At 46.8% G+C, this 58,556-nt stretch overlaps 1 protein-coding gene across 4 annotated transcripts; it reads left to right on the top strand.

Annotated features, from left to right (window-relative positions):
* The first annotated feature begins 4,755 nt into the window (after window positions 1–4,755).
* Window positions 4,756–43,031, top strand: ZBTB44 (zinc finger and BTB domain containing 44). Of its 4 annotated transcripts, none has more exons than XM_080631609.1 (6): window positions 4,756–4,898; window positions 21,901–22,970; window positions 27,302–27,386; window positions 32,165–32,274; window positions 34,728–35,028; window positions 36,857–43,031. In XM_080631609.1, exons 2-6 carry the CDS (start codon window positions 21,953–21,955, stop codon window positions 37,137–37,139), a joined length of 1,797 nt encoding a protein of 598 aa, XP_080487735.1. In that variant the 5' UTR covers window positions 4,756–4,898; window positions 21,901–21,952; the 3' UTR covers window positions 37,140–43,031. The 4 variants fall into 4 exon arrangements, with proteins under 4 accessions (XP_080487735.1, XP_080487734.1, XP_080487733.1 ...); XM_080631608.1 differs by having other exon boundaries at window positions 32,162–32,274; XM_080631607.1 differs by having other exon boundaries at window positions 32,111–32,274.
* The last annotated feature ends 15,525 nt before the right edge of the window (window positions 43,032–58,556 follow it).

Here is a 58,556-nt window from a genome sequence, read left to right as displayed (position 1 = left end):
AGGGAAGGGGGAGAAAAAGGTGATTCTGCAGTTTTTAGCCTTTTGTTTGTATTTGGGTTTACTTTGGAAACAGTCTGTTTGTGACTCTGCCTTTACCCCTTCAATAAAGGATTCCCTGCCTCTGACCTCTCTGCGTTTGTCTCTATTTGCACTTCTCTCGGGATAGATGTTTCTGTGTCTCCATCCCAAGAGGAGTATCTTAAATCTCCCTTTCCCGTAGCTTATCCGGCCTTCAATAAAGGGTTAGTTTGCTTTTAAGACGCCAAACCAAAACATTATGTGACAGAGGAGGCAAAAATGATTCCCTAGATACCTTGGATTGTACCTGGTTTGCAGACTGCTGATGAGCACCGACCTCCTCTCTATATGTGCATACATATAGATAATTCTTCTGCTAAGAGGACATAAAGCCTAAACAGGGCTAAACCAGAGGGGATTCTGCCTCCTTCCCGTAACTATACAATAACCACAGAGAGTAGGAACTTGGTGTTGTCTCTCTAGGCCCCCTGGAACACAGGATGGCTGGAATCTGGTATATGGCAAGGCAGGATTTGGAGCTATCTCGCTGGAATAAGCATGGGCTCATGACAAGGTAGTTCGGGTATCTTTGCTTGGGTCAGGCAGGCTCTGCTACTACATGTCCTGGGTGAAGGCACAGCCTCTTGTTGAACAGCATCTATGGTTTATCTCCTATATATTGGCGATTTCCATCCTCTGATGGAGGGAGAAAATGACACTGCCATGGCTGGGCAGAGGCAGTCTGGATTCAGCCCCATGGGAGGGAAAGGGTTAAGCCATTGCTGTGGGATGTGTCACCACATTAATGGGCACAGAGATGCCACCCTATTTATAACCAGGTGTGACACTCATGTTACGTGACTTCCCTTGGCACCCGTACAGGTTCTGGCTCATTAGGGCAGCAGCCTTGTCCTCCCACCTTTCCTTTCTGTTGCCGTCACTGGCTTTGAGCTCAATAACTGGAATTCCAAACGATGCCAAAGGCTTTGGGATATTACCGGGTAGGAAAAAGACCTTAATTAATAATAGCAGTGTAACCATCCTCAGTTAACTTCTGAAAAAGAACAGTGGGATAAGGAAATAAACAATATGAGAGCTTCTCACCGTATCCATGATGGTATCCCAGAGACAAAGAGGATCAGTGCAGAGATCCAGTTCTACAGCCCTATCAGACCTCCCTCACCTCATGCTGCAAATGTTGCTGTTCCCAATGCAGGAGTAATCATATCTTATCCTCTTACAAGGCAGTTTCAGGGGATGTAGGATCAGGGAATCATCAGGAACATGTTGAAATGGTGGTTTGCTTCTTTGTGCCCCTCTAAAGGCTGGGCTTTCCTATCTCCAACCTCAGTTATCACTGCATCCTTGCTCCCCCTTGTCCTTGTGCTAATGCTGTTCTTTAACAGCTTTCCTGTCTCCTTGGTTTATTCCTCCCCTTCCAGGTGTTTGTAGATGGGAGTTGTACCCTTTTCCAGCCTTATTTTGCTCCAGCCCAGCTCATCAAACACTCTCCTCAGCTCTGGGCTGGATTTATTACGGACAGACATGACCACAGTGTCCCAGCAAGGTCACACCAGTACCTGGTGCTCCAGCCACAAATCCATCCTTATTCCTGATGGAAACATCCTTCCTGACATGTCCTAAGACCATAACGTCCCTTTTCTGCCGTTATCCTCTGCTCAGCTCATCCATCCCGGTCTCACAGCTGTTCCTGGTCTTCCAGATCCCTCCTTCTCCATCTAGATACCTGCTCAATCCATCCTCAGTCACCCAAGTAAGTGGTTCCCAGAGCTGCTCGGCAATGGCACTTCAGAGGGGCTGTTGCAATTCAGGATGGATGCGCAGGGGAAGTACCATTTGCTTTTGGTGTTAATGGATGCATCCCACCAGGAGACGGAAAACAGGCTCCTAGCAGCATGGGATCTGCTCCAAGAGCTGCTGAAGTGAAGGAAAATGTATCCCACAGGGTGCTAAACGAGGGTAAACCAGCCTCCAGCCAGGGGGAAAGCCTTGGAAACGTTCTCCTTGTTTTCCCACTGATGTTTTATATCCATCCAATTCCAGCCAAGAGGTCCCTGTAAGTGAGCAGTAGATGCACAGGCCAGATTTAGCATCGATTTACTCAGGGCTTATGTCCATCTGTGCCCATGAATGGAGGCCATGGTGTTGTAAAATGTACATAGGAGCAAATCCCCTTCCCAGGAAAATACCGGGAGAACTCTGGGAATTCATTGCAATGCCTCCTGCTGTGATCTGCAAACAGCAGTAAAGGATGACCCAGCAAGTCAGGGAACCCGAGCAGGAGTAAATCAGCACAGCTCCCTCCCTGAGTTACTCCAGCAGATGACACAGCTCCAGGAATTGCTGGAGAACCAAGGCAGCTTGCTTTCCCATTGGGAAAATGCCATTGATTTGGAGGCAAATCCAAGGTCTCTATGCTGATCTGAGCATCCTGAGCTCATCCCTGCGCGGGGGGAAGCCTGGGTATCCTATCCATGCTTTCTTCTCATGGGATTTATATCTAACGAATTAATTCCTTAAAAACTAGGTCAGGGTGGTGTTTCACTGAGCGGTTTTATGGCTTATTCTGGGCAGGTTTACAAGTTGGTTTAACTGCTTTATTCTGTTATCACATCAGAGCATGGTGAGAACATAACCACGCTGAACTTCAGTCTTCCAGATGTGAATGTGAGGGGTTTGGATCCTATTTCGCTCCTGTGCAAAGCCCACAGGCAAGTCTCAAGCAGGATACAAACCCTCAGTAAGGACCAAGCATCCCTGCTCTGGAGCCAGGCTGAGAGAGCTGGGCTGGAGAAGAGAAGGCTCCTGAAGGGGAGACCTTAGAGTAGCTCCAGTGCCTAAAGGGGAAATCTGGAGAGGGGCTTTGGACAAGGGCCTGTAGGGACAGGCCAAGGGGAATGGCTTTAACCTGCCAGAGGGGAGACTGAGATGAGCTCTTAGGCAGAAGCTCTTCCCTGTGAGGGTGCTGAGGCGCTGGCCCAGGGTGCCCAGAGAAGCTGTGGCTGCCCCATCCCTGGCAGTGTTCAAGGCCAGGTTGGACACAGGGGCTTGGAGCAAGCTGCTCCAGTGGAAGGGGTCCCTGCCTGTGGAACTGGATGAGCTTTGAGGTCCCTTCCAATCCAAACCAGGCTGGGATTCAATGATTCCTATTGTTATGGATCAGCATTTTGAAGCCATTCCACAAGGACAACTGCGCCATGGAGACAAATCGGATTCAGCATCTTCAGGTAACGGCGTTGGCTCTTGGTTGACAGAAACCACTCCATTTGCAAGCGTTTCACTATCAAACACCTCCAATGGAGCAGCATTTTGAAGGCAAGACCTGCACAAGAGTTTATTAAACCAAAGGAGAATTAAACAGCAAAATGTCCGGCCCTGGAGATGGCCAGAGCTTTGCTTCTCCCCCCACTTTAGCCAGGAATCATCTGAAATGGTCCCAGGGTTTTTATGACAGCACAAGGAGGAGTTTGGCCTCATCATTGGTGTTACTGCGGTGTTTTCCAGGCCTGGGTTGAAATATTTTAGGGCTGATGAGCATTGTTGGACCTTTGCCTCTCAGTCTGTTTCCTGCTGCAATTTACTGAGCTCTCATCATCTCAATGACGAGAAATAACCCCCAACACAAGGTACAACAAGCCATGGCTGCGCTAGTCACATGAAATTAAGCCAAGCTTACAATGAGCTAGCCCAGATTTGGATCAAATTATAGGGGTGGGTTCATTAGAGCCCCCTTAACTCTAAACTTAAGGGGGTGGGGGGGTTGCAGGGGCATGGGCCCTGGGGTTGCATGCGGGGTGCACGGTCCTAGCCTCGGGGATGCATGCACTGGAGCACCGATGGGGATGGATGCCCGGTATGCACAGCCCTGGTGCCGGGGGATGCATGTACCGGGATTTGGGATGCCCGGTGTGCATGGTCCTTAGCCTCAGGGATGCACGCACCATAGCATCGATGCGGATGGGATGCCCCATGTGCACAGCCCTGGTGCCGGGGGATGCATGTACCGGGATTTGGGATGCCCGGTGTGGATGGTCCTTAGCCTCGGGGATGCACGCACTGTAGCGCCGATGGGGATGGGATGCACGGTGCGCACGGTCCTATCCCGGGGGACCTCAGCATCCCGGTTCCCCGGGCGCTGCACACCCCAGTCTCGATGGAGGGCGTGCAGACGCCCCGGTCGCCGCGATAGGACCGGGCTCACCCCGGTCTATAGGGCAGGACCCGGTCTCTAGGGTAGGACCCATCCCGGAGCACCCCGGTCTATGGGGCAGGCCCCGCTCTCCGGTAGGCCCGCGCCCGCCCCGGAACGCTCTGCCCGCAGCGCTGCCCTCCGCGGGGTGCCGGTGCCGGCCGGTCCCAACGCCGCGCACTGCGCATGCGCCCTTCCCTCGCCCGGCCGTTCCCCCTCTCTTCTCCTTCCCCCCCCCCCCCCAATCACCACCTCCCGCCGCCCCGCCGCGGTGCATTGTGGGACACAAACAAAGTGCCCGGCCGGGCGGCGCGGCGCGCGCGGGAGCTCGCGGACCCCGCCGGGAACCGCCCCCCCCCCCCCCCCCGCCCCGCCGGCAGCGTCTCGCGGGGGGGCTCGCGCGCGCCTCACGGCCCCCCCCCCCCCCCCTTCCACCTCCTCCTCCTCCTTTCCCGCCTTTTTCCGCTCGCCTCAGGGGGAGGCGGCGGCGGCCTTCGCTTCATCATCATCATCATCATCACCACCTTCATCATCACCCCCCACCATCATCATCGTCACCTTCATCTCCACCATCCGCCGCCGCCTCCCCGCCCGCCGCCATGGCAAGGCCACGGCGCGGCCCTAGATAAGGTGGGCTCGGCCTCTCCGCAGCGCACCCGGCCGAGCGCAGGTAACCGGGCATGGGGGGGGTGTGGTGGTGGTGGTGGTGGTGGTGGTGGTGGTGGTGGTGGTGGTGATGGTGATGATGATGGTGGTGGTGGTGGTGGTGGTGGTGGTGGTGATGATGGTGGTGGTGGTGGTGGTGGTGATGATGATGATGATGGTGATGGTGGTCGTTGGGGCCGGTGGTTCCCCTTCAGGGGGCGGGGGACCGCGGCCCTGAGCGCGCAGGCGGGCGCCCACCCCGGGGAGGGCTTTGGCTGCTGCATCCCGCGGTCCGGCCCCTTCACCCCCCTCCGCGCTCCGCCGCTGTGCACCCGCGTTTGCCGTGGGGATGGATGGGTGCACTGGGGGGGGATCTGCGCGGACCGGGCTCCCCCGGGCTGCCGGGAGGGGTTTGGTGCGCGTCCCACCCGTGTCCCCCTCCCTCGAGGGGCCGGGTCACCCCCCGAGCCTCCCCGGAGCGTTCCGGACACACACGGACGTGACCTCCCTCCATAGGGAATGATGCTGTTTATGTGCATCCCGAGAGAGCTGCGCTGCCTGGGGTCTAGTTTTGAAGGGAAAAGGAGGGATTTGTGTTGTTTCCCGCATCCCAGCGGGATACCTGCTGCTTCCCACTGCAGGCTTATGGAAGGGAAAGAGGGATTCCCGCTAGGTGTTAGGCAGTGCTCGCTGTCCCTTTGTTGTTGTTGTTGTGTTTTCCCTACGACACCCCCTTCTGCATGTCCTCTGCTGCCCATCTGCCGGGTGTGCTACCTCTGTGCATGCCCATGGCCATGCACAGTGAGGATATCCTTCACCAAGATCTGTTTCATGTTTTCCTGCTCTCCCTTCCATGTATTTGGGGTTATTTTCCTATATGCAAACATAAACATTGACAGATGCTGGGGGGGGTGGGGTTATAGTCTGTTTCTTGCTTGCCAAGAGCCTGTTGCCTCATTTCATACACATGGGGCAAGGGTGCTGCTGGCTTATAAAGCTGCTGTGCTTCTCTCCGCGCAAAGCTTGACCACCACAGCCTCCTGAATACACCTCAGGAGGTTTCTTCCTATCTGCAGAAGCTGTCAAGAGTGTGTTTTTTCATCACCCAAATACACATACTTGTGTCTTTCATCAAAGCTTAAGGGGTGACTTCGCTGGCCCATCTCGTGTGTGCGTTGTGGAGCTTGTGCCTGCTGATGATGGAGGGTCTGCCTTTTCCTACTCACACACTGAGCAGCTTGTGCCCAGGTAGCCAAGGAGGCCAACGACGCCCTGTCCTGCATCAGAAATGGTGTCACCACAGGACCAAAGCAGTGACTGTGCCCCTGCGCTGGGCACTGGTGAGGCTGCACCTCGAATCCTGTGCTCAGCTCTGGGCTCCTCACTACAAGAGAGACATGGAGGTGCTGGAGTGGGGCCAGAGAAGGGCCTGGAGCACAAGTGTGATGGGGAACGGCTGAGGGACCTGGGGGTTCAGTCTCGAGAAGAGAAGGCTCAGGGAGGACCTTATTGCTCCCTACAACTGCCTGACAGGAGGATGGAGCCAGGTCTGCTCCCAAGGAACAAGGGATGGGACAAGAGGAAATGGCCTCAAGCTGCACTGGGGGAGGTTTAGGTGGCGCTGAGGAACAATTCCTTCCCCAAAGGGTGCTCAGGCATTGGAACAGGCTGCCCAGGGCAGGGCTGGAGTCACCATCCCTGCAAGTGTTCACACACCCTCAGTGCCATGGGTTAGTGGTAGCCTTGGCAGTGCTGGGGAATGGTTGGAATCGATGATCTTAAAGGCCTTTTCCAACCTGATTGATTTTCTGATTCAATATAAACACACACCAGGGTATTCCCTCTGACTGCTGACCGGAAGGCGCTGTGTCCCCTGCTGTGCACATCAGGAAGGGCGCAGGCAGCGTGTCACCAGTTGCCTTTGGGAGGCAGGCCAGAATTCCTCCTCACACGCTTCCAGGGGAAAGGTTTCCACTGTCCTTTCATGTCTTGCACATTCCCACAGACACCCAGCAGCAGCTATTTTGGCGCCTGCCCCCAGCCTGTGGCACTTCCTCACTACACGTGCTTGAGGTCACCCGATCTTACCCATTTCTTATCTCTTGGCTCTGCTTCGTAGCTGCCTGTTACATTGCTCACAACTGAGACTTTCAGCCCTTCTTCTTCATGTGTCCTGCTGATGCTGTGGTGTGACACACTCAGCTTAACCCTACTTTGTGTTTCGCTTTGACTTCTGGGTCTCTTTGCTGAGCGTTCCACTAGAGTAAAAATAAGTAGTCTGCATGCTTCCGTGGTATCTGGAGGTCCCCAGTTGGAAAGCACAGGTCTAAAGTGCATTCACTTTTTCTTTTCCAGCCATATACACAGTTTTCCAGCCCATTCTGATGTTTCTAGAAGGCTCCTGCTTTCCTTGCACAAGGTCCTTGGTGTGCCATCACCACATGGGGATGTTCTCAGTTACATGTCTGCCCCCGCTGTCCTCCTGTGCTTCTGCCTGCTGTGAGGCTTTTCCTTTTCCCCTTCTTTAATTTTTCTTCTATTTATCCTAGCTTTTACGTAGCTGAAGCTCACCCACTGAGCGGGGGAACTGGAGAGGTGGAGTGAGTGAGCTCCCCAGCTTCTAGCTCCATGTTGTTGTAGGCTGGGTGTCGTGTTGTCCATCACGTGTGGGGACCCTGCAGGGTGACACCGTGTGGGAATGGCTTTGGCATGGTCTAACATGCAGGAGTCTTTTTAGGGTATTTTAAGTGTGATATGCTTTTGGTAAATGCTCCATCCCTGGCAGTGTTCAAGGCCAGGTTGGACAGAGCCTTGAGTGACATGGCCTAATGTGAGGCATCCCTGCCCATGACGGGGGGTTGGAACTAGATGATCTTAAGGGCCTTTCCAACCCAAGCCATTCTGTGATTCTGTCATTCTCCTGCCATCAAGGTCTCTTCCTGCAGCTTGATGTCTCCATGTGACACAGATCCAAGGTGTGATGCACCTGGAGGCCATGCCTGGGTTTAAGTGCATTTGTTTAAGGGGCTGGAGCTGAACAAGTGTTAACCTGCTGGCGCAGACACAGCTCTACCAGCATAAATGCCTCCATTGATGTACAACTGTTTATACCAGAAACCAGTTACAATGCTGTAAGTGTCTCTCCCTGAGGACTACTTCTATTTAAACAGCTGGTTTTAATCCGAAACTTTAATTGGTGTGAACACTCCAAGCAGTCCCTTTCCAGGGGAAGGGAATTTCCAGCCCTGCTTTAGTCTCCCCAGGTGGATGTAGCACGGATGCTGACTTGTCAGGAGGGAGGGTTGCGCTCGCTTTCCCATGCAAAAGATTTTGTGCTGGTTTTGTTTACAGGGTGAGAGAACTCCTTTTGTGACAGGTTTGGAGGGGAGTGTGTGTGTATGTCTCCTTATGTATTTGTGTAAGAGGCAGTCAGCAAGTGAAACTGAATCCCTGCCATGTTTGTTGCAACAGGAGGTTAATCATAAACTCTGGCAACTTTTAAAAGGGGTGGTTTTGTTCTGTGGTGTCTGTAGCAAATGTGTGCAGCTATGGGGGTCGGGTCATCTCTTTGTGAAGAGCATCACAAGGAGCTTTCTTGCCCCCCCTCACCCTGTGTGAAGCCTAATATTTTTGGTTGTATCCAAATGCTCAGAGGAGGCTTTTTAGTTTTATGCCCTTCTTGGGAGTGGATGTGTGATGCCTGTGCTGAGAGGTGAATGGTGTTTGAGACGGAGAAGATCTTGGTGTTTGTATTGCTTGCGCACATCTAGTGTTTCACTGGTGTTGCATGGTGTAAACTTCTTTCTCAAAGGCCTTTGAGAACATTGGAGTATATTCCTGTCTGTGTAACGTCACTCCTTTTAAGCACTGTAATCCACCAGCTTAAACGAGGAGAAAGTCAAACTGACAAAGCAGCGCTGCTTCTGCTGGCACGTGACGAGGAAGGAGATGTCCCCTGACGTAGAAGGGATTGTCTGTTGACATTCTTCCCTCTCGCCTGGTTAGAAGTAGGTTATCCCTGCTCAAATTATGCAACTGTGCAGACAGCCAGACTTGAGGAATTCCAAATACTTCAACGTGTCAAGTGCTGACTTCTAAATGAAATGCCGCGGTTGCAGAGCGTGTTCACAGTCTGTCGCTTGAAATACGGCATCAATCTGGGAATGGCTGCAAAGGGGCAGCAGCTTCAATTGCTTCTTCCTTTGAAACAGTGTTGTGTAAGATGGCAGGAACAGAACTGGGTGGGAGATGTGCCTCTACCTGTTGTAGCATTTTGATGTGGAAGTGGGTGGTTAACACTTCAGCAGTTATAAGCAGAGAAAAATAATACTGGAAACATGGATTTATGTAAGAAAATCAAACGCTTCACGCTTGTGGCTGCTGCTGTTGCTTTGAAAGATGCTGTTGTACCATATAGATCTAATTGAAGAGTTGTGTACTTACTGCAAAGTAAACATAGGGGTCCATTTCTCTTAACTTGCCTTGAAGATCAGATTGATTCTTCTAATGGTTTCACTGGATTAAAACAAATGTCTAGCCCTGCTTTGTACAGGGTGCCGAAATGAAATGGGGGTGGTAGGACCTGAATGGCAAACCCGGTGAAGTGGAATTCACATGTATGGGGTAGGAGAGAGGAATACATTTAATTCTTGTATTCCAGGTAGAGGGCAAACGAAGGAGCACACATAGCACAGAAATCATTCCCCTATGAGGTGAAGGGTTTGGAGGTGGCCCAAGCTAGAGCGTAAGTGCTGCTAGTCATGTTTGATAGCGCCTGTTAGACCTGTTGGATTTGCCAAGACCTTTTGAGCACTTTATACCCGTAGCTTCTGCAATAAATCCCACAATTTGTGCAAAAAGAACTCCTGGGTTTGTTTCTTTAAACCCAATGAATAGGAACCTGGTTGAGTGCCTCCTGGTTTTTGTGTGAGAAAGACATGTATGAGAAAGATTAAAGAATCGTTTTCCAGTCACTGCCTGATTTGCAGTTTTATACATCTGTGTTCTCAATGTTCTTTCTTTGGGTTGTTTTTTAGTCCTTTTCCAAGCTGTATCATCCCAGTCTGTTTAGTACATCTGTCTGTGGAGGCTGTTCTACATCACTTTTTTTTCCAATTTGAGCTCTGCTGTATTGTTCTGAGGTGATTTGACCACAATTATTTGCTTGCTTTACCCAGGAACACTGAATGCAGGCAGGTTTTGTCAGAGCAGAGATGCTTTCTAATAAAGGGACACTTTGTAGCTCATCTGTGATAGTATTATAAACACTTACTGTGTGTAACTCATTCAGAAGCACAAATAAATGTGGTTATTGCAATGAGAGCTGTTCTAGCTTTATAATACAGATACTGAAGATGATCTTGGTTTATAAATCTAGTTACAGATGGTGGTTGATATGTATTTGGGTATTACCAAGACTGCTTTGTAGAATAAGTTATGGTGTGTTCTTGCTGGCCTCCTGGAAGGTTTTGGAAGCATGAAAGTGGAGATCTGGGAGCTTTAGAAACCACTAGTGTGTTTGGGAATCAGTGGTGGGTTAGCGGGTGTTGGGGACAGATATTTATGTAGTGTTGAAGCTCTGCAGATCGAAGAGTTTTGGCAGTTTTCTTTCAGTGCCTTTTTTGTTTAAGTGGATAGATACCCTGGAAAGAAAGACCTACTCTGAGAAGTTTCTGTGCGGTGTTAGTGAAGGCGCTAAAGGTTGAAAGAAAACCCGTTAAACTGTGCCCTAACTGCAACCTGATCCATGGATATAACTGCCAGTCCAGGTTTGGCCATACAAGGGGAGAATCAGGTAGTTGCTGCTCACCTGATAAGGTGGTTTGTGGGTAAATACAAGGATTTTGAGTTTTCAGGGCCAGGAAGAACTCCTTTTAGGCACTGAAGTTTATCTGCAGAAGTCATTAGCAAAATAAAGGGCTAAAAGGGTGATGACACAACCGAATTCCTGCCTTGCTTCAACTTGCTCAGGATGCTTTATAGCTGCTTCCGTTGGAAAGGTGGCTGTTTGTTTATGTGTCTGTGACACCTTGAGCTGGCTGCCGTCCACACTTGTCTGGAGCAGCACTGCCTTTTCTCCTCTTCACATTATACAGGATGTGTGCATTTGCCTTGATCTCTCCCCTTTGCTCTTTACACAGGTTTTGCGCTGGTGTTGCTTGGCAGCGCAGGCTTCCAGCACTTTGGGTGTTAATGAGACTAGTAGTGTGCTTTAGGGAGGTGTAAGAATTGCTTTGGACTTGGGGAAAACTCATTTACTGTGGATTTCACTGATGTATAACACTTCCTTGCTCATCCAAAATAAAAGTGAGAGAAGGGAAGCTGTCATTTTTTTGTCATAAACCTGAATATTTCAAACAATACATGGGTTGACAGGTAAGCTTTGTGCTGAACTAGTAAAAACCAGCACTTAGCCAAATTTGGCTGTCAGCAACCTAATGATGGTGATATGCAGTTACAGTCGTTTGTTTCTGGAAAATGAGGAGACAGGTTTGGCATTTCAAAGTGACAAAAATGAAAGCCTTGTGCACATAAGGTAGGAGGCACAGCAGAGAGGAGGGATCCTTCACTTTGGTTGCTGTTGGGGCGTTTAGGCCCTGGTTTTGTCTTGGAGGAAATGAAGAAATACATGTGTGGGGAAGCACAGGTGAAGTTTTCTGCCTTCTGAGTCTTTCATGGCTCTAATGCAGTGATGCTACTAGGAAAATCTTGTCTATTTTGGTCTGCAGGTACAAACCCCATGCCATCTTCCGTGAAATTTCTTTCACGTGGTCCCATCAAAACGGGCTTAGAGGTTTTTGCTGCAGTACTAATGTGGGAAGTGGGCTTGAGTAGTGATTTTGATGTGTATTGTTCATTCGTGTTGCTACACTTGCAGAGCTGAGAGGGAACACTGAAATGCTCTGGGTAGGCATGGTAAAACTAGAAGAAACGGCTTTCTGGAGTTAGTTTAATCTAGAAAGTTGCTGCCATGTGACAAATGAAAGCACTTTATGGATATTTTCTGGCAATTTGCAGTACTTGAAAGAATTTAATGTTCAGCTTGGTTTGGTTTTGTGTCGTTTGTTTGTACTCCTGTTAAAGACCAAAGACTATAAACCCAAAGCCTCACTCTTTAGCAAGGGAAACACTCATGTAATGGCTTTTCCACACTGATAAATTTGGGAAAGATTTAACCTGGCTTTGCACAGAGTGAAAGTGCAAAGGAGCCATGAGGATCCCATAAAAATTATGCATGAGCACTGTCATGGAAAGAGTGGTTAAATTTGAATGTGTGCCTCAGGGATGTAACGCATCACTCCATAATCTGATTACGTCCTGTGGCACTTGCCTACAGTGAGGATATGAAGGGGACTATGAATTCACCTGTTGCTTTTATTCTAGGAACAAAACAACTTGAAAGAAGTGAGATTTGCTTCTGTCTTGATGGCACAAACACACCTCCAGAGTGCTCTGGTAATACCAGTAATAGTTTGATCATGTGCTGTTCAAAGACCTTGTGAACAACCCAAATTGCAGGGCAGTGAATCTGCTGTGAAACATCTCAATACATTCTACTTAGTGAAGTTCACTCTAATTTGTATTATGAGAATAAACATAATTCAGTCTCTAAAAGACCTTTTAGCAGTTACAGCTCATGGTGTTAGAGCCTCTGCAGTATCTGGAACACTGATGTGAGGTTGCTACGATAAGAAGCTTGAAGTGAAGGTGGTGTTTATCTGGTTTGCTTATTCAAGCATGTGAAAGCTATATTAGGCACATAAGGTTTGTACTTCACACAACAGCTTCTAAAAGGCAACAAGTTAAATCTGGGGCCTTTTAAGCAGTGAATGGTAACATTCTGTTGTCTGAAAGAGCTGACTGCACATAATCACACTGAAACTTGGAGAACTCTTGGGAAAACAAGGCTTGGGGCATGCGGAAGGCTGTGACAACACGGGTAGTTCCTTTCATGTCATTAGGAGTACAGTAGCCAGAATATTGTTCCTGATAGTGTTCCTGAAGGTCTTTGCGTCAGAATGGTGCAAAGTTACTGTTTTAAATTCCCCGCAGATAAACCATAGAATCCCAGACTGGTTTGGGTTGGAAGGGACCTTAAAGCTCATCCAGTTCCAACCCCTGCTACAGGCAGGGACACCTCACACTAGAGCAGGTTGCTCCAAGCCCCTGTGTCCAACCTGGCCTTGAACACTGCCAGGGATGGGGCAGCCACAGCTTCTCTGGGCACCCTGTGCCAGCGCCTCAGCACCCTCACAGGGAAGAGCTTCTGCCTAAGAGCTCATCTCAGTCTCCCCTCTGGCAGGTTAAAGCCATTCCCCTTGGCCTGTCCCTACAGGCCCTTGTCCGAACCTCCTCTCCAGATTTCTTGTCAGCCACTTTAGGTACTGGAAGAAATCTTATTTAAGAGATCAGCTGCTGCATGAAACATGGAATTTGTTTGAGCCATGAACCTCAGTTAAGTAGAAAGATAGAGAGTCTTAAGAAAATAATGTCTATCTTCTTTATGTGTCTGTAGCTGGTTTCAAGAAGTACCTTTTCTTCTAGCTGTTGCATTAGAAGCCGTCAGTGGCGTCAGAGCAACCATTTACATACATCGCACGCTGCTGAGCTGCCCTGATTATTGTAATCTCTTCTTTTAATTAGATCCCAAGATTAAGAGGTGCTGTCTTGCTGATCAGCACACTTAATGTATGCCCTATCACTTCTAGCTGGTACATGTTCCCAGCTGAAAGTTCACCTGATGAAGTCAGCTGCTGTAAAGGTCTGAGTATACTTTACTTTAGAGACACGTTAAGAGGGAGCTGCACAGATAAGAGACTCTCCTGGGAGCCTTTCAGGAAGTTAAAATGAATATTAACAAATCCCTGACCAAAACATGGGGTGTTCAAATAGTTGAGTTGTCTGTGGGACTTTCAATTTGAATTTAATCATGTGGAGATCTTACTCCCAAGTCACTTTTAACTCATTTAGCTTCCAGGTTCTAGCTCAAGTCCGTTATTTGCTCCCTAATATATAATATTGAGGCTTTAATTTCATACTCTTAGGTTTCCCATGAATTTCATTCTGTTCCTAGGCCTCCAGTTCTCAATCATTTGTCTCTGCGTTGTGCTGACAGTACATCTTAACCTTTCCATCAGCATTTTCTGAGCCAGTGTCTCTATGGAAGCATTGGGAGATCATTGCTAAGACAAGTCCTCATGGCACTTGAGAGGTAAATCCTTCAAATTATTTCAAGTACACGAATGACTTCTTTTCAGTCAGCTCCTCAGCTTCACTTTGTCTGTTCATCTCCTTGTTTTCACTAATAACTGCATGTCATGTTACTCAAACACTGTAATGAAGTTCTCATCATAGGTGGCATTGCTTTTTCTTCCCTCAAAAACACATTCTCCAGGCAGCTTTACACGCTTCATGTTCAGTAAACACAGGTGCTGTCCCGTTTTCTGTTTGTTTTCTTCTTCTTTTCTTCAGCTTGTTTCCATTTAGCCACATTGCTGTACTTGTATACCAGCACCTATAATCATCTATCTTGGAGAGATGAAAACATCTATATTTTTAAACAATCAGAGCTCCTGCACTAAATATTTGAGTGATGGAAATAACACAGCGTTGATGTTGCTAAGCTTGCTGGCAGGTGCCTGCCACAGAAGGAGATGATCTTTGAACACTCCTGCTTCTTCTCTTGGTACACTAGCACCTTGAGAATGAAAGCTTGGTTGTAATCACAGCAGAGTGATGGAAACAGCTTTAGACTGACTTCTAATGAAAGGAGTGGTAACATGTTTTACATGCCTACAGCGTGATCTTAATCTGCAAGTTTTATCTAGGCTGGGTGTTGTAACTATGCTTTAATCTTCTCTCTGGATTCATCTAGCACACTCCGTGCCTTCATACCGAGCTCTCTGTTGTCTGCCAGTGGTTTCCAAGCACTTTTGAGCACAAGCTGTTGTCAGCTCTCAGCTTCTCCCATCACTCAGCAGGGTCTGCTGTTGGCCATGGCTGTTTCCAACACTGTACAGACTATTGGTGTTGCCCAGGAGCCAGTGTGACCATTTAGCAGGTTAGATTTCACTGTGTGTGACTTGAATTCCAGCTCTAAGACAGCTCCTCCAACTGAAACTGAAAACAAAGGTTTACATTAGGATTTAATTCTCTTGCCACTGTGAGTTCAGTCACATCTGTTGGCCATATAAACGGGATGAGAAGGGACAAGAATGAATCTAGAAGTGTCACTTTGATGAGGAAATGACAAGCGAGAGCTGCACAAGAGTCTGCTGCAAGGATGTGGCTGCTGGTGCAGTTACTGCATGTGGCCTTGGCATCTGTAATCTATTACACTCAGGCAGATGATTTGTGCGTTTGGCCAGATGCAGGGGTTGGAAGAGCTGGTTTCTGAGTTCCAGGACATGTTTGGGGATTTCAAACAGACACAGGACATGCTGGAAGATGTGTTGACCCAAATAGGTGAGTGCTGTGTCTTGTTCTGTTCCATCACTGGGGAATTTTGGCAGGTTTGTGGATCTGGTTTGGTTTGGGGGAACAAATATCCATCCTCTGCTGTGTGCTGGGCTCCAACATAAGCTCCTCTTCATGCTGTAATACTTCCAGGCTCTCTTTAATACCTCCTGCCACGCTGTCAGAACATGACTGCTGAATTTGTACATCTTCATTTCCATGCAAATGACTAATCAGGAAAACAGCCCAAAAATCCGTAAGACACATTGAGCTTCACGTTAGGTGTGTGAAACAACAGCTCCTGAAAAACAGTGATGCTGGTTTACAAGTGATGGTTTACAAGTCTTTCTTTCTGATGGTCTCACAGTTCAACAGCTCTGTGGTATGGTTTGAGTTGGTTTTAATATCCTAAAGTAAGTGTAGTACACATGTAGTAGCTGCCAGAGAGGAGATTGAGATGAGCTCTTAGGCAGAAGCTCTTACCTGTGAGGGTGCTGAAACACTGGCCCAGAGAAGCTGTGGCTGCCCCATCCCTGGCAGTGTTCAAGGCCAGGTTGGACATAGGAGCTTGGAGTGACTTGCTCCAAATGGAAGGTGTCCCTGCCCATGGCAAGGGGTTGGAACTGGATGAGCTTTAAGGTACCTCCAACCCAAACCAGTCTGGGATTCTGTGATTCTATGAATCAGGTAACAGGCACATGCAGAAGCGGATTGCAAGGACAGCACCTTTCCCCGTCCTCACAGTGGGGATTTGATAGTATGGGTCTCTAACAAGCTGCTTTGGCTTCTCTCACAGGCCCCTTGAGTTCTGCTCAGATCAGCTGTGAGTCAAGAGAGTGGATGTGTCTCTCACCCTGTGTACCAGGAGGGCAAGTGGCAGTTGAGGGACGTGCTACTGGAGTTTGGAAGAGCCAGGAGCATGCTCTATTCAGTCAAAACTTGGGACCCCACTTCGAGGTGATGCATGAGGATGATTTTCTGAGCAGGCCCTGGGCTCATCCTGACAAAAGCTGAGCAGATACTTGTCATTATTGTATAACTTTTTTAGGAGTTTGCACTGGAATTGGAGCTCTTTCATTAGCCTCATACCTGGTGCATACCACTTCTCACCATTGAGCAACCGACATGTTCCAGCATGTGGAGAGCTCGAGTTTGGTACGTTCAGGTTGGTTTCTGACCAAAGCTCACACCTTGGTGCTAGTTAGAGTTAAAGCAGAAAGCCAGAATTGATGATTAATGATGTACTGCAGGGGTGATAAGTGGCATCTCTAAGAGTAGGGGGTATCAGCTCCCTCTATATTCAACACACAGCTGAAAAGCAGTATGAGATAGTCACTACTCTTATGTGAGGGGAAATAAGTCTGCAAAATTTGCCCTGAACCTTCCTTTCTAATGTATATGTAAATATTTTCTCATTTTCTCCTTTCTGTTGCAGCTGACATCCCATTGCAGCTGACCATCTCCACTGACAATAAAAGCATTTGGTAGAATAAATTGCTGGTTTTGGCACCCCATTACTTGTCTCAATGCTTTCACCAGCTGTGAGATTCGACTGCACCTCCCAGATTTGCATCATGTCAGTTCCCTTTTCCATCATCTGAGTCATTCTTTTCCTGTCCACATTAAAGATTGATGTTTTGGGTTGCAGTGCTAATGTGAGTGCTGTAACTGCATCCTAGGACTTGGCCATGCCCTCGCACATCTTCCTTTTACTCCTGGCATATTAGTTAAAACTTTTCCTTTCTGTTATCATAGGGTTTAGTTTTGGGACAATTTAAGAGGTGTGCTAGGAATATGAAACAGAGGCCTGGGTGCAAAGAAGTTAAATGCTTTTTGCAAGTGCCACTACTGGTAGATGCAGTCAGCAGCCTGAAAAGCTCTGGCAGATGGGAGCTGCCAAATCCCCAATTTTAACAAAAATAAATGGCCTTATCCAGTGCAGAACTTCTGGAGTACATGGGAAAAGCACAGCACACACATTTATATGGCTTCTGCTGTGAAAGGGAATATTGCTGCTCACAAGAAATAGATGGATTGCAGCATTTCAAGTCCTCAGCTTGCTACATGAAATTGCTCTACCACTACAGCTCCCAAGTGGACTTCTCCAGTTACTTACCAGTGATTCTTTGCTGGGCAGACAGAGGCCTTCTTGGAGGGCTGTCCAAGAACACAACCCCCCCTCAAACTCCTTAAAGCAGAAAATGCCTGAAAAATTGTCCTCTTTTGAGAAACTTGGAGGGAAGGTACCATGGAAGCAAGTTCAATGTCTTGGGGCACTGGTTCCCAAACCGACAGAACTAGACCAGCCCCAGTACTGAATGCTCTCCTGTGTTTTGCCGGGTATAATACCACCTCAGCCTCCTTTTATAGACTGCAGCTCGGCATCTGCTTCAGGTTTTACCCTAAGGTGTCTAAGGTAACACAAGCTCCTTTGTACGTTTGCAGTTGGAAGTACACTGTCCTAGAGGAAATTGAAGTGCTGAAACCCTGCATGCTTATCTGGATGCTTCATTTCCCTGGGCCAGCCACCCACTGCAGTTAAAGGTTACAGGTTTGCATTCCACAGATGCCACTACACCAAAGCGAACGCTGCACATTGACGTCATTTTGAGCCCAGAAACCTCCTGTTTGCCTTCTCTTCTTCGTAAATCCCGAAATCCTACTGTCAGGCTTGGCAGTGGGGGGCTGAGTTCAAACCAGGTTTACTGACCTGACTTAAAACATGGGTTTAAACAGAGTTTAGAAGGTGCTGTTCAGTCTTTTGGAGTGAGAACAGTATGGCAGCTCCCACCAGCAGTTGTATCAAGTGAAACAAGGCAAGATTTGTAGCGCAAGTTTGGACCTTTATTAGGCCAGCTAATAAAGTCACACATTTATCCCTATGGAATATTTGCCTGTGCCCAGGCTGCTGCTGTTGTTTCATAGAATCCCAGGCTGGTTTGGGTTGGAAGGGGTTTTAAAGCTCATCCAGTTCCAACACCCTGCCATGGACAGGGACTCCTTCCTTTAGAGCAGGTTGCTCCAAGCCCCTGTGTCGAACCTGGCCTTGAACACTGCCAGGGATGGGGCAGCCACAGCTTCTCAGGGTGTTCCAGTGCCTCACCACCCTGATAGGCACTGGAACCAGTGCCCAGTGACTGGCCTCAGTTAAAAAAGATAACTGGTGATGAGATTTATACCATGGCTTCACAGCTGAGGGATTGGTGAGCGTGAGGGTGGGAGTTTCCTAAGCTTTCTGGGCACTAAAGCCAACGTGGTATTTATGTATCTGAAGTGTGTTGGGTTTAGTATTCAGAAAAGTGAGTGTTCTCATGATGTAAGTTGCCGCAGATCAGGATACAGAGCCTAAGGTGTGGTGGCAGTTTTGTGGTGCTAAAAAATCACTCACTTCTGATGTAAAATGATTATAGCTGAGTGGGAAACAGCTCTGGGAGTTTGATTCACTGACTCTTCCAAAGAAAAACCCCAAGGTTATCATAGGGACCATGATTCAAACCCCTACAAATGGGCTGAGTCACCTTGAACTGTTCTGATGAATTGTACATAAGTGTGTGTGTGGGGACTGTGCGAGGAGGAGTGTGCTTCCAGCATCTGGGAAGGGAAAGAAGTGACTGCCTCTTTGGTCCCAACCCCAGTCCCTGCTTAGGAAATCACTTGACGGTTTGTGACTCGAAGAGGAACAGCCTTTCCAACTCCAACTCACTTATCACTTAGTGTGCACCTTGGTCTCCACACCCCAAGCTGCTGTGTATATTTCTGGTTTATGGTTCTTTAACCCCTCCTGTTTCACCCTGTATCTTACGGTCTAAGAGCTGCTGTCATGGACTAGCTTATAACTGATAATGAGATGTGAGAAAACATCAGTTCAAACTGGTGATGGTCCAGAGGTGTTGGACTCGAGGTGAAGTTGGGACATTCCAGCCCTTTACCCTCTTCAGTCACTGTGACTTAGCACAGCTGTAAAACTGCCCTAAAAGGTTAACAAAGAGAATTGAACCATTTTATAAGCTGCCTGAGCTTTAGCAGGCTCATCTTTCCATGTGGGAAATGAATTCATATTGTTGAAATCACCTTCTAAAAACATTGGGTGTTCTTAGTACCTGACTAACTGTGAAGAACTGATACTGTTCCCCCTCCTCAGCCCTCCCCTTTGACTTCTCTGTCCACACCAAAACCTCTGTAGGAGCCCCTTGTTTGAACGGTGTCAGTGCAGTGGGGGGAAGGCTGTTGTACAGAAGTGACTGTACAGAGCCATGTCCCACATTGGTGGCAGGCTCACTGCTCCTGTAATAAATCTACATCCATTTATTGCACATCACTGACATCTGCTATTTTATGTTAAATTCTGTAACCAGATCAAGGGCAAGGAAGCAAAAAGATGAAAGAAGGGGAAAGGAAGCTAGGAGAGGCGGGCAGGAAGGAAGCAAAACAAGGAACGGTTCAGAGCAGGATAACAGAATAGAGCTGTCACACTTAGAAGGATGAGCATTACTCATTCAGATTGAGAGAGAAGGAAGATGGGTTTGTCTTCGGGGCATATAAGACTTACGTGCTTAGACTTTTCTCCTTGTTTATAACTAGGTGTTGGTACTAGATCTAAATACCAGATATACAGATAACCCTTGAAAATGTATTATTCTTTTTGTAGCTAGTTGCTAACAAAAGTTCTTTGCACTTCCCATGTGCCAAGGAGCTGCTGCAGCAACTGGGAATTCAGCAGGAAGGGTATCCCAAGGCCAGTTTGGAATATGCTGTTTAAGATTTTACCGTAGGATTTTGCTCTGAGATCAGTGGCATATGCTTTTCGTTTGATTCATGCTGGAGAACAAACAGGCTGGATCTTCAAGATGCCTCTTGAGGTTGATACGATTTTCTTTCACCAGAGAGAGTGTTTTGCTTGTTCTTAACTTGTTCCTCTGCAGGAGTCTGAAACTGCATTTTAAATCCAAATGGCCCTTATAGTTTCACTCAGACTTTACATGTATTAACTCCTGGTTAATCTGTTCTCTTCAAGAGATGTTTTTCCTCTGGAAGGGTTTGCAGTATCAAAAGTGAAATCGTAGGAACAAGAAGCAGCCAAGTGATGTCTATAGAACAAGGGTAGACTCTGACAGCTGCCATTTAAATCTGTGCTAAGACTCGGGAGATTTGGGTGAGCTGTTTCAAACTTGCTCTTTGTATCTGCGAAGCTCCATTTGCAAGCGAGGTGTGTGTCTGTGGACGTGTAAGGGAAAGGAGAAGGATGATGTGAAGCAGTTGGCTGACTCCTGGATATAATCACATCCAACTCTGTTGCTGATGTTTAACCACCAGCTTTCCTGAGATGATATTTCTATAGCATGTTAGTTGTGCGAGTCATGTGGACCACAGGAGACTCTTCATGGCAGCTTGGCAGGGGGCTTAAGAAGGTGAAACCTGATGGCTTTTGTTTCCTTTACAGGGAAATTATCCAGAAATAACTGGAGGAAACCCAGGAGCTGATTCTCCTTGTTGGGAGATGCTCTGCTCTCTGCAAGTAGAGGCAGCCTTGGTGACAGCAGAGGTTCCATGCAGGGGCAGGGCATGTCTGGACAGAGCTTGGCACCGTGTCGCAGAGGGAGGGAGCTGTGGATCAGCTTCATCCTCCCTCAAATCAGAGACATTTAGTTCTCAGATGCTGCAGCAGCCTTCAAACTTGCAGAGTGTGAGGTGCACACTCCCTTCTGCTCCTTCAGCACACAGAACATGTTTGCTCCCACAAGAAGGCAGTTATGTATTTTTCAGGAGAAAGCAGTTGCCCTCCTTGTCTTATTCATCACATATATCAAATCAATTTGTGTGTATTTGATTTAGACTTCCCTTGGAGGCTTATAATCCAGTGTGTTTTGGAAGGAATGTTCAATAACTTCTCATCCTAGTCCAAAACTAGTTAATAAAAGCAGCTTTAGGCAGCCAGTACCTGCACCACAGCAGCAAAGCAGAGCTCCTGGCAACTGTTATTTTATGTTTACCAGCTTGAACTCTGCCCTCAGCAAATTCATGCTGTAGTTTCTCTAAAGCTTTTCTGCTATGAAATACCTTCTCTGGGAGCTTTGCCTGCTCCTGCACACTTGGAAGTGCACCCAGCCTAATATCTTTTCCACTTTAAGGAATCATTCAGCAAAATCTGTCAGGTTTAAGAACCATTTGTGTGCCCAGAAAATAAAAATACAGGTTTTTTACACAGCTGATAGCTTCAGAAAGGCTTTTTTAGCATTTTTGTTTCCTTAAACTGCGTTTTCAGTGGGCAGTAGCAGAAATGTGAAGGATGCTGTTAGTGGGGCGATGGTTAGACTCGATGATCTTAAAGGTCCTTCCCAACCTGATTGATTCTATGATAAACTGCAAAGCTAAAATGGGTAAATTTGCTCTGTGGTTTTGGAAATGCCACGTGTGTCGTTGCATTTCTGTAGAGATATTCCATTGCACAAAGTGTGGATCCTAGAAAACCCTGACCTGAGGAGGTTTGCCTGGATTTTCTTCATGGATTCTTATAATCATGAAGCCCCTTCTGCTTTCAGAGATGAAAATGACACCTCTCCTCTTTGTTCCAGGATACCTGTGGTCTCTCGTATGTGGCAAGAACTCTAGCAGAGCGGTGAAAAGATGGGTGTGAAAACCTTCACTCACAACTCCCCTGCTCACAGCCAGGAGATGCTGGGCAAGCTCAACATGCTCCGCAACGACGGCCACTTCTGCGACATCACCATCCGCGTCCAGGACAAGATCTTCCGGGCTCACAAGGTGGTTTTGGCAGCCTGCAGCGATTTCTTCCGTTCCAAACTCGTTGGCCAAGCAGAAGATGAGAGCAAGAGCGTGTTAGACCTGCACCACGTGACGGTGACTGGATTTATCCCTCTCCTGGAATATGCTTACACAGCAACGCTGTCTATTAACACGGAAAACATCATTGACGTGTTGGCTGCAGCCAGCTACATGCAGATGTTCAGCGTGGCTAGCACGTGCTCAGAGTTCATGAAGTCCAGCATTCTCTGGAATACTCCCAACAGCCAGCAGGAGAAGGTGCTGGATGCCGGGCAGGAGAACAGTGCAAACTGCAATTTCACCTCTCGGGATGGCAGCCTTTCTCCTGTGTCCTCCGAGTGCAGCGTGGTGGAAAGGACCATCCCCGTGTGCCGTGAGTCGCGGAGGAAGCGCAAAAGCTACATCGTGATGTCCCCAGAGAGCCCTATTAAATGTAACACCCAAACAAGTTCCCCCCAAGTGCTGAATCCTTCAACTTCTTACCCAGAGTCCAGAAATCAGCCCGTGGACTCATCCCTAGCTTTTCCCTGGACTTTTCCTTTTGGAATTGATCGAAGACTCCAGTCTGAGAAGGTGAAGCAGGCGGAGAACTCGAGGACTTTGGAAATGCCTGGGCCCTCCGAGGCCAACAGGAGAATTACAGATTATGTGACTTGTGAGAGCACAAAAGCCAGTTCTCCCCTGGTCATTGAGGAAGACGTGCGTGTCAAAGTGGAAAGGTTAAGTGATGAGGAGGTTCATGAGGAAGTATCACAGCCTGTTAGCGCATCCCAGAGCTCCCTAAGCGATCAACAGACAGTCCCAGGAAGTGAACAAGTGCAGGAGGATCTTCTGATCAGCCCACAGTCTTCCTCTATAGGTATGAGTATCTCTGGAGTTAGATACGTGTACAAATAGGCATATGTGCACTTGATAACACTGCTTTGTATTTTTTTCCTGCTTTACATTTGGGAAACTGCCTGTTTCTTCACTGTTTTATGAAATGTTACATATAAACCCTGATGTGGGGATGGGATTTGGAGCTCTTTAACTTTGCAAAAAGCATCTATGAAAGGAAGCCTGTTGAAAGATCTTATTCAGTAGAGATCGAGAACCCGTTCTCACCTCTAATTGGTCGACGGAGGAAAATTATTCTGGTTTTATTAGTATCAAATTGGGGACTCTTCATCAGGGACTGTAGCAATAGGACAAAGAGTGATGGGTTTAAACTTAAACAGGGGAGATTTAGGTCAGATGTAAGGAAGTTCTTCCATGTGAACTGAACGCCGAGAGAAGTTGTGGCTGTCACATCCCTGGTAGTGTTCAAGTACGGGGCTTGGAGCAAGCTGCTCTAGTGGAAGGTGTCCCTGCCCATGGCAGGGGGTTGGAACTGGATGAGCTTTAAGGACCCTTCCAGCCCAAACCAGTCTGGGATTCTAAAAGGCATGATCTCAACTGAGCTGCCACACCAAATCTGAGAGACTTGTGGGTGTAGCCACAGAGGGATAGAATGGGACATGAAATCTTGTCTAATCATAACAGCGAGAGCCTTTGTAAGAAGATTTGCGAAAGTAAGTGATGGAACACTGTCATCTTAATGCCCCAGACAGAAACAAAACCACAGTCTTAATACTGAGAATCTTTCCATTTCTGTGGGATTTGGGTCTCAAGTTGCTTCTTCAAATACTGCCAGCTGCTGAGAGAAACCTTTTATTTTCCATGAAAGACAATTTGAATCCAGTTTTGGGTTCTTCCAGCTGTGTATTAATAGCTAATACTTCAGGGATACTGTAACAACCCCTTTCTTTCCTCTGCACAGAATGCATTGAATGGCTTTTAGGAAGTCAGAGGTTTTGCACTATTTCTGGTTTAATTACCCAAATTTGGCCCAAATCAGCTCTTTTGCTTTCAGTTCAGTGGCTTGGCCTGTGCTTGGTAGTTTGTTTGCTCTGAGATGTTTAATAAAGCCTGGTTTGTTTGAAGAGGGCAAGAATGGCACATGTACTAGTCTGCTTCATTCAAATAATGTATACATGAAAGGCTGTTTCAGTTAGGTAAATAAATAAAGGACAACAAAGCACATAAATAAAGCCTGTGTTATTATATGTTTAGTTTGGTCAGCATAACACTGCGCCTGCTTTAAAGGAAATAAATCCATCAGTCTGACTATTTCAGGGTTGCACTATAGAGTCAGTGTTGGTAAACTACTCAAGTAATAGTCACTGAAAAGTAATGCATGTATTTTCCATTCAAGCCTTATGGTGTTGGGTTTGTTCCTCATTTGTATAGCTCACGTGTTGATATTTTAGATGGAAAATGTTTTATTTGCTGGAGATAAGGCTCTTTCTTTCTGCCAAGCAAACTTAATATCAGTTTAAATATAACTCTTGAAGTAGGTTGCCAAAATAGTACATAGATTAAAAACTCTGCTGGGAAGTCTCCAGGAAAAGTGGTCCTTGGTCAAGAATAGGTTTTAACTCCTTAGAGCTGGAACTTTGGAAGGGCCTGAGGTGATTTCAGTTGACGAGTGACTCTGCACATCACATCTGAACTCAACAGGCGTCTGTCTTGAGGCCACATGTTCTTTGGGATAAAGTTTGCCATCTTCTTTTTCCTGTTCTGCTCTCATGGGACCCCACTTGCAGCACTGTGTGCAGTTCTGGGGTCCCCAGCGTCAGAAGGACATGGAGCTGCTGGAGCAAGCGCAGAGGAGGCCACGAGGATGGGCAGGGGCTGGAGCAGCTCCCACATGGAGACAGACTGAGAACACTGGGGCTGTTCAGCCTGGAAGAGCGCTGGCACAGGATGCCCAGAGAAGCTGTGGCTGCCCCATCCCTGGCAGTGTTCAAGGCCAGGTTGAACACAGGGGCTTGGAGCAACCTGCTCTAGTGGAAGGTGTCCCTGCCCGTGGCCATGGAACTGGATGAGCTTTAAGGTCCCTTCCAACCCAAACCAGTTTGGGGTTCCGTGTTTCTATGATTGTCAATTTTATACCACTGTGGTCATGTACCTGAGCACTTGTATGGCACAGGGCAGAGGATCTTGGCTGTAGTGATGATAATGTTTAAACGTAAATCTGTTATTGAGCATGTTATTACACCATGTTCTCCCTTAGAATGGCTGCAGAGAGAAGAAATGTGTTAGGCCAGGGTCTTCAAAGCACAAATCTGGTTTTGTCTTTGCCTATGTTTGAATTCATATTTAATGGTCTCTGCGTAACACTGTTAACCATCCTCAGCATAGTTTTTATTCACATTTAGCTACAAAGAGAAACAAGGCTCTTACTTACTAGCAGAGTTCTTATATACCTAACATATGATGTAGCTAGAAAGCATTTTTTACCTCCCAAAGATGTATTTCCTTATGCAGCAATAGAAGAACAGTAAATGCAGGCAGCAAGATACGTTCAAGTACAGCTTTCTCTTCCCTGAACATATTTTCCTCCTATAATTGCATATATTTATCTCAGTGTTTTATAGTGCATTTAGAAAAGCATTCCTGCCTCTCCTTCTGATGGTGCAAAAAGCTCTTATTCACCATTTGGGCCATTTCAAGGATTGTTCATTTGCAATTTATTCTGTTTGGAAGCACTTTCTAAGATGGAAGGAGACATGAAGCAAGGCCCTGATAAATAAGTCATTGTGGTTACAACAATAGATATGTCTGAGAAGAGATTTTCCTAACTCATTAACACTGTTTCCATTTGAGAAGGGAAGGCATGAAATTAATCCTAAGAGCAATTTGGTGTGCTTTTCAGTGAAGTATTGCAAGAGCAAGAAGGATAAAGCAGAATGGGATTGGCTTTTGGAACGTTATAGATTGCATAGGTGCTGAATTCCCCAAATACAGTTTGTTAGCTCATTCCAGAATTAAACATTTTGATGCTACTGGTGTTATTCTGAGTAGAAATCTCTGCCAGAGATGCAGTTTCCTCCCATCACCAGCCCATCAGGTAAGGGCAATGATAGCTCACTTCAGGAAGGTTTTATAGAACACACTGTCCTTTAGAGGGACAGCTCTTCGGGAGTCTGTACTACTTCTCTGGGCACCCTGTGCCAGCGCCTCAGCACCCTCACAGGGAAGAGCTTCTGCGTTAGATCTAACCTGAACTTCCCCTGTTTCAGTTTGAACCCATCACCCCTTGTCCTCTCACTACAGTCCCTGATGCAGAGTCCTCCAACATCCTTGTAGCCCCCTTCAGACACTGGAAGCTGCTCTGAGGTCTCCATGCAGCTTCTCTTCTCCAGGCTGAACAGCCCCAATGTTCTCAGCCTGTCTCCATACAGGAGGTGCTCCAGCCCCTGATCATCCTCGTGGCCTCCTCTGGCTTTGCTCCAACATCTCCATGTCCTTCTGATGTTGAGGACACCAGAACTGCACTCAGTGCTGCAGGTTGGGTCTCACCCAACCTCACGCTGCTTGTGGTGCAGCCCAGAGAATTCTTTTACTTAAGGGGTGCGATTGCAGGGGTGGGTACCAGTTCTCAGCATTGTTTTAGCACTGTATTGCCAACTTCCCTCCCTGTTGTGGTGGCATCAGGCAAAACCAACCTTGCTTAATGCACCTAGACAAGGATTCAACACCGGAGGAAGACCCATCTGAGCCACAGCCGCTTCAGGTGAATGAGGTAGCTTTGGTTTAGTGCTGTGTTTACCTTAGATTCCATTTCCAAAACCCACTTGAGCTGCCTTTGCTTGACTGCTGGTGCCCTGAGCAAGGCCCTGGAATGGGTTTGTGTGTACATTTCTCTTACAAACAGATGTTTGGTCTCTTTTGTGTTGCATTTCTAATGTCTCGTGGGGCTCTTTCTCTCTAAGCGTCTTATCAATAAATGAAGGCATTATCAACAGATACACATATGGAAGGTCTAGAACACAATGTAGTGTAGCAGGATTGAACTTTATTGCTCAAGAAGTCTTGAATACTGATGAAATTCCTGCTTTACAGTGCTTGCATGTGGAAAACTCTGACTCTATTTAACATAGCTTCTTTTCGAGGTGTGCCAAATACTTGCCCTTTGAGTTGTCCATGTCCTATATAATCTGTGCGGAGAAGTGCATTTGGAACATGTTGCCTCTGGGTTTCCTAAATGATTTTCCAAGACAATTTTAGTATCTTACACCATTTGGGAAAACGAATGTGTATTCACCTGCCCCTCTGACCCTTTTTGAACACTTATTTGCATTAAATCCCCCTTTTTTCTTTGCCTAGGCTCAATAGATGAGGGTGTCACGGAGGGACTACCCACACTCCAAAGTACCTCTGGCACTAACGCTCACGCAGATGATGATGATCGGTATGTACCAGTGTGGTGTGCAAACTGTTCTGCTGTGCTGTAATTACCCTCTCCAGCCTTAATCCCACTATGTTTAGTTGTTCTACATCTACTTCTCTGTGGTGATCAAAGTACAATCAGTGCCTGAAGGTTCAGATGCTGTAGAAGAATGGAGGTGATGAAAGTCAGGATTTGCTTACTTGTTGCTTTTCATTTCCTGTGAAGAAAGATAGTCATGTTTTCCCTTTATTAATAGATTAAAGCAAAATCTGCACTATGAAACAAGTGTGGTAGTTGCATGGATGCTAAAGCTGACATAAAGCTGCAAAACCAAGTCCCTAGTCCTGGCTTCACCAAACTTTGCTATTGCCTTAAACCACCCAAGAGACAGAACAGCCTTAAATCTTCTCTCCCAGGCTTTCTGCATGTAGCTTCTCACCAAGGTGCTGTGTGTCACTTGGTGTAAATATTTAGCAGTGTTTGGCTGGGCTGAGATGAGTGATTTATAAAGAGAATCCCTTACAAGGGAAGGCTGGCAGAGAAAACCAAACTAAAATGGGTCTGTTTGGTCCAAGATGTAGTTCTCTTACAGCCAATGTACCTGCAAGTGTCACACAAGGGTGCACACCACCACTTTGAATGGATTTCTTTGCTTTGGTGGGATGGCCTGTATAGTTAATGACCCCCTTTCTAAGCAACGCACTAGCTTTAAATAGTGTTTTGTGAGCCAAGTGGGGCTGAGGAAGAAGTGGGAACCTTTGGGAAACATCTAGTGATTCTCCCTGTAGAGCGAAGTATCAGGAGCTGCATTTTCCTAGCTCGTAAAATCTTTCCTGCCATTTCCATCTGAAACCCGTCCCATTGCAGGATTAAATCCGAAGGGAAAATAGAAGATTTAATCTATCTGCTAACAAACCACAGTGCAAAACCAATACCCAGCACTTAGGATTTGAATTGACAGTAGGAGCACACATTTGCATTGGAACTAATACACACTGTGAAAGCTATAGCTCTAAAGTCAAGTGGAATACGAGTTTTCAGCACTGGATTATTTCAGACATTTCCTAGGAAATTGCAGAGCTTCAGCACAAATCCCAGATACATAAAATCCTTTAAAAACACTGAAAATTCCCACTACAAGTCTCTTCCATGCAGAAGAGGAAAGAATTTGCCCAGGTTGAAAATAAGGAACAGAAGCATCAGCAAAACTGACTGGAATTTGCATATAATTTATACAACAAGGGAAGCAATATGGGAATTTTGCAATAAAAAAGTGGGAATTTATGGGAATTTTAGACTCTAGACCTAATTTTTCTTATGGAATGATTCATTTTATAAACTCAGGTGAAAGTGCCAAGACCTTCCTTACTCCATGAATCCATTTGAATGCTCCTTTAGTTGAAGGGCAGGTTGTACATCATTTTATTAATAGAGATTCTCAGAATGTCACAATCAGCTGTAGGTGGATGATGCAAATCCATATGGAAAACTGTATTTTCTAGTCAGCATGGATTATGTTTCTGTTCATAAACCAAAGCAAAAGATGAGGCCGTCTAAAGCTCTTCCACTATTAACATCCTTAGCACTGTGGAGACAATTGTAAGTATTTAAACACTGAAGATTGCTTCTCTCTTGAGTTTCTGTGTTAAATGTGCACATTAGGAATTGATCCCCCTCCTGAATCAGTGTTTCGTGTAGTAATAGGCACACAGCAATCTGTTAGGTATGAAAAACTCCTGTTTCCCAGTGAAGGCTGTCTCTGATATTCCACATTTGGAGTATAATGCACTGTTCTAACACATCTGTAATTCAGCCTTGCCTGGTTTAACAGTCTGTGTTTCAAAAGGCTGCATTTAAACAGGAGTTACAGAGGCTCAATTTTAAAAGGTCTCTGTGATCCAGTAGAATGAGAACCTCCACTTAGCTGAAATCATTGTTATTTACACCTAGAGAACACTTTTAGGCTCGCTGAGCATTTTGGCACTGCCGTTTGTCAGAGTTCAGTTAAATACGTATACAATCTCATGGTGAAAAGAAGAAAATCTGACAAGTAGAATAGTTTAGTGTCAGAGGGAGAACATTTTAAACCTATCTCTTTATCTGGCTCTTACAGAAAAGCTCTGAGAGGAAATGTCAAATGCCACGAGTCTCCCATTTGCAAGTCATGTAAAATGGAGTATTTATGGGGAAAAAGAAGCAGGGGGGAGAGAAAACATGTTTGTGTTGCAAATGTAGTCCCTTCCTTATGCTAAGCTCCACAGTTATGTCACCAGTAGCTATTTCAGCCTGCTTGCAGTGTGAGGATAGAAAGAGTCATACCAGTTATTGGTAGCTGGAGAGCCTCATGATTCCCATTGTAGAAGCTCAGGAAGCTTCTGTGTAGGAGAAAAGCAAACTTCATCCTACATTTCTTCTAGGGGCTTGTATCTATAGCTCTTCTGTTTCTTGTGCAGAAGCTGAATTCATTCTCATCTGAGCACAGTGTGAATGATATGCGTGTGTGTACATGGACATACATCTATGAGTAGTTCCTGATACCTGGCCAGTCAGCCTTTTCAGCCCCCATGCATTGCACATAGCTGTGAAAATTGGAATGGTGAATTCTCCACCCAGCTGAGGGCAAGGAGACCTTTTCCAAAGGGATTTGTCCCTTTGCCAGTCTGCATGAGATTTGGCAAGTGCCAGATGAGGGCATGTTGTCCATCTTGGGCCTGAATCACTTGTGTTTGAGCACCAGGCTCTTATGGCAGCTGGATTGCTATGCCTTAGGCTTTTTATTGCAGTCTTTTCTTTCGCCTTTCTTTTCCCTTTCCCCTTTCCTTTCCCCTTTGCTTTCTCCTTTCCTTTCTCCTTTCTTTTCTCCTTGCCTTTCCTAAGACAGTTTGTGTAGCAGACTTGTCTGTCAGTCTGTGTTGATGGAGTTGTCATTGGTAAGGTGGGAAGTGTACAGCCATACCAACTCCAGAGACACAAGCTGCTATTTCCACGTCTGAGTAGAGTAAAATCTGTCCTTTCTCTAGTGAGCTGCTCCCAGAGAGGGACAGGAGTGCCAGAGGTGCTCAGGAATTTGCTCAGACAAATCCAAACCTTCCTTTTAAACCCCTTTCACTTATTTCAAGTGCATTTGGGGAGCCCTCAGTTGGCTTTTGTAGGCACTTAAGTGGCAGTGAGCTGCATTCTGCCAGGCCCAGGATATGAGCTCTAGCTTCCCCTTGCAAACATTCCCTTTAGCAAAGATCAACAGTTCTGTCAGCATCTCTCTTCCCCACAGCTCTCTGGACCCTGCTGTGTATAAAAAGAAGTGAAGGACAATAAAATTTCTTCCCTAGAGCAAATACTATTCCAGTTCCATGTGAGGCCAGAAATCCTTCTGGGGTTTACAGACTGATTGCTACTAAGCTCCTTTTATCTGCTGTGTATCGAGAGGTACCTGGTGCTCTCTTTCTCTCCAGATACGTTTTACAGCTGGAGCTTTTGCTGCAGAGACCCATCACGTGCTCAGAATTCAAATACCAGTTCTCCCAGTTGTACTGACATCCAGTTCCAGACAAATTGAAAGAGGTGATTCTTGTCTTCCTGGTCTGGTCTATGGCTTTGTATCTGCTGTGTAGGGAAATATCTTTGTGCAAAGTACATGTTTCATTCCTGTGAGTGGGAAAAGTCCCCAGATTCAGCCTCATCTTGAAACCAGCAGCCTGGGCTGGAGATGGAAGGGGACCAGCAGAAGGATTTGTTTAGTTAAGGGGACTTTGACTATGTGCAACAGGAGACACATCCCATTTCAGACAGTAGAGTTTAGTCAAACTAAACTGGAGTTGTTGTGGCTGTGGGATATTCAGGCTCAGAGCAGTTCCCTGTCCAGTGACATCTGGTATTCTATCAGGCTGGGAGCAAGCTGAAATGTAGTTCAACACAAAATAGAGACCTTAATGCTCAGGAAAGGGAAACCCCAGGTAAGTCCAAACTCCTCTTGCTGTTATGTTTGAACCAGATTTGTTTTCACTGTACTGTGCCCTTTAGTGAAGCAAGTTCCTTGCCAGAGGACTTGGATTATTCCAGGGTAGTTTTTGCAGCTCGAGGCTATGTAGGAGCAATTAGTCAGTTTGAGCTAAATTCCTTTGAAAGGTAAATTGTTCCTTTCTTGTGTGCTCGTATTTAAATGCAGCTATTCTTGAGCTGTTCTCTTAGAGCTGATTGAATCAGACAGGGAGCAGGTATTAATCAATAGATTAATAGTTTCAACTTAGAAATATGTAATTCATTGAACTTGGATGGAAATGAAGCAGAATCAGCTTTAACTTCATCTGTACGTATCACTGAAGCTGCAGAATACCCATTTGCTTCCCGGTTTGCTCAGGTCCTGAAATTCCTCCTCAGGGGCTGTTTGCTGGTGGGAAACGGTCAAGATGCTTGAGAAAATGCCCACGCCTGGAAAACGAAGTTCAGTTTGCAGCTAGTGCTCAAAGGAGCACAAGTCAGAGGTTATTTCCCTGCCCGTGGCAGGGAGGTTGGAGCTGGATGATCTTTAAGGTACTTTCCAACCCAACCCAGTCTGTGATTCTAGTCTAGGGCTCTCTGGTATACTTGAAGTTGATGACTGTAAGAATTCAGAGGCAGATTTCCAGAGCAGTGTGATGTGCCAGGCTTTTTCTTCTTCTCATCCAACTGTGTTCAAGGCAGCTTTCCACTCGCTTATTCTTTTTCCCTCTAGCTTGCTTGTAAACGAGTGACTTTTCTCTTTGTAGTTTGGAGAACGTTCAGTATCCCTACCAACTCTACATTGCTCCTTCTACCAGCAGCACAGAGAGACCCAGCCCCAATGGTCCAGACAGACCTTTTCAGTGTCCAACCTGTGGGGTCCGCTTCACTCGCATTCAGAACTTAAAACAACACATGCTTATCCACTCAGGTAAGAAACCTTCCAAGAATTACTGCTTTATAGACTCAATAGAATGGAATAATGCAGTTCTGCTTTAATCCCCTGCCAAGTGCTTGAGGATTTCAGTTTCAGAGAGGTTGGAGAGAGGTATGTCTCACTGAATGCTTGTTTTGATCCATCAAATCTGATAGTTCTGCTCATGGATGACGAGTGTTTGTGTGGACTGAAGAACAGCTGATTACCTGAAACTCATCAGAACAAGTCATTTCCATGAGATGAACTAAAGTATATGTGGCTTTTTTTATTCTCCTAAAGAAATTACGTAGACTGAAATTCTTCCTCTTACATGTTGTAATTGTTTGCTGTGTTCTAGAGGAGACTTGCAACCATAAGAATATGTTGTCTATTTTATGTCCTTGCACTGAAGAATGTTGTATGCCTTTGGATCTCAGAGGTTATGGAGGGTTTGCAGGACAGCTGATTTGGTTTGATAAGCAATTTAGCTGCTACAGATAGTACGTGTAGCAAAAGGTTTGAGTGAATGCCTCCTTGGAGTCTTGATCCCTAAATTGTTGCATTCATGCAACAAGTATGAACACCTAATGTCTTTGCTCTTGATGTTTTTCACTTGTCAGCATTATCTGGCAATAGCGTTGAAATTGTAGTGAATGAAGGGAACACGGAAGGGTTATTGCACTGGATCACTTGGTTTAGCACCTCCTGGTTTGAGCTTGACTCTGGCCTGCGCACAGATGCTGTAGCATTTGGGCCAGAGCAACCACAATTGTCAAGAGGTGATTTTTTTCACTGTCAGCAGTTATTCCTTCAAGAAAAATGACCATCCTATGTTTAGGCCAGCAATAATAATATGAGTTAAACACTTAGAAAGCCAACTTTGTGGGCATATCAGCTATGAAATTATCCCTAGCTGGCTGCTGAAGTCTTAACTGACAGCAGACAGACAGACAGCAAACCATCTTTGGCCAACCCATCAAGTAGGCAAAGTAGGAGAGATTTGGATGGCTGTTTCAGTGTAATCAGCATGCAAAAGAAACCCTCGAATCTGTTAAATGTTGTGAGTGTTTTCCCATAAGCAGAATGGCTGAAGAGATTTTCCTCCAGCCATCAGAGGAAATAGATGCCTTTGGACAGTCCAAGAGCATGACGGGGTTTAGCTCCACAAGACAATATCCTGGTGTATTAACTTGTTTTCATGTGCTTAACAAGGAGTTTGAGTGTAACCTTAACTACAGCTTTCTCTGTCTAAAAGCCCCAATTAATAGTTGAGCTCCTGCTTTGAACATAAGGAAAAGCAGAGTGGAATTAACAGCCTGGGCTGATGCACATTCAGCCTTTTGAATGAACCTTTTTCCTTCCTTGACAGCCCTATTATGAATAGAGCTGCAGATTCCAGATTCTTGGCCTCGTGGTTGGATTGCCACACTTTGTGGAGCTCAGAGTTTTTATTCAATCTTAACTTTTTTGGTGATTCAGTCTTTCCTGTTGTAATAGTTGTGTTGGGGTGTGATTCCATGCTCTTGGCCACTGCCACATGTTGCAGAGCGCTTGTTTTTAAGGGGTTTATGACTGTAATAAGTGCAAAATGAACCAGTAACAGAGTTTCTAAATGAATACATAGAGGCGTGAACCTGAACTGTTTTGGAGAGCTGCGTGTCATGCAGAGCTGCTGAAAATGGTTGTCCAGAGAGGTTCCCACGCAACATAAAAGCTGCTCCTTCCCCCTTTTATCACCATTCCTGCTGCATGACAGGGGCATCCTTGTGCACACAGTCCCCCTGCCAGAACACTTCTCTGAGGCCAAAGACAGCCAGCAATAAAGCCCATTGCAATTAAGGGCAGGCTGATAATTGCATTGTTGGGAACCAGTCTGGCACAAGAATCTCCTGAGATCAAAGGACTTCAAAGGTGGCTTGAGATGACTGCTGCAGCAGATACTTTTTGGCTGTGGCTGAGGATTTTAACCATGGTTTAATCCAGTGAGGCTTTTGTTCATGTTAAACTGGGGGGAAGAAAAGTGTGAGTGTTATGGACAGGTCACACTTGCTATGAAATGCATTGGCAGTTGGGTCAGAGGAAGTGGAGCTCTGTTCTATATGTCCAGGGGAAATTCAGGTTGGGTATAAGGAAGAAATACTTCCCTGTGAGGGTGGTGAGGTGTTGGCAGAGAGAAGCTGTGGCTGCCCCGTCCCTGGCAGTGTTCAAGACCAGTTTGGACGGGGCTTGGAGCAAGGTGTCCCTGCCCGTGGCCATAAAACTTGATGAGCTTTAAGGTCCTTTCCAACCCAAACCATTCCATGATTCTGTGGTTCCTGCTATTTTTAAGTGAATTGCTTCCCAGAGCAGCACTTCGCTGTGCGCGGCCACAGCTGCTGCCTTCTTCCCGTGGGGAATCTGCAAGGATGTTGCCCCTGAGCTCTCCTTCCAGAAGGTGACTGAGTGTTTCTTTGCTCTCTCCTCCACAGGCATTAAACCATTTCAGTGTGACCGCTGTGGGAAAAAGTTCACCCGCGCTTACTCGCTCAAGATGCATCGCCTGAAGCACGAAGGTAAACGCTGTTTCCGGTGCCAGATATGTAGTGCCACTTTCACTTCCTTCGGGGAATATAAACACCACATGCGGGTTTCCCGGCACATTATCCGCAAGCCTCGGATTTACGAGTGCAAAACATGTGGCGCCATGTTCACCAACTCTGGGAATTTAATCGTTCACCTGAGGAGCTTGAACCATGAAGCGTCAGAGCTAGCAAACTACTTCCAGAGCAGGTGAGGTGCACAGCAAAAACCTACCAGGGAAACGTGCTTTTCTCTTCCTTTCCTAAATCATCTTTTCCTGCTTGCAGGGCAGCCTGCTGTGCCTCTCCTCAGGCTGCCACCAAAAGCATTCTTGAGCCACTACCTGTTGTATCTCCTGTCTTACAGCATCTGAGCTGTGTAGGAGGGCACTGAAGGATGCGCAGGCTGCTTCTGGGTTACTTCATTTCTCTTTTCAGTAGTATCTCTGGACAGGCTGATGGTGTTCAACCAGAGCGTTGCGTACTGGAGTGTCTGTGGAGTCCAGTGAATGATTTGCTACTCAAAACCTGGTCACTTACATAGGGAATAGACTTACTACTGTATTTTAAGCACTTGCTTGATGTGGAAAGGTTGCATGACCCCATGCCTTCTCTCTTTTCATTTTCTAGGTGACCTGTTACCAAATGATTAGGCAAACAGGCTTTGAAATAGTATGGGCCAGTTGTGCATTTCTTGCTTAGCAGGGCACAAAAGACTTGGCCTGAATCACAAATGCACTTCACTAAAAGGTTCTGAGGTTCAGCCAAGCACTGTGTTCCCATATCGAAATAAATGTTTATAACTGTTGGAATTTGAGATAGGAAAACACAAAAGTGGATGAGGGAACTTGGAGAAGGATGGATTCTGCAGCTATTAAACCTAGAGAGAGAGTGCAGCTTGGTGCCAGTCTTGAGCAGAGCAAGACAAATGTAACTGTCACAGCATCTACAGCACCATCCCTCGTGGTTTCTAAACACGATGCTTTTCCCCCTGCAAAACATTGCAGCATTTTGTTCTGTTTGGTTATGTCAGAAGTGATGTAACAGGAGAAAAATGGCAAAACAAAGCAGGAAAGCCAGGCAGTGTTTTTCCAACAGAAGATTGTTTAAAAGTACAAGTGCTTCGGATCTGGGGCTTTACGCAGTTCTTGTTCTTAGCGCTTGTGCTGAAACTGGAGCCGTGGTTGTGGAAAGCACTTGATTGCTGTCATCAAATGTGAGTCAGATTAAAGAATGTGATTTTAGTTGCTATAGGCCTCCCTTTAGTTTGAGGCTTAGAGTACAGTGAGTTGGGATTTGAAGCTGCTGTCGTTTAAGAACAGGACTGCTTTTAGATGGTTTAGTACAAGGAGAGGAACCAAGGCAAACGTGCATGTATGTGATACATATATACTTGCCTCAAGTGCAAACTCACATGTCTGGTGCTGACATGGGAAAATACTACTGGGAGTTTGGTAGGTTTTCTTTGGGTGCATCCATAGGAAGAGTATGTTCCAGAAGTGGTGTCCAGAAAGGGCTAGAATGGGAAGTAACTGTGTGTGATATGAGTCAAGAACACAAAGCACCACTGCGGCTGGCAGAACCCTCCCCTTCTGCTTGTCCACTGTGAGGAGAATGCTGCTCTCTCTGGGCTGGATCTTATCTCAAAGGCCACATCTTTGCCAGTGCTGAACTCAGTTTTGTTTCTACTTTGAAAAGCTGAGTGCTCCCTTTTTCCCAAGGAGGTTTTCAATGCCAGATGATGTTCTAGACATTAACTTTCATTCTCAGCAAGGTGATGCAATCTAAATAAGAAGAGGTTGTTGTGGAGGAAATACAGATGCAAAGTAGATGCCTTTGAATACATTCTGTTTGCGTTTAAATGGGAACCAGGGTATAGTGCTTAGTGAAGTATGTCACTGTGATGATCTCGGGGCAATGTGAAATGAATATTCTTGTTCTCTGTGCAATGCTTTGTGTAGCTTGTGTGATATAAACTGCTACCTCTGATGTTTGTGTGAGAAATGACATTTCTCTTCTGTCCTTTGCCCCTCTTCTAGTGACTTCCTAGTACCGGACTACTTAAACCAGGAACAAGAAGAGACCCTTGGGCAGTATGAGCTAGGGGAGCATGGCTTTGAAAGCAACTCTTCTGTCCAAATGCCTGTCATTTCACAGGTGTCGTCAACTCAGAATTGTGAAAGCACTTTCCCCTTGGGGTCTCTGGGTGGGTTGGCAGAGAAGGAAGAAGATGTGCCAGAGCAGCCAAAGACTAACGCCACTGCTGAGGCAGCCGCAGGTGACCCTCCGAAACAGGAGCTGTCATCCATTACTATTGAATAAGTCATGGTTTGGTTTCATTTTTGTTCTTTGGAAAGTGCCTGTGTTTGGTCCTGTACATTTTAATTTAATTTTTTTTTTTGAAGAGAAGTGGGGAGATTTTCCCTTTTTCCTTTGTAAGCTACGCTTTAAACCGAAAACTGCACCAGATGTTACGGTATTTGTCATGACTGAATGCTCACTTCTGTGAAAATATTTAAGACTGATTGCACAAAAAAAGATCCTGTCAGAACACCATGGAAGCTGTGAGACACCTCGAAAGAAGAACAACCGATTCAGATCCCTTTAACTATCTCTTCTTCCACAGTTAGAGCAGCTCATTGCGTTCCTCTTGCTTCTGCAGACCCTCTGGTGAAGGGAAAGGAATCAGAGGAAACCTTTTTAAAATGACAAGCATTGGGAAGCATTCCTGAACGGTTTTAACTAGTTTCGAGTGGATGCTTTAATCTCCTGCGTAAAAAATGACACTTCCTAGCTCTGTGCCTGCTGCTTTTCAAAGCACTTACTGTAACCCTTCTCTTGGAAGCAGTAAGCAGTTTTGAAACTCACAGCCACGCACGTTGTCCCTTTTCCATCTCAAACGAATCAGTTCTGACAAACCCAGTGATGTCATGCCAGGTATTCCTCCTTCTGATATCCCAGTCCTTTTAGCAACTGCTTGATCAAACCACGTTTGCCCATCTAAGGTTAGGTGTGGGAATAGTGCAGTCAGGGAAAAGCCTAATGGTGAGGAATGAATTGAGGCTAGAAAAATACATATCCATGCAAGCCTGACAAGTATCTCGTGACTGTATGTCTCTGTAGAAGGGGAATCACATGTGAAAATGAAGGTTTTCCCAATAAATTCTTCAAAATCATGGCCAGATTGTCCTCAGGAAGAACATTCCTTCATGAGGAAGTGAAGTTTCTCGTCACTTCCCCCTGTACTTTTGACTGATCTAACTAGAGGGAGTTTACAGATGGGAAGAAATGAGCTCTCCTGTGAGTTATTGCACATCTTGTGTTTATCCATATGCAGGTATAGCTTCAGAGAGGTTTATCAGGCTTGTTTTGGACAAAACAAGCAGTTTATTCTCTTTAGAGGCCAACTTTCTAACCCAACAGGGGGTTGTTTACAAAAAGCCTATAGAGCAATGATGAACTGTTCCTGTTCCCAAACGTTTGAAATCCTTGCCAAGTGGGTTTATTACAGGCTGTGACTCCAGCTCCGCACCCAGCTCAAGTAAGCAATAAATGGAAAGATTTACAATTTCGTTTTTTCCATAGGTAGAAAAAGCTGCAAATTTAGGCTGGGGGCTTTTCAGAGCAGGGAGGTTTGCTTTGGGGGGGCTCTAGAACTGCTTTGAAATCAAAATACAAGAGGAGGTTGGTGATTTTCCTTACTGCTTCTGAAGTGAACTCAGTGTTGGATGCCAAAATGCCTACCACTATCTAAGTATTCCAAAGGCATGACATACCCCCTTAGTTTTGAATCTTGTGTTCTCTCTGCATTTGGTTTGCACAGACATGAGGAGGAAATGAAATCGATGGAGAAAGGTTGCCCCTGACAAAACAGAAGGCACAAAACTCATGTTATATTGCAAGATAGAGTTGTGTTCTGTTAGCTTAGGCAGCTCTGATACTCTGTGGCTCTGAGGGGGTTCTACTAATAGCTGACTTGGGTAAGGAAAAAGGTTTATTGCCCTTTGGAAAGAGCTTAAAGGGTTTCAGTGACTTCAGCAATTTTCCTCTGCTGTGTTTTAGGTAAAACCCACACATTTTAGTTAAATAGAGCAAAACCGGTTGGGTTTTAAGTCCTTTCCAAGTTACTGGAATGAAGTTTCTGCACCAAAAGGTGTTTTAGGAACATGCTGCAAAGTTCTCTGCTACAATCCAGTCGTGTGTGTCTGCCTTTGTAAGTCTTCTTAAAAGGGCTTGAAGGAGAAACTCTCTTTTGGGGATGCTGTACTGTGTCTGTTGATGGGATGAATGAAAGACCAGTTCTCTTCTTCCACTTCCAATTCCTGTCATTGAGAAACTAATGCCTTTTGCTGAGTTTTATCCTGAATTATAGGGCTATGACACTGAACTCAAATACATCATTTCTTTTTGTCCCATAAGTGTTACTCCACTTTGCAGGTCTATGAGAATCCTTTGTGATTCCTGTGGTTAAAAAGTACTTCACGCACAGATGCATTTCCAGCCTGCACAGAGGCCAGAATCAAAGGTGGACATCATCTTCTGTCAGACTCTGGTAATTTCACCCTTTAGGTGCTTTGCTAAACAGGGTGAGGAGTTGCACAAATACAGCACGGACATATCTGGATTAAACTTTTGTATCAGAAGGCAAACTGTTTTCCCAATACCAAAGAGAAGGGGAGGGGGGGGAGGACTTTGTAGCTCTAACATGTTCTTCCTTGAAAAGTATCGTTAACTGCTAAGACCTTGGCACAAGGCAAGCCATGGGTTTCATTGTTCATTGCACTGAGTTATCATAGCATCCCAGACTGGTTTGGGCTGGAAGGGACCTTAGAGCTCATCCAGTTCCAACTGCCTGCCACAGGCAGGGACACCTTCCAATAGAACAGGTAGCTCCAAGCCCCTGTGTCCAACCTGGCATGATCTTTTCAACCCTGTAGTCTCAGTGTAACATCTTAATTCTCACTTTTCAATCTGATGCAACTGCAGGGACAAGAGAGTTTATTTGGTTTGCTTGATTTAGGCTTGGGTTCACTTGTTCATATTCCTGTGTGTAATTGTTTCTTGTTAACAGCTCTTTTCTCCATTGAAGTAACCACATGTGAAATACAAATTATCACTTTATTTCTCCTCTCTAACTTGTTGGAAGTGCTCAGTTCTTTGAAATGCTGGTGTTCTTCACAGGAGAGATGTAAAACATAGGACCTCTTAAACCAGTCCCTGTTTGTAATATGCTTAGATTCCAAATTGGGTGAGATGGAGATCTCACTAAGCTGGAAGAAACTTGCCTTAAACTACACTTGGGATTAAACCTAAAGCATAAATTCCTTTCAGTCCATGATCAGAGGGGGTTGAACTGCATTTTCTTCTTTTCTCTCTTTTTCTTCTTTCCCTTTTGTTCCTTCTCTTTTTTTCTGTTTATTTTCTCTGGGTTTTTTTTTCCCTTTTTTCTTCCCCCTCAAAAAAACCCAACCATTATTGGATATGCATTTATATTTCTGCTTGACAGGGATCCCAGAATGCCACAAGAGTTGAACTGGAAGGCACTGGGAGGTGATCTTCAATCACTGCACTCCAAACAGAGTCAGCACAAGAGGTTGCTCAGTCCAGGCAGATAAATATCAGCCAAGGCAGACACTCCCCAGCTTCTCTGGGGAGCCTGTTCCTGTGTCTGGCCACCCTCACCCTCAAAAGGGGTCAGTATCTTTAGGTGACATTACTTGTATTGCAGTCTGTGCCCAGTGAGAAAGGTCTGGCTCCATCTTTGTCCCTTCCCATCCACTGGTTTTGAACATTGCTAAGACACAAACAAGATCACTCTCAGCCTCTATCCCTCCAATCCCTTCATCTTTAAGTTACTGGTGGTGTGGTTCCAGACAGCTCCACCTATGACCTGCTGCAGCCATTTCTTTGTCATTGAGTAGTCTCCAAATCCATCCACAAAGTGATTTCTGTCTTGCTTTTGCGTGTCCTTCTCCCACGTGGCACCAGTCTTTGCACTCGGTAGCAAATCCTTTCCTCCCCTGTTCATTTTGCAAGCAGAGTGCCTTCTCTACCACAGAACTAGCAAGGTTCTGCCCTATGCCAGGGACCCGGATCCTCGGAGTCTGCACAGGGTCTTTACTCCTTGTGTATCATGTAGAGCAGTACATCTGATGGGAACAATGGGAAAGGAAGGGATAGGTGTTGTTCCTGATTTAATGTGGTGTTTTGGAAGAGGGGGAAAACTCAGAAGCTTTTTATTTCCCCACAAAGAGTGGAAGAAAAAGAAGCAATGTTGTAACCGTGCGAGAGGTTTGGCTGAGTTGTGAGGGTTTGGTTTGGTTTTCCATGCAGAGACTGGAAATCCATGGGGACACCTACACTTGTAGCCACTGGAGCTCCTGGTCAGAACTGCGTTTGTCACTGTTCTTAACACTGCATTAAACAAGACGTGTGTTGGAGTTTGAGTTCAGTTGTCAGGCTCGCAGATACTATGGTCAAGTCTCTCATAGTGAGAGATTAGTAAACTAAGTTACGGGAAATGGTTCTGGGTTCACATGTATCTTGAGTCTAAAAGGTGTGAATTTAGGCTTTTTAAAAGAAGTAATAGCTGCCAATGCAGTCAAATATATTTTGTAAGACTATGATCCCTATATGTCCCTTCTGGGATAAAATGTTACTGTTTTTAAGCTATGGTTTCAAGTTTTTATATGAGGGCTTCAGTCGTTTCTTGGTTGCTGGCTTTCCCCTCCAGCCCCAGGACATAAGAGCACTGAGACTATTACTGGTCTCTCTCTGAGAGGAACCAGGAAGCATTTTATATGCAAATAGAAGGGGAGCTTTGTGCACCCTGCAGGGATGGAGAAACTGGGGCTGTAGGAGCGCCCGTTGCTCCTGCGTCCATTGCAACTTCCACACCATCAGAATATGGGAAAATAGCTAATGTTCATTCAGATCCATTAAGTTGGAGTTTTGCTTAGGAGGTGAAACCCAGTTTTGGAGGGTTCTCATCTCCAGTTATGGACATAATAAATTCCATAGCATCTCGATGGCAGATAAGAGGGTTCAAGGCCGGACGGAACCTCAGCCCCATCAGAGGTCCCTAAGAAATGGAGTCAGTTCCAAGTATTGGAGGAAACGTACCATAAGAGAACCAACTGTGAATTACTTTAATGCAACAGTGCTACTGCTCTGGGTTTTTGTTAACTCAACGTGTGCTATCGCAGTAATTCAGTGTCCCACAGGTCTCAACTACAACCCTGGTTGCACTAACAACAAAATAAAGCCGACTGAGCTCCTGGTGCTGTGTGGCAACTGTTACCTACAGTCTTCCTGAGGGTTGTTGAAGTCCCCAGAGGAGTGATGTTGTTTCACCATTCCTTTAGCTGATGCATGCTTTTGATATCCTGACCTATAGCCCTGGCTACACCAAGTCCTTGGACAGCTTCTTTGCCCTGTTCCCGCAGTGCCTTCACTTCAAGGTGCTGCCCTATGGTGAAACCCTTCAGAGGGAAAAGAGGGAAAGCAAAAAACAATGTGAATTAAATTCTTGTTGGGCTTCTTTGTGCATTTTAGTACCAGTGGAACCCCCTTTAACTTGTGCCAGTCTCCAGTCACCAGCCGTATATCCAGTTGTCATCTCATCCCCAGTACAGCTTCTCTTGTTGATGCTGGCCACAGCTAGATTACTTGGCATGTTTATTGACTTCCCCGAGTTGGGGGTTTTTTTGGGTTTGGTTTTGTTTTTTAATGTATCCGATGTTTAAATACACTTCACATTTTATAGACTCCTATCTGGCTATTAGTATTTTTCAGGAACCATAGTTCTTGGTGGCTATAACTATTTTTGTGACTTCTTTTGTAAACCAAGTGCCGTTTCAACGTTACAATCATTTTTAGAGTTCTTGTAACCAATGTGAATATCATGGGTTTTCCAATCTGTTCTGAGCCTGTAGTGTTTGCTTTGTGATCATCTGTGTCATGTATATATTCTGTATAGTTACATTGTATTGAAATACTAGCTTGTTTGATATAAGAAAAGTATGTATTGGGTACCTTTTTGCTAGCCTGGTTGTTTAATCTTTAAAAAAAAATGGTCTAAAATACAAAAAAAAAAAGTCAAACTGGTCCCATTATAGGTCAAAATTAAGGGGGGAGAAAAACTAGTTTTGAGTGTCTTTGGATAGAAACATGAAGCTAAGATTTTTCATTAAAATATTAATGTTTTATGGAGTATATCTTTGCTTTGTGTCGTTATTTAACTCCAGAGGTTGGCTCGAAGCACAAAAGACCAGCCTTGCCCTTGTGTGAGAAGGTGCAGCTCGGATGCTAGAGCTACGTTCTCTTACAGCTTTTGCTTGTGATTAATCTCAAAAGGGAGGAGGATGAGGAGGACTCACTGGTGCTGAAGTTGTCACTGGGGAGGAAGGTGGCTTAAACCAAGAGAAGTGTTAAGAAATGATTGGAAAAGTGACATGATTAACGAGTATTAAGAATAAAGTCCAAATTTCTGTTTAATTTTCCATGGTATATCACATTTCCTTGTGTTAATGTTCTCTTTTAGGCAACAGCCATCTTCTAGTGATGGAAAGCCAGCCAAGAATGAGCCAAATCACATTAGTCAGAGCAGAAGATGGTTAATTAGGACTGTAGAGAGTCATTGTGATCGCAGCCATGAGCTTCAGGATAGGCACAAAACAGCCTAGATCATGGCACTTAAAACACACCTCTGGTGTTTCTGGTGACCCTTGCGGATCGATTTGCCTTCTCCACACCCACCTGTGTGTCCGAGCTGGAATGCTGTGGGGATCAACACATAGCTAGGGCACAGGTAGGAAAATGGGAGGTTGGTAATGCTTGGCTGAAATGATGGTAGCTCTGCCCAGTGGCCTGTATGGGTAACCAGCAGGCTGGCGCGATGGATATGCTCCAGTAATAGAATCATAGAATGGTTTGGGTTGGAAAGGATGATCCAGTTCCAGCCCCCTGTCATGGGCACATTAAGACCATGTCACCCAAGGCTCTGTCCAACTTGATCTTGAGTACTGCCAGGGATGGGGTGTCCACTGCTGCTTTGGGCAGCCTGTTGCAGTGCCTCAGCACCCTCCCAGTAAAGAACTTCTTCCTTCTGTCTAATCTGACATTTGACACAGGAATGAAAATGAAAAGGGAAGAGTGTTCCATGGTGCAGAGTAAGTGGCCACAATTAACCTTGGATTGGGAATGGGGCAGGGAAAGGTGGTAAATTCCAAGTTATTTTCCTGAGGAGCTTGTGCAGGGACGAGTATTTTATCAACAGCATGGCTGAAAGAGGGCATGTATTTGGTGAAGGCTTTGGAGAGAATGAAGGTTGAGATGGAAAAGCTTTAAGCCTTTTGGTCTGTAAAAGCAAGGATTTTGCTGCTTTGAAGACAGGCAGAGCCTGTTAGGAGCCCGCAGTGATGCTTAGCAGAGCATTCCAAATGTGAAGCTCTGTGACTGTATATGAACATACACTATCATCACCGCTGAGACTCATACCTTTGATGGAGCTCGAGCTTCAGGCTTCTGACTCGAGGGGGTTTTTCCAAAGCACAACCATATGGTTTAAGTTTAGCATGAAACATCTTTTAGACATCCTTAACAAAGCAAGTGAAGGTTTCTCTGGCTTCCTTATAGCATTTAAGCATTTCATTCCTGACAGTAATGAAGTACTATTTCTTTTGCACAGAGGCTGAGATGAGATTGAACTCGTAGCTACCGAGACTGTAGTAGAGCAGGGAACAGAGTTCTCCCAGGGCTTCCTGGTGAAAATGAAGCTGCTAAGAGAAACCTGGCTTGGATTATGTCTAAAGGGCTTTTCACAAGCTGCTTGTGTGTGCTGCATCTCCAGAGTACTGAGCCTAACTCTGTCATCATCCTTCTTAGAGCAGAGATTGCAGTGAGACCATGAGCAAGCAGAGCAGGGTAAGTGTGTACGTGGTAGAGCCTTGGTTACAGCTCAGAGATGTGCGGCTTTCACTCATCCTCATTTTGAGGATCTGGTAACTATATTTCCAGAGGAGACATGCAGTCATGGTGCAGGTTTACACTTACTGCTCATAGCCCTGATGTTCTTAGTCACAAGTCCATTAGAAAGAGGCCACAGACACCCAGAGTGAAAACCACTCCAAAGGCTTCAGTTAACTGCCTTTGATCCTGAGTTGCCTTTGGCTCAGTCACAAGGCCTCCTGGTAAAGATGAGAGCAACTCATGGGGCATCTATTTGTGTATCTCTCTTGAAGCTTTACCTCTGATTGATGAAGTTTGAACCCTTCCATCCCAAGTTTGAAGTTCATGATACAAGAGAGGTGTTTACCCAACTGTACGTTCGTTTGAGTGGCTGCACCACTATAACTGGCTCCTAGACACCCCCCCATACATCTGCTGAGGTTTATGTGGGATTATCTTTGAGAATATATCCACTGCTTCTGGCTAAACTGCATTCCCAGTTTTCATATGCCTGCATAAACCTAAATGCTCAGGCCTTGCCTTTGTAATACATCATTTGGAAGGTAAGTGATTATTCTCACACAGTACTGCTTGTTCGCCTGGACACGCACGTGCCCGCACGCACGCTATCTATGCGCTCATTCCAAAGGAATTTTGGACAACAACCATCCAAAAACATCAATAGGCCAACTCTTTCCTTGCTGCTTCCCTACTGGGGATGTCTTTTGGTATTCGCTATGCCTGTCTTTTGGATGGTTAATGCCCCTTTTAGGGACTAGAAGGCACTGGAAATAAGAATTGGAAATGGATCACCTGAAACCTTTGGAGGCAGGGAAGGCATCTTCCAGGTGAGTATGCCTCTGAGTCAGAAGGGAATAACCAGAAGTGAGAGGAGCAAGGAAACTGTGATGTGGCTGTGGGCTGGTGGAGGAGGTGACTCTCACTTCCAGGATCCCTTTTGTGTGCGTGTAAGTGAAGAAGACATTGTTTGATGCAGGCACAAGGAGAAATGGTCCCTCAGGGTTTGGTGCTACATCACTGAAGGCTTACAGTCCACTCGCTTCAGAAGAGCCAGATAAGTTACAACCCCAGTCCATTAAAGCATTTAAATAGACTGCCTTTCCAAAAATGTGTTTAAATGGCTCTTTAAGAGCTTAGCCACTTGGTGAAGTTTACTTCTCTGCCTCAGCACAGGGTATTTTATAGCCTGTGTATTAGTGGGGTGCACAGAACTGGTTGTGCATAAACAGAGCCTCGCGCTGTGTAAATCAGAACTGGAGAGCAAAGACACCCAAGCACGGGACTAATAGGCAACAGAGCTCCGAAAACCAAAACATCTCTTCAGGGTAGGGCTTCATCTTCCCAAATCTAAACGAGAAGAATAACAAACCCCTTTTGTATAACCTCAGTGTTGCAGGGATCGGTTTCAGGGCTGACGTGACCGCAGTTACAAACAACAGTTATGCAACTGTCCCCTTGATTGAGTTGAAATTAATACGGGGAAAGAAAGAGCCAGACAACAAGGAATGGCTTTGGGTTGGCTTGTTCTGTGTTCAAGAGCTAAAAAATGCTCAGGTCAGGCTCTTTTTTCTTCACAAGTGAGCACAAGCCCAGGGTGAAAAATCATCCTAAAGAACAAAGTGAGCGTTCGAGGCAGGATTTCGTTTATCTTCTATGGGTCCTTTTCCGTCTTTTTTATCTCCCAGTGAGGTAATGGCAGGGTTTTCATTTTCCTTGAAACCTCTTCTTTTTCAAAGCCAATGTAACACAGTGAATCACCGGGTATTGGGATTCCAATGTCACTGATTCCGCCCTCGGAGCAGAAAGCCCACGTCCACGTGCGTGCAGATGCGTTAGTTCCTCCACTCACCATCTGGAAGGCATTTGGAGGTTTCTGAGTGGGACTGCAGGCAGAGTGGCTGCTGCACATTGCACAGGCAGCATCTGGTATCTCAGAGATAGCAGAGATTCCCCTTCCTCAGAGGGAATACTGCTTGGATTCAGGTAAGGAATCATCCCTGCCACGGGTAGGGACACTTTCCACTAGAGCAGGATGCTCCAAGCCCCATCCAACCTGGCCTTGAACACTGCCAGGGATGGGGCAATGCTGGGGTTGACCTCTTGTCAAAGAAATTCTAGGCCTTTCCTGTTTCTCCTGCATTTCTCCCAGTGACTCAGGGAATAACACATCCAGGAAGAGATGGGAGATACGAATTAAACCCATTGTTTGCTCCTCCTCACCTTTTCTCCCCTCTGTAGTAGGAGGCAGAGGAGCCTCAAGCTAATTTGCTTCCAGTGGGAGAGGAGGAAGCAGATTTTGGAGGCTCCTGCACTGATGTGTGCTGCTGGGAGTCACGCAGGGAATTCACTCTCTTGTATGCAACAGGTTCAGAGAGCAAAGGGCCAACTGAAACCTTCATCATGCAGCACACTTGGTCTTTGTATGTGCGTGCTCTGCTGCAAGGAGCTTTTGTATGGATTCCCTAATGGATTTGCCACAGGTAGCCTTGCTGTTGAGGATAAAAAGCTGATCTGGAAGCTGCCTATCTTAGCTGTTGAGTTCCCAAAGGCCACTGGTTTGCACTCATCTTCCCTGAGCCAGTAGCTCAGTGTGACAGATTCCTCTTGATGTGCCTTAGGTGACATGAGTGGAGTAGCTGCCTCGGCATCCCTGCTTGCCTTTCCTGCTTTCTTCCTTCCTCCTGTTGCTGTGGATTCTAAAGGAGCAAGGAAAAAGGGGAAGCTCACATGGCCTTTGCCATCTCTCGAGCCTGAAATAAGGCCCTGGGAGGTTAAATGTGATGTTTTGCTTAGCTTTCCCCTTTGGAGACATGAAAAGAATTAGAGGAGCTTGATCTATGGCGTGGCTCAGCAGCTGTGATGGGTGCTTTGTTAAAGTCCATAGCAATCAAGCTAACACAAACCAGAGCCTTCCCCTATAGCTTTCTGTAACCCTTTAAAAAGTGATGGATGCTTTGCAGCAGGAGTGGGGAGAAAGCAGTAGGTGAGGTCAAACTGCACAACGTGATAAGCAGGACAATTAATAGCACTTAATGTGAACTAGCAAGCTCTTGGCTCCTTGAAAATGATATAGTTTATAATGCAGGCCAGATTGCCTTTAAAGTATGGCTCTCATCAGAAGAGCCCTTGCAATAAAGCTGCTCCAAGGACGGGATCCTTTTCTCTATGTCCTGAGCAGTTTCTCCTCCTGGTTTCGCCCCTCTTTGTGCTATAGAAGCAATGCAGCTTTGGGAGAGGCAAGTGGATTCCTTTCTTTGGCAAACTGGCAGCTGAACTCTGGTGGCAACGGTGCCTTTTCCTCTTTCTAAATTCACTGGATCAGCTGCACTGGATCAGGGCACGATCTGGTTCTATCTTTAGAGGCAGTGATGATGCAGGAAAGCCTGTCCCAGAGTGGGTTTGAAGGACCCGTGGTCTGAAAAAGCCTCTCTTTTGTTTGCTGTCAAGAGACTCTGAGCTGGATGTTAGGGGAGACAATCTAATGGTACAGAATGGACTTGCTTGACTTATCAGGGCACGTTTTCCTCTCCTTCAGCACTTTGGCTGTTTCAATTAACATGAGACATTCCATTTCTAGGTCCCTGCTAGCAGACCAGGCAGCTACTTATGTCTCCTTTCCTAAAGCCACAGAAGGAAGGATCAAACCACAGCAGGAAGAGGTTTTGGACAAAATCCTTCTGAAGTTGCCTCCTGAAGATGTCTCCCTGTTTTTCCTGCTGTTAAGGATTCTCTTCCTGAGTTGGAAGACAAGGTCATGTCAGATCATTCCCAGTTTTCATAGAGAGAATGCAGTTCCCTGCAGGACTCTGGCTTAGCTTTATGGCAGATCAGGAAGCCAGCCCTCCCTTACTTGCCTTCAAGTCGTGTTTGCTAGTTTGGCTCTGGGGCAGAGGGGGTTTGTCAGGGCTTTCAAGACTAGAAACCAAACCTTTAATTCCCCTTGTGAAAGCCGAAAGGATCAGTGCTGGCTGATGGGACCCCATCATTAAAGTGCATTAAGAAGGGCAGGTATTTGCAGCCTTCACTCAACTAAGCCATGTGTAGTCCCATTGCCATAACCATGGGGTTAACTACTTGCCCTCCCTATTCTATTTGTAGAAAACAGCCATAGTATCACGCTAGAGAGGCTGGACTGGGTAAATAGCATTAGTATATTGGCAGAGTTCAGATAGTCCTGGAAGAGTGTCCCTAACAAAATCTGCTGAATTACCCCTAGATCCAGCAGCCTCGAGTGGGGAAAAGCAGGTTTTGCAAAGCCAGACCAGTTCTGCTGTTACCTTTCCGGCTCACTGTCCCGAAACAAAGCAGTTCCATCTCTGCATAACCTTGTGGTGAATGAGCTTCAGGTCTCTAAGCCAAGTCTGAATTTAGCCGGTGTTTTTTTATCTCCAGAGGTGTTTCATTAGCTCAATTACAAGTGACATGTTGCACTATGTGCTGCCGAGTGAAAGAACTCAGCCAACCTAAATCCCTCTCCAAACAGAACCCAATTAACCTCTTACACCCCTTCCTTTAATCCCTATGCTCATGACTTGCTCACAGCCGCACTTTTTAAAGAAGACCAAAGTAAGCTACTGGAGATAAGCACATACTTAACAGCTGAGGTGTTCCTACCGGGTTTTGAGGTTCAATTGGGCTTGGCTGGATTGTACTGCTCCAAAAGTAAGAGCTGTGTTTTTGTGCTGGCGTCCAGTGACAGTTCCCTGTTGCACATCATTTGGGTGAGTGCCTCACTGTCCCCATCTCTAAAGGACAAGCAGGCATCCTCAGTACCACCTTGAATGCATTGGATGCAGGCTTGTGTGTGACTGCAGAGACATCACTTGTTGCAGACGTGCTTGCCAAGGATTCGGCTCGCTCCTGTGAGCTTCAGATCCTGGGTGAGCGTTGGTTGGAAGGTGGTTAAGGTGCCTGGGTGTTACACTGGCTTCCTGCTCGGGGCTGAGGTTTGCCCTAGATCCATTAATGTCTTGGCAGTGGTGCTTCCCTGCTGGTGTTGTCAAGACAGTTAGGTGCTGAAGTCATCAGTAAGGCATATAACCCTAAATGGATGGGTTGCATCAGTGACCTACTTTAACATACAAGTCTTGCACAAGCCTGACCTTCTTCTCCCCGTGATCCACCCCAAGCCCTCAGCAGCAGAAGCCATTTCTAAGCATCCTCTGTGCTGGTCGTGTAAGTCCTACTAGCAAAGCAGCGAGTCCATCAGCTGGGGCCAGGAGCTGTGATTTGGAAACCCTGAGTGCTTGCTTTGGCTCCAGCCTTACTTTGCAAATGCACACAAACATCTCATTTTCTTGGGTTTTTTCCATTGAATCCACAGCCCGTGTCCTGAAGAACTTGTACTCCCTGTGAATTAGCGGTAGGATTATTACTGGAATTCCATCTGCTTGCATGCTCAAGTAAGTTCTCAATCTGGGGTGAGATTTAGGCTGCAGCAGTTGTTGGGGTTTGTTACGTTAGCAGTTATTTGTCTAAATAGGTCTGGTTTCAGCTCATAAGCATTTTCCTCCCTGTGCAGCCAGGACAAATAAGCAGTAAAACTCAGAGAGTGGCATAACCAGGCTCTTGAGAACAAACCAGCCCTGGGGACTGATCAGAACAGGTTACAGCAGAGGTGTGGGGTTACACCCCATAAACTGAGGAATACAGTAGAAGGCATCCATTAAAAAACAGTCTTTTCCAATCCAGCTGTTCTGTGGGTTATGGATCAGCATGATCCAGCTGTGTTCCAACCAAAGCTGGGTTTGGAAGCACTGCAACAAACAGCACCATAAGAATTCCTATCTTTGTTGGGTTTCACTTTTTATTCCTGTAGGTTTGAATGTCCTGGCAGCGTGTTTCCTAAAAACCACTGCATGGACTGACATGGAGCGGGATTACTGTCCAAAAGAAGTCAGTGTGGGATAGAGCAGACAGCCAGACAACTGTCCTGGGAAGACTGATGGGCTCTGGATGGGGTTGGTGTTGTGATGGAGCAACCCTTGGATTGCCCAGACTGGTGCGTGCCTGTATTGATGTACTGTGTGCACTTGTGCAGCTCGCTGAGTGATAAAGCAGAATGGATGCCCTGTAACGTGGAGAGGCAAAGGCAATACAGACAGAACTAGTCTGGTCAGGTTTGTCTCAATTATTTCTTCTCTCCCTATAATGTCTCTCTAAATCCCTTATTGGCTTTGAATTCTCCTTTCCTCCCCTAAGCTGAACATCCATCCTTCCTATCTTTCGCTGTCTGAAGCCCGTTCTTACCAGTGGTCCCGGCAGCCTGCAGACAAAGCACATGTCCCCCCTTTTCCCTCTGGAAACAGCCTTCTCCCTTCAGGGCTGCTGGCTGCTAACTGAGCTTAGACAGCCTCTCTGCTCCGCATCCATCCTATGCATGTGGGTCTGATGTAGCAATGATCCCAACTGTGATCTCAGCCTGCCTCGAGGTGCTTTCCCCTTCTGAACCAGGCTGAGACCTTCACCGCTGTCTGTCCGGTTCGGAGCGTGGGGGAACCACATCCTTGGGGCTGTTTGGAGCCCACCCAACGTTTCTGTGGCTTTAGCCTCTTTCATGTTCTCTTGGAGATGGTTTCTTTCTGCCTATCCCCTTAAGAGGTCAAGTGCTTCCACAGGGACGTTAGCCTGGGGTTTTCCATGGACCCACACGCCGCTGCGCACAAGTGCATTTGTCCTGTGACAATACAGCCGAGCAGCAAACCCACAAGTAAATCAGACAGGGTTTCCTCCCCCCCTTTTAATAACAGTTTACTATTCTGTAAGTGCATGTAAAGCACATGCCCTATTCCCCCAGCCAAGGAGCATGACAGCTTGTCAGCAGGAACTACCATAGGTCTAGAGTGATTTATACAAGCGCAGCACACGTGCCAAGGCCTGGCAGCAGCCTGCTCCTCTTTTATTTGTTATGAGGACTTGGCAGCCCTCTCTCTTCTCCTTCATCCAAACTTTTGCCTTTTATAGGCTTTGAATAATGCCCTTTTTTTTGAATGTATGTAGCAGTTTCCCCTCCCTTCTCTTTCAGCCATTTGCTCTCCTTATCTGAATTGGCCGTGGGGCAGGCGAGCTCACAGCTGGCCAGTCTTGACTGAGTACACACAGTCACAAACCCAGTGTGTTTCTGTGTTTCTTGTGCTTCTGTGCATGGGAACAGGGTGTATCGGGGCTTCATGATGCTCTCTGACCTGTGCTCTCATATTCCCATGCTCAGTTGTTGTACGTGCTTGTGCTAAAACTCACCTGCCTTTGTGGAATATGCCCATGTGTGAGCTCACGCCGTTGCCATTGAGTGGTTATTCTCATGTTCTTAGTGTGGAACACTCACGGTGAGGCACACGCACAGGTTGCCCTGTTCCTGGTGGTGTTCAAGTTGGATGAAGCTTGGAGCAAGCTGCTCTAGCGGGAGGTGTCCTTGCCCATGGCAAGGGGTTGGAACCGGATGAGCTTTAAAGTGCCTTCAACCCAAACTGTTCTATAATTTAAGGGATTGCACAGATTTGTCTGCACATCCAAGCAGGAATTCTTACACACGCACGCATACACAGACATACGTAAACCACCCTGCAGAATCCTATGGCCTCCAACATGGATTCAGACTGGTCTGTGTGTGAGGTACATTGGTTTTCTCTCGCTCCAGCCTGTGCTCAGGTAGAGGCTCATGCGCAGCCACGCGGGTCCTCAGACACATTCTCAGGCACAGACAGTCTCTCCCACATAAGCTTACAGATTTATGCTTTGTTGTGAGAGTGGGAAACAGCTGCCGCAGGCTGATCAAACACAGCAGAAGACTGAATGCAAAATACTGGGAAGCGCTGTCTGTTGGGAGGGTGAAATCCCCTGCAGACATGCTGCTCTCATGGCACTAGGCCAGTGCAAGGAGATCTGCCCCTGGCCGTGATAAGTGCCAGCAGCGGGTCTGGTGGAGGCTGCTTCCCCCTTTAAGGGCTGCCAGTCACACAGGCTAAAGCTCACACTGGGTTTGGCCCTGTGGGTAAGCTACAGAAGCCTGAGGCCGTGGGGTTTGAGGGGCACCAAGCAGAGAGCGGAGTGCTAGATAAGCAGAGCAGTCCAACGCGAGCACAAGCTCTGCAGCACGTTGGCAGAGCAGGTTGAAGTCCCTGCTGCCCGTCTCTGAGAGCCTGTTCCTGCAGGGCTCTCAGTTCAGCACCTTTCCCCAGTCCTGCCAAGGCTTGGAAATAATTAAGTGCAAAGGAAAGAATTCCAGCTCAGGTTTCTGCTGACTGACGACACAGGCAATTTAGGATGCCACGAGAAGCTCAGGCTGGGATTATTCCTCTGTAACTCCCAACGCTGCTGCTTGGCAGCTCAGTGGCTGTGCTGGAAGTGCCTGAACTAGATTAATACCTTGTGGATGCGAGCTATAAACTTCCACAAGGTTGGAGGCTCAGCTTAGCTGAGTCCACAATGGAGCTGCATCTTCCTCTCCTTCTCCCGGTGCCGGGAGGTGGGACTTGTCACTCGCCTTTCTCACCTAGCAGGTACGATCTCACTTGTCCGTCTCCAGAGGTGAGACTGCAAAGGGCTGGGCTGTGTCTTCAAAGTGCCCTCCTTCCCCTAAAGCCTTGGCTTAGCAGCCTCAGTGGGTCTGTGCTGCTGCTCAGTGAAAGCGAGCAGCTCCTGCTTCCTTGGATGCCAGGCAGAGATGGGATTCCTGAGCGGAGCGCTCGGGTGTCACGGGTAAAGGACAGTTGTGTGTTGTTCCTGTCTGCTCTTGCTCTGCAACAGGACACAAGAGGCTCCTGCTCCAGTAGTGGTTTGGGCTGCACAAAGAGATCCGTGTATGCTGTGAATGCCTCCCTATCTCCTCTGTGTGTTTCGAGATGACTCAGGTGAGCCATGCCGTCCCATCTGTTCTTTGCGGTGAGACACCAGCGGCACATCCACAGCTCCCTGACTCACGGCTGATGGGCTCCACTCTGCCAAGGAGCCCGTATTCCCTTTCTTGGTGGGTAGGCAGCCCTGGGTGGCATAAAGTACACAGAGAAACACACCATGCGGGGATCTGAGAAGCATCTGTTCCGTCCAGATGTTCAGTCATCTCATTGTTTGTTAGACTTGAGCACAGGAACCCCCATCAGTTATGTGAGGCACTCACTGTTCTCAGATGTCCGTGAGAGTGTGTGGGGTGGGGGGAGAATTGGCTTTGGGTGACTCCATAAGGAATGGAGGCAGAGGTTTCGTGCTTTCTGGAGTACACTTGAAAGACCTTTGAGCTCTGGCTAATCTCCCTGTTCGTGTGTTTTCCAGCAGTAGAACAAGGGAGGAAGAATGGGAAGAGGCAAGAGAGCAGAGCTGAGAATGAGGGCTGGAAACCTTTCCCATGCTCAGGCGAGCTTGGCACAGGCCGTCGTGGCAAATGGAGCTGGATGCAACAGAACCCAGCCTTAAGCTTGGCTCAAACCTTAGACCCAGCAGAGCCTCCTTAGATCTGCAGGAGCTTTGTAAGCAGATGAATGCATCTCAAGCCAGCCTCATGGAACCAGACACGAGAGCAGCTGCTCAGCTCAGCTGTGGAACAGAGGGTAGCACTGCCCAAATGTGAGGCCTTTTTGTCCACAGCCATTTGATGTCTTTGATTCACACAGACTCGTTTTCTTCTTCATCATGATAGAACTACACGTGCAGTCATATAGGAAAGCTAAGGCACAAAGCTGCAGAATGGCACTTGCAAAGTGGCTAAGAAAGGTTCAGCAGAGCTGTGTGCTGTACCTGAAGTTCCACATTAGACCTTTAATCCCTTCCTCTCCCTGCACGCTGCCTCTTAGCGCCATGGGGACCATTGCAGAGTGCAGTTTGGTCTGTCTGCATCGTTATATCCTAGCTGGTGGGTGGGTAGCTCGAGATACAGCGTTCCCATCCGAGTTTCCTTTCTGATGGAGACATAAGTGCAGCAATGCCTAAACCAGACACGACTTGAGCAATAGAGGTAGCCTGGCTCTTTGTTTGGCTTTATGGGTTCAGGCAGGTCCAGACTAGGGCAAGGCTGCAGTAGGACGTGGGCTAGAGCAATGCTGCAAAGAGACATCTCTTTGGTATATCCACTTCTATCCACCAAGGGAAAGCGCCATGCAGCCCGCAAGCTTTCCCACTCGGTACTTGTTCGCTTCCCCCTGCACCAGCAGAAGAGCTGTATTGAAAAGAGTCCTTTTCAAACCCAGATTTGCGATGTTTTGTTCCTGACGGTGAGTCAATGGTTTTTCCAGTCCCTCCCCCACAATAAACAAGTGTAGGCTGAGTGTGGTCCAGAGGAAAATGTGAGTTACACATGTCCTGGCCCACATGCTCCTCCTGTACCAATGATAACCATATGGTGGCTTTCAGACCCCAGCTCTCCAGCGAGGAGGAGTGTTAGCAAGAATCAGGGCAGGCTCCTGCAGCTGCTCGTGTGTGCCCAGCAAACACCTTCACAACCCGATACGGTTGTAATGCCTTGTTTTGTGGTGCAGCTTCACCTGAGGTTGGCTGGGATCCTCCTGGAGTACAGGAACCCTCATGTACTCTTGTCACTGAGCCCCCAGCCCCTGCTGCACTTCTTTGCTCTAGCACTTTGCTGGGGAGAGGGGAGTGACAGTGCCTATGTCCCTCCTTTCCCTGTGAGCACAGAAACTGTGTGTTCTGGACTAGGAGGGGAAACCAGAGGGGATGGGGAAGGGCAGAGACAGCTCTTGGGCTAGTTTCAAGGTTTAGAGGCAAACCAAGAACAGGTACCTCATCATTTGGGCTTCTCACTCATTTAGGGTACAAATCCTACCTACCAGCCCTCACTAAAGCTGCTTGTCAAGTTCGAGGGCTATCACGGAAGCAACCGTGTCCCAAAACCAGCGCAGCGACCACAACGTGGCCCCCAGAGCATGTGGTACCACTATGCCCTTGCATACTAGAGCGTGCATACCACACGTGCTCTCGGCTCCCCATGAGTTCTCATCGTCATCACCACGCTCTGCAGAGGAATAGGAAAGGCAGATACCCCCGAAGACATTATTCCCATCGTGACCTGAATACCTTGGAAGATTGGGTCACAGAAGAAGTTTCCCTTTCTCCAAGCTTGCCCTGGCCTTTGCTCACGCTGTGTGTGAGATTTCCCTATGCGTGGCTTCCCATTCCTCTCTGGAAAGAGCTAATCCCCACTGGCACTCCCTATCTCACTCACTGTTTCTGCTTCCTTCTGTTGAGTGACTAGGGCAGCAAACAGGAGGAGGCTCATGGATTATTTTTAGTGGGAAAGCTCAGCTAGGTAACCATTATTGAAGCTAAGCTACGTACACAGCAAACATAAGCTTCGCTCAGGCAGCAGCTCACAGGAACTTGGCAGGGGCCTGCCTGCATTTCAGAATCCTTGTCCTTTTGCTAGATGAAAGCCCTGCAGAAGGATTTGTTTTGCAGACAGAAGGCAAGCCAAGTTGGTGATTTCATCCCAAGGCAGGCTGTGTCAAGCTGGTCCTATTCAAACACGCAGGAAATCAACCTTGGAGCTCGTTCAGAAATGAGGATGGAGAGTGGGGGTAGAGAGGGGGCCCCTGAGGAGGGCGAGAGCTGGAGTTGGGAAGCAGAGCTTGAGCAAGCAGGGAAGGTGCCTGCAGTCAATGCGGTGCTGAGGGGACCCTTCCGTCACCCTTTGAGGGGTTCATTGCCAAGGTTTCAAGTGGCATTTCTTCGTTCCCAGCTTTTCCAAGCAGCCATCCCATCCCTGTCCTCACGGAGCCCTGCATCGCTCAGGTGGCTGCCGCACTTGTCCCCTCATTCCAGGGCATGTTTTTCTGCTTAAAGCCACCATTGTCTGGTTCCAAGAGTTCTTTCTGAGCTTGGCCGGGGATTACTGAGGAGAGAAAGAGAAGGAGCTTGTTCTGACACCACGGGAATGGGGAGAAGGGAGAGGGAAGCGGAAAAGAGACCCCGGAGCAGTGTTCTTTACAAGCTGTTGTAATGATCTCCACTGATTTGTAACGCTGGTGGTGAGGAGAGGAAGCGGATGGCAGATTTCAGAACAGGAGTCTTGGGTCTGCTATAGGATCCTTGGGTGGGATCGTAAGGGAAGCACAGTGGAGGGAGACGTGCCTTGATTTTACGTGCTGCATTTCTGCAGCGGCACCCCTGCCCGTTGATGGGTGAAGATGCCACCCCGAGAGCCTCCATCGCTGTGCATCACATGGGAAATCAGTGAGAGAAGCCTGCCTGCGTGTATGTGTGAGTGTGTATGATCCTTCATCCCTCCGTGACATCTGCAGGGCCTTGGAGCAGCGCAGGCAGAGTTTGCTGTCACTGCTGGAAGAAGCTCAGACCTGCCCCTTTGCGCTGTTCTGTGTCTGCAGAACAGCTCCAAGGGCTCCACTCCTTCCTTTCTAGCAATTGCTTTCAGGGATCCAGGTTTTAGTGGTTTGGGCTTTATGAAACGAAGCGCTTTCTGATGCGAATAATACCAGCCAAACGCTGGCAGCTTGGCCTGGAGGATGGGAAAGCTGCAGCCACCCAAAGCCAAGGCAGTTTCTCAGTGTCGATGCTCATTTGGTACTTCTTAACATAAGTGGCTGGTGCTGGAATCTGCCCACGCAAGCTGGAGGCTGAGGCAATAGAATGTGAACACATCTGCTCCAAGAGATACTGTCAGACTTGGGGAGCATCTTGTGGTAATCAGGGGAATTCATTCCCTTACTCAGTCCAGCAGCTTTTCCCTGATGGCTTCTTTTTGGTTTGTGGCATCCTTGAAAATGGTCTTATCTGCATTATTTCTTCTCAAGCACTGGCAGCTCCCGGGCGATGTTAAGAGCCTGGGTTCACACAGCGCTTCCTCCCCTGTTGCAAAGCACCTGCAGGAGCATTCTCATGGAATCACAGAGTGGGTTTGGACAAAACGGGCCTTAAAACTCATCTGGTGCCACGGGCAGGGACTCCTTCCACTGGAGCAGCTTGCTCCAAGCCCCTGTGTCCAACCTGGCCTTGAACACTGCCAGGGATGGGGCAGCCACAGCTTCTCTGGGCACCCTGGGCCAGCGCCTCAGCACCCTCACAAATCCCCCTACAAGACCCCAGTGCTGGGGTTAAAGCAGACCAGTTGGTAACTGGTTGGCCTTTGCTTCTCGTGTCCTAAACACTGCCCAGAGCACTGAGTGCTCTGCACTGACTCCTGAAGGAAAGGGGCTGAACAGGATCAGGCAGAGCATGTCCTTAAGCCAGCAGCATCTTCTTCCCCTCCTTTCTGCTGCTCTTCCCCAACTCAAAACTCAATCCCCCAGCAACTTTCGCCTCATCATAAGAGCTACTTTATAACGTCTTTTAAAGAGGACAGCTTTAACCCCCTTTCCTTTGATTTTCCTGGGAAGAAAAGGTGCTTTTAATATCATGTAATGAAAAGCTCACTCTGCAGAGCTCATTTGATGTCAGCGTTGAATTTCTGTGTTTCATTTCCATCCTCTTTTGTGTGTTTAAAGCAGCACATTCCCAAATAAGGTTTTCGTGTGCTCACTGCGCATCTCTGCACTCACTCCTTGAACCTTAATGCTTGCTGTAGTGTGGAGCAGTGACAGGGTTATGTTAACCTCTCTGCTTCACCAGGCACATTTGTTCCCTCAACATCAACACAGGAGCTGTCGATGCTGACATGTGAAACAGTCCTGGCTCTGCTTGCAGTGCAGTTTCTCTTTGGGCTAACATGGATTGCAAAGGCCAGAAAAGCAGATCCTCAAGGATGCTAGGAAAACATCAGGGTTGGGGTGTTATTGCTGCCTTCAAGGAAGGCAGAAGCTGCCCTGCATC

This window comes from Psittacula echo, assembly GCF_963264785.1.
Source record: "Psittacula echo genome assembly, chromosome: 18".
NCBI lineage: Eukaryota > Metazoa > Chordata > Aves > Psittaciformes > Psittacidae > Psittacula > Psittacula echo.
Note: the sequence above shows the minus strand (reverse complement) of the source record. Positions and strands in the feature narration are given on the sequence as shown.

Bases quoted from the DNA above. Each gene is read 5' to 3' on its own strand.
- ZBTB44 (XM_080631607.1), top strand. From the start codon at position 21,953: ATGGGTGTGAAAACCTTCACTCACAACTCCCCTGCTCACAGCCAGGAG. The intron at 22,971-27,301 runs GTATGAGTATCT...TTCTTTGCCTAG, and splicing joins CCCACAGTCTTCCTCTATAG to GCTCAATAGATGAGGGTGTC. The intron at 35,029-36,856 runs GTGAGGTGCACA...CCCCTCTTCTAG, and splicing joins GCAAACTACTTCCAGAGCAG to TGACTTCCTAGTACCGGACT.